This window comes from Apostichopus japonicus, chromosome 1 (assembly GCF_037975245.1).
Source record: "Apostichopus japonicus isolate 1M-3 chromosome 1, ASM3797524v1, whole genome shotgun sequence".
In the NCBI taxonomy this organism is placed as follows: domain Eukaryota; kingdom Metazoa; phylum Echinodermata; class Holothuroidea; order Aspidochirotida; family Stichopodidae; genus Apostichopus; species Apostichopus japonicus.
This window is the reverse complement of record NC_092561.1, coordinates 15,380,547-15,452,635: the sequence shown is the minus strand read 5'-3', so window position 1 is coordinate 15,452,635 and position 72,089 is coordinate 15,380,547. Positions and strand designations below refer to the sequence as shown.

Genomic DNA, 72,089 nt, shown 5'->3' with positions numbered 1-72,089 from the left:
CACACAGTAAAAGCGAGTCGAACATAATATGCTTTCAAAGCAGTTTTTAAAAGTGGTAAGAGAAATGCATACACTCACAGAGTTCGGTATAGGCATTCTGGGAGCGCTGACTGAGAAGGCTCTGTCGCCGGTCTTGCATCTTGTTCTCTTCTCCTTGAGCAATTCCTGCGATGATGACCGTAGGGTTCTGCTAGGTTTGTACGGTGTAAGGAGACAAGACAGGCAGGTATTAGAATCCATAATAATCCATAATAAATCCAACAATAACGATAAATAACCTCTAGGTCCTCCCCCACCACACACAAACACTCAATAGTTTCACTTGCGATGATCGCGACATAGCCACATATGAAAATCCGCTCTTTAGTAAGACTGACGTTCATTTTTCGCCACTGTCAACTTCTGCACCTTTCTAGCTAATTAGTCTGGAACAATAGCATGCGTGTTACGTAATCGACTCGCCAAGCCTAGCGAAGGGAACGAGCTTGGAAAAGTAACTTCCTCGGCTCACATTACCAGTGATCTACCGCGTGAGCCAAATAAAATGCCCGAGGCAAGGGAAACTGTTCTGGCAGTGGTAAAAAAGGGCGCATTTTCAAATGATATGTTGTCTCACATTTGGGACTAATCGTGTAACGGTACAGTCGTGCATGCATTGTGTTCAATGGACAAGTAGCGATTCGGGAGGGGGGTGGAGGGGTGGGGGAAGTTCGTATTGTCTTGCTTGTTGGGTCGTATGTCTTAGAACTTCACTGGTTTGCTGTATTGGTGAACTGGGGGTTGTTGCAGAATTTTATTACGTATAATAACCGACTTCACTTGAGTATAAATAAAAGGAGTTTACCCCTGCTCGACCTTCGCAAGAGGTCCTACGGGGATAATATTGAAGTTTTGTAGAATAGACACTTGTTTTTTTTTTTCTAGGGAAAGTTGTCTATATAAATAAACAGGAGGTCGGAACTGGAGAGCCAATTAGGTAGGGATTACTAAAGGGGGGGGGGACTTCACTTGAGGGAGGGGGTGGATTTCAATTACGGTGTTTTGAAATTTCTAGCAAAATTGCCTATGCATATAACTTATTTTGCCCGATGCTGGCGTATACATACACACACACATACATTCACTCACACAAAGAAAAGAATTAAGACGACGAATTGCATGTTTCGAGGGAGAGGAATGAGTAACTCTCTCTGGGGATATTTGATGGCCCTTAAAAGAGCCGTTGGATTTCGATTCGTCTTCGTGACAGGAAAGATGCATCTAGCCTCCGAATCCGTACAGGGTACGCCCTTGACGTTTCAAGGCATAGACGACGTCCATGGCGGTGACAGTCTTTCTCTTGGCGTGCTCACAGTATGTGACGGCATCACGGATGACGTTTTCTAAGAACACCTTCAGGACACCACGGGTCTCTTCGTAGATGAGTCCGGAGATACGTTTTACTCCACCACGACGAGCGAGACGACGGATGGCGGGTTTGGTGATACCCTGGATGTTATCACGCAACACTTTTCGGTGACGCTTGGCGCCTCCCTTTCCAAGTCCCTTTCCTCCTTTACCACGTCCAGACATGTTGATTGTTGTTGTTCTATGTAAGAGTACTCACAGTAAAATGTAGAAAGTCCCTCAATGTGTGGCATTATATTAGCGATACCCGTCAAGCAGGCGATGTTTTGAACGGACGTAAGCGAACTACCCCGATGTCTGCATCAGAACCCGTGGGAATGGAAGCTCGGCGGAGTTTGATGCCGTTTCTTGTTCGTCGTGTGATGTTCTATGTGGTGAAATATCGGTGAGGGGTGAATTCGATAAGGCCAAATTTGTCCCGAATGGTCGAATATTGGCTTCACCCTGTCATTTCGTTAAAATATCACACGTAAAATTACACTTGACGCTAACTCTGTGTTAGCCTAATCTGACCAATCGACGAAGGTAATGTTCATGACGTCACAATTGGGGATTGCTGACTGACTGTCAAATGCGAAGCTCGAGGGTTTTCGATAAGAGTTTTCACCAATTTTCCGTCATTTTAAATGGCAGAAAGTCTAAGAAATAGATACTTTATGAAAGTGACTACCATTTTCCTGCCCGGCATGAGCAGTTTTGACTACCGTTCGCTTAAATTAGGCTGCTGAAATTTGCCATTGCCGCTTAGCTAATCAGAACGACTCGCGGCTGTCGCACTCGGCCAATCAGAATCGAGCACAGGTCGAGTGACGCGATTAGCGGGTTGTTTGAGGGGAGCTGCTTATAACGTGCGGTTTCTTGTAGTCCGTGCTTCATTACATCTTTGTACTGATAGAACACAGACTGAGAAAATATGGCTCGTACCAAGCAAACCGCACGTAAATCCACTGGAGGAAAGGCTCCACGAAAACAGTTGGCAACCAAGGCCGCCCGTAAGAGTGCCCCTGCCACCGGTGGTGTCAAGAAGCCACATCGTTACAGGCCAGGAACTGTCGCCCTTCGTGAGATCAGGCGTTACCAGAAGAGCACCGAGCTGCTCATCCGCAAACTGCCCTTCCAGCGTCTCGTACGTGAGATCGCCCAGGACTTCAAGACCGAGCTTCGATTCCAGAGCTCCGCAGTCATGGCTCTCCAGGAAGCCAGCGAAGCCTACCTCGTCGGCCTCTTCGAAGACACCAACCTTTGCGCCATCCACGCCAAGCGTGTCACCATCATGCCCAAGGACATCCAGCTGGCTCGCCGAATCCGAGGCGAACGTGCTTAGATCGTATCTGTCTCCGACGGATTCTCGAAAACCAACGGCTCTTTTAAGGGCCATCATATCTACCAGTTAGAGCAGATTTTTCTCTCCCTCCGAACATGCAACTTGTCGTCTCATTATTATTATTATTATTATTTTTTAAATGATTATCATTATTATTGTTATTATTACTTCTATGCTGGGTGGTTGGTGATTCCCTTCGTGCATGATGCAATTCACTAATAAATAATCAAAGTGAGCTTATCCCTAACTCATAATCATAACCCCTAATCCACACACACACACACACACACACACACAGACAGATCCTCTATCCTAATCGCCTTTGTATTATAAGCGTGTTAACATGGGTTGACACACATCAGCGTGTATGTTAACGATCTCCAATACAAGAGAAGTAAATCTTAAAAACGTAGTAATATCTCTATCGTTCAAAGCACGGATCTTAAATTTAATACCACTGCCATAACAGTTTACCTGCCTCGGGCATTTCAATAGGCTCTCGCAGTAGATCGGGGGAAAATTTGAGCTGATGCTCGTTCCCTCGGCTTGGCTTTGCGAATTGATTACGTAACACACCGACAAAAATTTCCAGACTTAATAACATTGAAAGGTGCGAAACGATTAATACTTGCGGTAGTATATGCCTCGTTAGTTGTTACAAGTTTCAAATTTCTAAGACTATTAATAACAAAGCCCTTAGGATCTGACTTAACACCCCCAGATGCATTGCTACCAGTAAGCTCATTGAAGCAGCCAAACACAATATCTATTTTTATTTCAAACCCAAAAAGTTACAAAAATTATTCATAATAATAATAATAATAAAGTTCCCTTTATCCCCTAATCCAAGATCTCTTGCTAAATACTTAATTCATAAAACCTGCGGCCAAAATCATGTGAAAAGTTCCCTACATACATTATATATATTTTCTTTATTTTTTTTTTTTTTTTATGGGATGTTAGTTTTCTGTCCAGCAGGAGTTTTCAATCAAATCTTGGGGTTTCTGACCTTTGGTTTTTGGCTGAGGGTCCGAAGCCCCACGATTATTGGGGTTGCAGCTAGCTGATACATCTAACTTAAAAGGAGAAATAAGACACTGACGCAAGCATGTTTGAGGAGAGGAATGAGTATATCTTTCTGGGTGATTTGATGGCCCTTAAAAGAGCCGTTGGTAATCGATGGGCGATTGCAATGCAACCTCCCCTTTAAGCCTTCTTGCCTCCGGATGTCTTCTTGGGTAGAAGGACAGCCTGGATGTTTGGAAGAACACCTCCCTGGGCGATGGTGACTCCGCTCAAGAGTTTGTTCAACTCCTCGTCGTTTCGGATGGCGAGTTGGAGATGACGGGGGATGATCCTGGTCTTCTTGTTGTCACGTGCAGCGTTACCGGCCAATTCCAAGATCTCGGCGGCGAGGTACTCTAGTACGGCAGCCAGGTAGACGGGTGCGCCAGCGCCGATCCTCTGGGCGTAATTTCCTCTTCGCAGGAACCTGTGTACACGACCTACTGGGAATTGAAGCCCTGCTCTTGCAGATCGACTCTTGGCCTTTGCCAACTGCACGGGTTTTTTGTCCTTACGTGTAAACGGGGAACTACTTTCGTTCGGCCAAGTCCTGTGGGTTTTTTGTCCTTGTAGAGCAAACCGGAACTACTTGTTCTGAAGGTATAGAGAAGAGGAAATAAGGGGCGCTATGTACATTTAAAATAAGAGTAAAATAATGCAGTAATAATGTTTTATGTTCGTGAACGAGGTTTGTTTACAATTGATCAACAAGATGGCGAGCTTAATATACGAAGAAAACTAAACTCTGGGTTTAATTTAAATCTTTGGTGGAGATAGCAGCGAGTCTGCTATTTTCGGACAGCCACATGCTATGGGTTCTTTGTCCTTGTGGAATGTACTACTTTCGAATGGAATTTAGAATGTAAAATGACGCTGAAAACTCGCGAACTTTTGGGTATGGGTTCAGAATTAAACATACTTCAAATATCTAATTTTTTCATTTTTGTCTACTTTTCCTTGTATTTGTCTACGGGCTTATTACACTTCACGTTAAAATCCGTTAAACACTATCGTTAGTACTTGGAATGATTCTTTCGGCTTGTTATACGTAATTTTTACATAAAACTTTAATTTAAGGCTATTTTGAAGGAAAGGCATTCATTAGTTTCAAAGATAGTTATCCACGAACATCTTGCAAAAGATCGTGAAAACTGTTGTTGGTCGTATCCATCGAGGGCGAATTGGAAACTATGATATTCTTGCACCCTTCGGTTACTTTTTATACTTTTTTTCGCTCGATTGTGGCGAATATCTGCATGATTTCTTTACATACTAATGGCTGGTGCTCAAACTCTGGCAATCCGATAGGTTTTTACTTAAAACTTGAAATAGCAGAACAGAACACGTTTTAGTGCGACCTCATACGAGTATACGTCTTTGCGGGTTTCCACTCGATTCAGACACTCTCTGTAAAGAGGCTACCTGGTAGTCTTTTTTCCCCTAAGGGGAAAGAGATGTCATTTTTTAGTGATATATCGATACCCCTCACCCCACCCCACACCTATTACCAATATATAGATATTCGATAGATAATTGATATTTGACCTGAAACTTGTCTCCCCTGGTCTTCCCTTAGGGGATGAAAGGGAAAGAGTTGTCATTTTTAGTGAATACTTTCCCCCTGTTATGGCTTCGAACGCATCGAGGGAGGGGAGGGAAGGGGGGGGGGGAGATGGCCTTGCTATTCTCAGTGGTAGCCTCCCGGACTCTATAATTTATGGAAATTCACAGTGCACCCGCCTGAGGGTCTCTATTACCGAGCTTGAAATCAAACATTGGGATGGGGGTTGTAAATTAGATTGTATTGGTCAAGTTGTTAAGCGTTGGCACATCGCCCCTTCCCCTAATAGAAGCGGAGTGTAATTTCACACTTCGCAACCCCTAATGAATTCCGAAACACGTTTATTTGCAATGTGCTTATAATACTATATTTCCATGTTCTTTAACATAATATCAACGTTAAAGAGAGGTATACATACACTTGTAAGATCCTTCATATACAACTAACAAGTCTTGAAGTTTGACATCTTTTCAATTTTTTACACGTTATTTCAACGAGAGAAAGATTCTGCCGCACGCTCAAGCCAATCAACCGGGTCATAAACACCAAGAGGTCCAAAACACCAAATCTGCAGTCAACGTGAAAGGATGCTACAGCGTCCTATGATAGATAGTAGTATGTAAAGCTCGTTATCGGTCTTTAGTTCTTTTCAACGGTTACATTTTTAGCTCTGAAGTATTTTTCCCCACATAATTGGCCTAACATTTATCATGAATTTATAACATAAAACATTCTGGTCTTTCAATTAGAAAATCATCCCATTATACCGAAGCCATGTAGCCACAGGCATTAGTAGGCCTACACAATAAATAGGCCTAAGCCATTATAGGAGTGAGTGTTGTATTGAACGATGATTCTAAAAGATTAGAAACATGGCCATCTATACAGAATTGAATCTGATATTAATAAACTTCGACGAGACGAGAACAAGTTACATGAAATTTCGATAACGGTGGTAAACAGGGTGACTTGTCGAAATATGGTGCTTTCCTAGACAGTCAATTCTTCACTTAAAATGCAGCTTTTGTACCAGGTCATTGTCCAGTTCTATTTTTGGCTTGGCTAACACAACAATTCTAAATCTTTGAAAGTTTTAAGTAATTCCTACATGTTGGTATCAGTAAACAAGAACAAAACAAAAGAAGAATGTCATGAAATATAGAATTGAGATGTGTGTAGACACAGAGATCTACTACAACCCTGCCTGTTCTGTCACCGGGTAGCTCTTTAGCTCTGAAAATGTTTCTTTTTTGACGGTTCATGGTTCATGAACAAACTTCAAACTCTTTCCATTAACGTTCATTTAATTTGTGATTTATATTAAGTAAACAAACATACATTTTGAACTTTTAATTACAAAATCATCATATAATATGCTTTCGGACGGCCAAGGTCTGTGGGTTTTTTGTCCTCGTAGAGTAAACCGGAACTACTTGTTCTGAAGGGGTAGAGAAGAGGGATAGGGGGCGCCATGTACATTTAAAATAAGAGTAAAATAATGCAGTTATAATGTTTTATGTTCGTGAACGAGGTTTGTTTATAAGTGATCAACAAGATGGCGATCTAAATATACGAAGAAAACTATACTTCGGGTTTAATTTAAATCTTTTGGTGGAGATAGCAGCGAGTCTGCAGACCACTATTTTCGGACAGCCACATGCTATGGGTTCTTTGATCTTGTGGAATGTACTACTTTCGAATGGAGTTTAGAATGTAAAATGACGCTGAAAATTCGCGAACTTTTTGGTATGGGTTCAGAATTAAATATACTTCAAATATCTATTTTATTTTTTATTTTTCTACTTTTCCTTGTATTTGTCTACGGGCATATTGTACTTCACGTTAAAATCCGTTAAACACTATCGTTAGAACTTGGAATGATTCTTTCGGCTTGTAAGTACGTAATTTGTACATAAAACTTTAATTAAAGACTATTTTGAAGGAAAGGCATTCATTAGTTTCAAATATAGTTATCCACGAACATCTTGCAAAAGATCGTGAAAACATCATGTTGTTGGTCATATCCATCGAGGGCGAATTGGAAACTATGATATTCTTGCACCCTTCCGTTACTTTTTATACTTTTTTTTCGCTCGATTGTGGCGAATATCTGCATGATTTCTTTACATACTAATGGTTGGTGCTGAAACTCTGGCAATCCGATAGGTTTTTACTTAAAACTTGAAATAGCAGAATAGAACACGTTTTAGTGCGACCACATAACGAGTGTACGTCCTTGCGGGTTTCCACTCGATTCAGACACTCTCTGTAAAGAGGCTACTTGGTAGTCTTTTTTCCCCTAAGGGGAAAGAGTTGTCATTTTTTAGTGATATATCGATTCCCCTCACCCCACCCCCACCTATTACCAATATATAAATATTCGATAGATAATTGATATTCGACCTGAAACTTGTCTCCCCTGGTCTTCCCTTAGGGGATAAAAGGGAAAGAGTTGTCATTTTTAGTGAATACTTTCCCCCTGTTAAGGTTTCGAACGCATCGAGGGAGGGGAGGGAAGGGGGGGGGAGATGGCCTTGCTATTCTCAGTTGTAGTCTCCCGGACTCTATAATTTATGGAAATTCACAGTGCACCCGCCTGAGGGTCTCTATTTCAGAGCTTGAAATCAAACATTGGTATGGGGGTTGTAAATTAGATTGTATTGGTCAAGTTGGTAAGCGTAGGCACATCGCCCCTTCCCCTAATAGAAGCGGAGTGTAATTTCACACTTTGCAACCCCTAATGAATTCCGAAACACGTTTATTTGCAATGTGCTTATAATACTATATTTCCATGTTCTTTAACATAATATCAACGTTAAAGAGAGGTATACATACACTTGTAAGATCCTTCATATACAACTAACAAGTCTTGAAGTTTGACATCTTTTCAATTTTTTACACGTTATTTCAACGAGAGAAAGATTCTGCCGCACGCTCAAGCCAATCAACCGGGTCATAAACACCAAGAGGTCCAAAACACCAAATCTGCAGTCAACGTGAAAGGATGCTACAGCGTCCTATGATAGATAGTAGTATGTAAAGCTCGTTATCGGTCTTTAGTTCTTTTCAACGGTTACTTTTTTAGCTCTGAAGTATTTTTTTCCCCACATAATTGGCCTAACATTTATCATGAATTTATAACATAAAACATTCTGGTCTTTCAATTAGAAAATCATCCCATTATACCGAAGCCATGTAGCCACAGGCATTAGTAGGCCTACACAATAAATAGGCCTAAGCCATTATAGGAGCGAGTGTTGTATTGAACGATGATTCTAAAAGATTAGAAACATGGCCATCTATACAGAATTGAATCTGATATTAATAAACTTCGACGAGACGAGAACAAGTTACATGAAATTTCGATAACGGTGGTAAACAGGGTGACTTGTCGAAATATGGTGCTTTCCTAGACAGTCAATTCTTCACTTAAAATGCAGCTTTTGTACCAGGTCATTGTCCAGTTCTATTTTTGGCTTGGCTAACACAACAATTCTAAATCTTTGAAAGTTTTAAGTAATTCCTACATGTTGGTATCAGTAAACAAGAACAAAACAAAAGAAGAATGTCATGAAATATAGAATTGAGATGTGTGTAGACACAGAGATCTACTACAACCCTGCCTGTTCTGTCACCGGGTAGCTCTTTAGCTCTGAAAATGTTTCTTTTTTGACGGTTCATGGTTCATGAACAAACTTCAAACTCTTTCCATTAACGTTCATTTAATTTGTGATTTATATTAAGTAAACAAACATACATTTTGAACTTTTAATTACAAAATCATCATATAATATGCTTTCGGACGGCCAAGGTCTGTGGGTTTTTTGTCCTCGTAGAGTAAACCGGAACTACTTGTTCTGAAGGGGTAGAGAAGAGGGATAGGGGGCGCCATGTACATTTAAAATAAGAGTAAAATAATGCAGTTATAATGTTTTATGTTCGTGAACGAGGTTTGTTTATAAGTGATCAACAAGATGGCGATCTAAATATACGAAGAAAACTATACTTCGGGTTTAATTTAAATCTTTTGGTGGAGATAGCAGCGAGTCTGCAGACCACTATTTTCGGACAGCCACATGCTATGGGTTCTTTGATCTTGTGGAATGTACTACTTCCGAATGGAGTTTAGAATGTAAAATGACGCTGAAAATTCGCGAACTTTTTGGTATGGGTTCAGAATTAAATATACTTCAAATATCTATTTTATTTTTTATTTTTCTACTTTTCCTTGTATTTGTCTACGGGCATATTGTACTTCACGTTAAAATCCGTTAAACACTATCGTTAGAACTTGGAATGATTCTTTCGGCTTGTAAGTACGTAATTTGTACATAAAACTTTAATTAAAGACTATTTTGAAGGAAAGGCATTCATTAGTTTCAAATATAGTTATCCACGAACATCTTGCAAAAGATCGTGAAAACATCATGTTGTTGGTCATATCCATCGAGGGCGAATTGGAAACTATGATATTCTTGCACCCTTCCGTTACTTTTTATACTTTTTTTTCGCTCGATTGTGGCGAATATCTGCATGATTTCTTTACATACTAATGGTTGGTGCTGAAACTCTGGCAATCCGATAGGTTTTTACTTAAAACTTGAAATAGCAGAATAGAACACGTTTTAGTGCGACCACATAACGAGTGTACGTCCTTGCGGGTTTCCACTCGATTCAGACACTCTCTGTAAAGAGGCTACTTGGTAGTCTTTTTTCCCCTAAGGGGAAAGAGTTGTCATTTTTTAGTGATATATCGATTCCCCTCACCCCACCCCCACCTATTACCAATATATAAATATTCGATAGATAATTGATATTCGACCTGAAACTTGTCTCCCCTGGTCTTCCCTTAGGGGATAAAAGGGAAAGAGTTGTCATTTTTAGTGAATACTTTCCCCCTGTTAAGGTTTCGAACGCATCGAGGGAGGGGAGGGAAGGGGGGGGGAGATGGCCTTGCTATTCTCAGTTGTAGTCTCCCGGACTCTATAATTTATGGAAATTCACAGTGCACCCGCCTGAGGGTCTCTATTTCAGAGCTTGAAATCAAACATTGGTATGGGGGTTGTAAATTAGATTGTATTGGTCAAGTTGGTAAGCGTAGGCACATCGCCCCTTCCCCTAATAGAAGCGGAGTGTAATTTCAAACTTTGCAACCCCTAATGAATTCCGAAACACGTTTATTTGCAATGTGCTTATAATACTATATTTCCATGTTCTTTAACATAATATCAACGTTAAAGAGAGGTATACATCTGAAGGTCACTCCCCTCCCCCCAACAGACAAAAACGCCTAGAAGTGATTTTTATTAAACACAATATTGGTTTCGACCTAACATGTAGACGTGAGAAATAACACAATTTAACGTGTATTGTAATTAATTACATGAAGCATGACGTCTTGACCAAAACGCGTAATATAATTCCGGAGCAACCTTACAAAATATTTGAATCGAACTTTTGGAATATTCCGTCGTAAGATATTCATATAAGCTATTTACATAATTCTTTTCTACTCATAACCGAATCGATAATACATGACCCTATAGGTAGGGTCTTATAAATGAAACTTCAAGTTGGTACTTTTATATTTCATATTCGATTCGTTCCCTACCGATTGTGTTGCTATCAATTTTGTTTCAATAATTGATATGTTTTAAATATGATGGTTACTCTAGTCAAATTGATGTTAACGAGCATGCGTGGTCAATAGCTCATTTGAATGAAAAGCACCATTAATTCGTCCTACATGTGCTTTGCGCCTGGGTGTAAAGATGTCCACCAAAATTTCTTTTTGTATCTCGATTAACTTTCCTTCATACAGTAAGCTGTTATCAGCTAATAGAAACTGTACACAACATTTGCCACTTTTATTTCTGTCTGTGTCCGACGCAGATTGCGTTATGTGGCCGACCCGAATAGCTGGTCATATTTGGTCGGCTCGAGTTGAATCTAGATCTGAAAATCCACCTTCGATCTTCAGTGAACAAAGTGCCGACCTAATTATAGTGTAAGAATGATTTTGGGTACAACATGTATGTATAATATGTTGTAGACCAGAGAGAGGGGCGCACTTTTACAAGTTCAGGTTGCATTTCTATAACTTCAAGTTAATTTTTGGGAAATGCTATCCCTTTAAACAACCGAAGCGCATCCGTTAAAGTGACTGGACTCTGTATTCTAACCATGTACGCAGACCCAATGTAATGGGGAGACATGTCTGTTATATCTTCATTGAATGTGTTTGATAGTATGTTACAAATCTGTCAATAAAAAATAAAATTGTAATGAATATCATCCGAGGATACTCATGGTGTTTATATGAAATTCAAACTACAACAAACATGTTTGTTGAGTAATTAAAATTGATCAAACAATGGATTAACAGTGCCATTCAGGCTTGCACTCTGAAGCTGACGTCATCATCATTTGCGCCTTAATTAAAGGAGCATTACAGAAACACAGCATATTTTAAATGTGCATTAAAACAGAATAGCTATAGAAACATCAACAACAATCAATTTTGTTTTCTTGGAAAATGACATATTAAGACTAAAATCCCCCCCCCCCATATTTTTAAGGGTGATAACATCGTTACCAACCTAAAGAAGTTCATATGATTGATCTGTGGATTGCTATAGATAATATATTTGTTATGTTTCGTAATCCATCATATTTTAGAATTTACAGCACGTAAAAACAAGGTTATTGTTTCGTTTGATATTTTTCTCCAGCGTTTGATGGTGATCCAAATAAAGTGACATTGTTCGGATAAGGATCGGGCGCAGCTAGTGTATTGTATCACGCTGTCTCAGATGAAAGCAGGCAGTACTTTCAACGGGGAATTATGCAGGTAAGACCTTAAGATATGCTTAAGAGAAATATAAATTTAAACTTTTGAAATGAGTTTTTTTTTCAGAATGGGTAGGTTGTTGGAAATATATTCGGTATTGCTGGTCTACAAATAGACCACGCCTCAACCATGATGACATTTACCATCGCTTTTAGCCGGTTCTGGTCAATTTCTAACAACATTACAATAATTCGGAAGTAAAATTATTGCTCATTTTGTTTTGTTTTTATTTACTATTGGAGGTATTTTCAAGTAGGTTGTGGAAGGTAATGTGAATATGAACTGCCCATATTAAAGCGAGGAAGCTTTAGATTCTATTGAGAATTGGTGTAGCCTAGAGAATTGTTGAAGCCAGCCCGTGGCACGTTATGGCGGATCTGGGGTCCTCCATCGCCACCTCACCCATCATTGCCCCTCGCCGAGACAATTATCTGTGGTCAATTGGTGTATTCTGATACAGATTTAGACTATGGATTATGTCTTTGGTTAAGTCTTTACGCAAGGCTGTGCCATAATATAACTTTTTTTTTGTATCACCGAGACTTTCAACATGAACACCACAATGCCTCCTCCCTGATCCATGCCTGACATTCGGTTACTCGCAGAACTATAAACCAAATGCTTTGCAAGGAATAATCTAGACAAGGTTCACAGCGGTTAAACACATGATCGTATAGTGGGTCAACCAGCTCGATATGGTATACCGTCTGGTGGTGGTGGAGGTTGGGGGGGGGGGGAACTGACATAAACTGCTGGAGACCAAAATGATATCACGTGTAGGCTACACTACAGAGACGGTTGTATTTACTGTAATCATAGTTACTCAATTACTCTCTATTCTACAATTAAGAGCGGTGATCTGGTCAACTATAATGTGACCTAGAAGAAGCCTCCAGACGGGCGAAAGGAAGAACCCTATTGGTTGGATGTGATTTGTCGGCAACAGACAGCTCTTAGTCGGTACTGGATTGGTTCAGCAAAGCTTCGGCAGATGTCCTGAACGGTGGGAGAATGTGCAGTCATGAACATTATTGCAGAGGCAGCAAAATATGTTCTTTTGTTTTGTCTTTTCTGGATAATGGAGAAAAAATTAGCTGTTTCGAGATGAATGTTTTAAAATATGAGCAGGTTTTGGAAATGCGGTGCATATACACACAAATAGGTCCAATACTGTTAATGAATACATTATATACGTGTTGCTGTCTTTTTTTGTGTGCAAATAAGGCAATTTATTTTCGGAAGGGTGCTACCTGTTTAATTGGTTCACTATCGACGGTAATATCGAGCCGGTATGATAAACAGTCATCACTAACCTACCCCCTTTAAAGTATTCAATAATGTTCCAAATTTCAAGGGAGCATACTACGACTGTGCAGAATTAAGTTTCCCTCACTAACGCATTTGTCAATTCCAACAGTCACTCTTTAATTCTAGACATAATTTAAAGCGATATAACCTCCAGAAAAAGGACGGTTGGAACGTTTAAAAGATTAAAATTAGCATTTTATATTCTGGTTCGGGGTGTGCCGTTACCAATGCCAGATTTTTACTATCCAATTCAACCAAGGTTCTTTGATAATGATAAACTTGCATAAATTTCTCAGATCACCCAATCTGTTACGAAAAACCCACTTTCTTTTCTGGCCATGCTATTCCACTTAATACTTCTTAATATATATTTCCTATTCCTTAGTTATTTGCTTCCATTTATTCCCCCCTCCCCACCCCCATTTCCCCACTCTTTCCCCTCATTTGTGTAACTTTCTCTTTTAACTTGGACTAAATGATTTTGCATTTCGTTAGCTGGGGAAATTTGTCAATCTCGTAGTTCTAAATTATCTTATTCACGCTAACTTTTATACTTCTACTACTTTTCGCGTTATTCACAATGAATAATGGTAACACCAAGCCCAAACCTGAAGCTCCTATGGCGTCAGTCAGTCTGCCACGTTTGATATCGACCAGTTGGCGTCCATAGCAGACAACATTTTGGAGGTCAACCCGAATTTATTGCCAATTTTGGCAACCGAACCAGCTCCGCCAAACTATACGACCACTGAGATACAACAATTACGTTGGCTGATCTCAGAGCCCACCGCTCAAGTTGCCGCGCTGAAAACGGAAGTAGTTGCCGCGATGAAAACGGAAGTATTACAGCGTAGTAAGAGCAGCGCTGGACAACCTGTCAGGAAACGCGATAAAAGACTCGCCAGGCATGTGCTGGTATCATCAGAAGTACGGCACTGCTGCGAAAAACTGCAGACCAACATGCAATTTTTTTCTAGCATGGTTAATAATTCGGAAAACGCTCAGGCCAACGCATAATGGCGGCAAATGTTGGCCAAGACCCGAGTCGCCTGTTTTACGCGCATTGATACCGGGGCGGGAGTCAGTGTTATACCCCCTGCACGCACAGATCTCCAAAATCGCGGCAAATGGCCAACTCTTTAAGCTGTAAACGGCACAACAATTCCAACGTTTGGTCAATGTTCATTGGCGCTAGAAATAGGGCTAAGAAGACGATTTCCGTGGATATTTGTCATAGCATACGTAAAAACTGCTATTTTAGGCTGTGATTTCTTGTTTAATGTTGGCTTGTAAGTATAGATGTTAAAGGTCAAGTGACACGTAGTAGATTCCCTTCAAACTAACACAGACTGAGAAGCTAACTATCAAAACCCTGTACTCCAAATTTGGAGTTCCACGATTGTTTTTTTGCTGTTTTAATTAAGTTAATTACCAAGCTCATCCCATAAGATGAAGGACGTCATTCTGGGGGGGGGGGGGTGGTTGGCCAAAACTACATGGGCAAAATGTGCTAACCAAGATCAAAGACGTAAAAAAGACGTCACGGACAGTCAAGAAAATATCCGAGAATGGGTGCAAAACAGTACAGAGATGTTGTGTTCCTCTAACACTGAGAGCTCAGTAACACTGCACTCAGTTAGCCTAGCTGCCTAAGACCAAGATTTATTCCAAATTATTTCTTACATAGGGAAGTTAGGTAACAATAACAGATCTAGGCTAAACTAGTACCACAACTAGCCTTATATACGTTACTATTGTGTTCCGTCAAGACGATCAAATTCGACATCTCTGTCCGATCCAGGCCCCTCTTCGCTGGTCTCCGGTTCGAACACGTGGGCAAAACTTCCCTACGATTGTCAAACATGTCCTCTATTTCGCGCCCTTCTTCGCTATCGCTATCTGAAATCCGAAAGCGTATTAGTGCGTGGATACCAACTGTATGTGGTAGCAGTTAGCACTTCCCTGCGACGGTATCATACAGTTTCAACTTGGTAAACAAATGACGTCATTTGTTTTCTACTTTTCTAACCGAGAAAATTTAGCCAGATTTTTCGGAGTTTTTTTTTTGCTTGATAGGAGCAATATGCAAGGCATTTTTGAAAAAAGAAGTCATTCAGTGTTTTGTTTGATGTCTTATGTACCAATCTGTGATTTTTTTACCTAAACCCCATTCTTAACTTTCTTGTAACAGATTGTTGAGGAATGTATTATTTTCGCTAGTTACATATTTCTCCATACTCAATACACTGCGCAGAACAGCTACATGTTTGCCCTTTTCTGCGCTTCCCCGTGACGTCATGAAAACTATTACGTAATAATACTTGTTACAAATTTCTACCCCTTTGGAGATTGAAACTGGACCAAACCCCGGTCGAGGCCTCGGACATTAGCAAAACGGCAATAAGAACACCTTTCGGTGTGTTCGAATTCAAACAAATATGCCATTCGTTCTCAGAAACGCGACGCAAACATTCCAGCGCTTTATGGATGAGGTAACGCGTGGACTAGAATTTTGTTATGTCTATATCGATGATATACTCATTGCTAGCAAATCAAACAGCGAACATATGGACCATCTGAGACAACTGTTTAACCGACTCAAGACTATGGAGTTGTAATTATCCCAAGTCAGTTTGGAGTCCCCACACTTGCATTCCTTGGACACATAGTTGATTCCAAAGGAATCCACCCATTACCGGAGGACAAAGCTATTAATGATTTCTCAACAAACGTCCTTACGCAAACTTTCGTGAATACCTAGGTTTAATTAATTTTAACCACCGATTTATACCGCAATGTGCTGAACTTTTTCGCCCTCTCACGGATTTGCTTGCGGGTAACAAACGAAAAGCAGCACCATTGACTTGGAGAGGGGGAAGCCGTACCGAATATTTTGATTCTGTACAGTTTTATTGGTAGGGCGCCATCTATTTTATAAGATCAGCTGGCTGACCCGATCGCCATCTTTGTTGACGTTATATTGAACCGAATTGACAATTGATGTAAAGGTTTTGCATCTTTTGTGACCTAATCAATAGGCTGAAAGAAGAAGCGAAATTTTACAGCACGGTTATGATGGAATCTGTTAACAGATATCAACATTGAAATGCAAATAAACAAGAAACCCACCCGTAAAATACGTATAACTTTATTTAAAACTGCCAAGGCAGTTACATTAAGGTTACGCTCGAAGCCTATTGAAGGGAATATTTTAAGTGAAATACAGATAGAATTTCAGATATTTCTGAGCCGCAATTTTATAATATTTGTATTTGTATTGTAGAGATTCCTCTCTTTTCTCTGTTTATTATACTGCTTACATGTTGTTTTCCTTTTGTTATCGTTGCCTTCGTTTCACTGCAAGCTTTTCCTTGTTTTTTCTGTTTTATCAACTTTTTATGAATTCAGCTATTGAACTCTTAATGTTCAAAACACTATCGCTTTCTCTCTTTACAGGATGACTAACGGACGCAGCACCCAAAACAAAATTGGAGCTCAGTGTGGTGAAAAGTTAAGGCTTCGGCTTATGTTTGGGGTACTTGATTTTAAACTACGTTTCTTTGTGCGCGAGTCTTAACATCCTTTAATCCTTAAACAAAAGACCAACAGTCACAACAAATAAACTGTCTTCCAGTATTTGAGCTCCCACATCAATATTCACCAATATTCATCCTTAAACAAAAGAATGATTTCAAACAATAACATTTAATAAACAATAGACTCATTAGCATAACAAATAAGTGTCCCACAGAGACGAAGGTACTACTTATGTCGACCCATTTGCTTTCTTTCAGTAGAGAGGAGGGATCGCATTTCGCTTCCGTCAAGTGTTTGCTACATACCGCTGTCGCCGTGTTTTTTCGTCCTACGGCCATCGATGAAGGCTAATTGCATGGGTTATGACAACTCAACACAACGGACCGGCATTATTGTCGGATATTTCACAAAATGTACAAAAACTAGAAATTTCTAACGATTTAGCGTAACACAGTGATTGTTCACAACGATGAAGTCATATTACGAACACAAGTGCCAAGCACGGGCATGTACCAGATGCGCGATGATATTACCGTCACACATATACGCACATTTCAGTTGGCAGTGTAACCCTGTGACCTCAAAAATGTTTACGATTCCTGACGTCACGAAAATTCAAATCTTGTCCGTTCAACAGAAAACTGGAACATGAATTTCAAAACGTTTTCTTGACACTTGGCCTCTCTATCGTCTTGGTTTGGTTGTGTAATATATGCAACTTGGAAGATGTCAGGTGAAATCTTCAAAATACTTACACAGTCTCACCTTGGCATCCAGCATCACATATTACTACCATCTTGCCTGTTTTATTGCTGAAGTGTATGGAAATGCAAATAAAATGTTAAATACACATTATTGTAAATCTAATATTCAAATTACATGGTTGGCTAAACTTCTGACTCTGCAAATCTACAGCATTTCCTTGACTGAGTGAAAAAGCCTTAGCAGTCTTAGCAGAAGAATGTATACCCATATGTTGGATTCACTTTTTTTAGAAAAACTGGTATGATTGTCACAAAGAATGGAATAATCTGATCAATCATTCTGTCTTTTCAAATATACTTATAGGCAGAGATGTGTGGAAAGTTGGAAACTGCAATGGAGAAACTGTAGCACAGGGGATGCAAATTAATACATTTTAATGGACTTTGAGATGCTGAATGCCAAGTTGGAAGCTGAAATGCGGGACAGCTACCATAAATATCTGTTGACAAAAAAAGAAGAAAAGAAACGGTAAATGATCATGACTGAAATTCAACTTCACCCAATTCTTCATCTACGAAATTGGGGGGGGGGGGCAGTCTGCCCCTGCCCCCCCGCCTCGTACGCTTATGGTTTAACTGCCAGCTATTGACATGAAGTGCGATATGTGTGTCATCATAAACGCTTTGTTATTGTGTCTATATATATAGATTATAAACACAGCTCATGGTTCACACCGACACATTACAGTATAGACTTGGTTACTCCAAATCTAACGTTATCGATGTGTAGGTAGGGCAAGGGCCAGCTCGTTTACGCGGAAAAAGGCGGAAATCGATTAACATTTTGCCATACACATGCGTGTGCTCTACACACTGGAGTTCAGCATACACTTGCATGATGCAAAAATCGATGAAAAAATCAAAGTTCGATTTCAATATTTTCTACCTTATGAACAAGAGTAAAACTTTCTGAATCATGTATAATAATTCGTTCTTTACATAGAAAGATACAATTTACTAGATTATATGTTCTAATACGCAAGTGTCACAGTTCCAAAAATCCTCAACACTTACCACGATCCGAGTCCAACATTTTCGACAGAGGAACCAAATACCGTGTTAATTAATAATTCATGCAATCGTTTGCATTTCTGACGTAGTTCGATGTAGAGTATACATATTTGGCTGTATCCTTGCTTAATTTGGAACGATTATGAATGCATATGCATATTTGGTGACATAATGTTGAGAGAACCTTTCACAGACTTTGAGTTTCTGTAATAAGCATTTCCGGGTCACGGAGCCCTTGTCAAAAAATTCGCAATAACGAAAATCACATCAATTCCCTAGCGCTCTTCCATAGGCAGCGTTGGAAATTCACAACAGTTACTTCCCACACCTCCCGTTGACTTACTGTGAGGCCATGTTTTTCTTCACCGATAACAGTTCTTTCCTAATTTCATAACACTTTGTCTAAAACATCTTTAGAAAGGTGGAATAAATTTCTTCATTTCTCAGTTGTTTTCTAGTTTCTATTTAGCATGGCACAATCGGACTTTGGGGGTTAAAAATGTAGAGGTAGGTAACTTTTGAAAACCAAAAGTCACATGTAAAACACACATGGCAACATGTAGCGCCGTCTGGCTTTTGAAACTCCATTATTGAAAGTTCAATTGTGTCTCTATAACACTGGCCCTCCTCTTTGTCTAAATTGAATATGCATTACAAATGAGTGACAGATTCTGTACCTATAAACATTATTGTGGTTGGTTAAAATTCTCAATCGGACCTAGAGGTAACAAATGAGAGTCATCGTTAGCAAATATCGACCTTCTTGCCCAACTTCTAGAGACGCTATTGTAGACGCCCGCGTGGTAGCGCTAGTATCATAAGCGTAGGAGGCGGGGGGGGGGGGACTGCAGCCCCCCAAAACAAATTTGTTTTGGTGAAAATTCGGGCAATATGCTGAGAATTTTTCGGGCAACTAATGAAAGAAGAAAAATTTGCAGTGTGTTTTTAAATTTTTTGGGGGGGTGAAAATTCGGGCAATATGCTGAGAAATTTTCGGGCACCTATACTGAAAGGTGAAAAATTTGCAGTATGTTTTTCAATTTTTTTTGGGGGTGGGAGGGGGGGGTGAAAATTCGGGCAATATGCTGAGAATTTTTCGGGCACCTACTGAGAGAAGAAAAATTTGCAATGTGTTTCAATTTTTTTTGGGGGGGGGGTTGAAAATTCTGACAATACGTTGAGAATTTTTCGGGCACCTACTGAAAGAAGAAAAATTTGCAATGTGTTTTAATGTTTTGCTGATGAATGCCTATATGTGCTATCATATAGGCATTCATCGGTTATTACATCACATGCCGATAACCGATGAATGCCTATATGGCATGCACATTACGAAAGATTTTGCTTATATTTTTCGGGCAAGTCGTTACAGCCCCCCAAAATCAAATTAGGCTCCTACGCCTATGGCTAGTATAAGGTACTGTAACTACGCACGGTTGAATCGTCTGTCAATTTTTTTATTTTATTTTGTTGCTGTACCGTTTAGAACTCACATTCAGTTTAAAAGAACATTAATTGGTAGTTTAACTCACCCAAATTCCCATCTACATTGAGAATGCAACAGTTTGCGTCACAGCAATATAAAGAAACCGCGCTGATCCACAGCGCTCACGTTTGGGAGCGATGAGTCACACTTTATCCTTCAAAGAGCTTATATTGCAGTACTTTTGAGTGTCGTTTTGTTTTGGGGGGTGAAGGAATGGATATGATAGCAATGTAAGGCAAGTGTAAAAGTGCGTGTATGTGTGACGCGGTATGATCATCGAGCATTCGGTACCTGCCCGTGCTTGGTACTTGTGTTCCTAATATGACTGTTTTGAAATCTCATTTTCCAGAGGTGTGCTTTCGGTGGCGAATATTAAAACGCTAATTTCTTATTAGTCCTTGGGGTTTGAAAGGTGATAAGAATAGTTTTGAACATGGATTTTCTCATAGATTCACATGAATATACTCTCGATTAGTTGGATTTTACTAAAAATAATCTCGACAAAGAAAGTGTTTTGGTGTTGACAACATAGTTTTAGTTTCCATTTCATAATATGGGTGTTTTGGCCGATTTCCCTTAAAAATAATGCGAATATGTATCGTGGTAGTATGGTAATCACAGAGCTTGTTCATATTTTTAACAATTCTTTACATATTTTCGGCCTTTGAAAACTATTTCAGCCTAAACATAGTAGAGATTAAGTTATTGTGTACCCGTTTTGTGACAGTTTGGAAAATATCGTACATTTGCGATGAAATTGGACTCATTTTAATAACGGTATCTAAAACGACCAAGTTAAGTTTAGTGTTACAATTTTAGTGTTTGTTTCAGGCGCGTAGCTAGGAATTTGCTAAGGGAGGTGCGAACCTGTAGGCAAACTACGCGCCTGGTTTGTATCCGATTATATATGGTACATACGTTTGGCGGTAACAAAATTAAAACGAAATTATTACTCACCAGTTGGCCCGTTGCGAAATAACCTTTCAAACCTCAAGGGCTAATAAGAAATTAGCGTTTCAATATTCGCAAACGAAAGCACACCTCTGGAAAATGAGCTTTCAAAACACACACTGAAGCTAATCCGTTAGAGTACAGCAGCTCCCTGATTATACAATCTCAGGTAATTCCGTAGTGAAGTGTAATGGGGTTACGACGGTTTTGTTAACAAAACCCTCAACATTAAACCATGCAAATGAGAGAGAGCCGCAAAACACGTCTACTCTCTCCAAATCCAAATCACACACTGAAGCTAATCCGTTAGAGTATAGCAGCTCCCTGATCATACAATCTCAGGTAATTCCGTAGTGAAGTGTAATGGGGTTACGACGGTTTTGTTAACAAAACTCTCAACGTTAAACCAGGCAAAGGAGATAGAGCCGCAATACACGTCTACTCTCTCCAAATCCAAATCGCACACTGAAGCTAATCCGTTAGAGTATAGCAGCTCCCTGATCATACAATCTCAGGTAATTCCGTAGTGAAGTGTAATGGGGTTACGACGGTTTTGTTAACAAAACCCTCAACGTTAAACCAGGCAAAGGAGAGAGAGCCGCAAAACACGTCTACTCTCTCCAAATCCAAATCACACACTGAAGCTAATCCGTTAGAGTATAGCAGCTCCCTGATTATACAATCTCGGGTAATTCCGCAGTGAAGTGTAATGGGGTTACGACGGTTTTGTTAACAAAACCTTCAACGTTAAACCATGCAAAGGAGAGAGAGCCGCAAAACACGTCTACTCTCTCCAAATCCAAATCACACACTGAAGCTAATCCGTTAGAGTATAGCAGCTCCCTGATTATACAATCTCGGGTAATTCCGTAGCGAAGTGTAATGGGGTTACGACGGTTTTGTTAACAAAACCTTCAACGTTAAACCATGCAAAGGAGAGAGAGCCGCAAAACACGTCTACTCTCTCCAAATCCAAATCACACACTGAAGCTAATCCGTTAGAGTATAGCAGCTCCCTGATTATACAATCTCGGGTATTTCCGTAGTGAAGTGTAATGGGGTTACGACGGTTTTGTTAACAAAACCCTCAACGTTAAACCATGCAAAGGAGAGAGAGCCGCAAAACACGTCTACTCTCTCCAAATCCAAATCACACACTGAAGCTAATCCGTTAGAGTATAGCAGCTCCCTGATTATACAATCTCGGGTAATTCCGTAGCGAAGTGTAATGGGGTTACGACGGTTTTGTTAACAAAACCTTCAACGTTAAACCATGCAAAGGAGAGAGAGCCGCAAAACACGTCTACTCTCTCCAAATCCAAATCACACACTGAAGCTAATCCGTTAGAGTATAGCAGCTCCCTGATTATACAATCTCGGGTATTTCCGTAGTGAAGTGTAATGGGGTTACGACGGTTTTGTTAACAAAACCCTCAACGTTAAACCATGCAAAGGAGAGAGAGCCGCAAAACACGTCTACTCTCTCCAAATCCAAATCACACACTGAAGCTAATCCGTTAGAGTATAGCAGCTCCCTGATTATACAATCTCGGGTAATTCCGTAGTGAAGTGTAATGGGGTTACGACGGTTTTGTTAACAAAACCTTCAACGTTAAACCATGCAAAGGAGAGAGAGCCGCAAAACACGTCTACTCTCTCCAAATCCAAATCACACACTGAAGCTAATCCGTTAGAGTATAGCAGCTCCCTGATTATACAATCTCGGGTATTTCCGTAGTGAAGTGTAATGGGGTTACGACGGTTTTGTTAACAAAACCCTCAACGTTAAACCATGCAAAGGAGAGAGAGCCGCAAAACACGTCTACTCTCTCCAAATCCAAATAACACACTGAAGCTAATCCTCAAAAAATCCACTAAAACAGCACAGACATTTGCTTCAGCGGATATCACAGTTCGGTTTTTCTGCAGCGCTGATGATGAAAACGGTTTTTCTGCAGCGCTGATGATGAAAACGGTTTCTCTGCAGCGCTGATGATGAAAACGGTTTCTCTACAGTAATGATGAAAACGGTTTCTCTGCAGTAATGATGATGAAAACGGTTCGATAAATTACTATTAGTGGAAAAGTATCTTCGATACAATCGTTACTATACGAAACTGTTTGTTGAATCTGTTAAACTGTTGCCAATCACGACACGGGTATTTCCTTCATGTACCTTCCTACGCCACTGATGACAATTGCGTTACACATAACGAATGACAATATGTTATACACACTAAAAATTGCGTTGACTAAAACATGAATGAGTGAACGTGAATGACAGCACAGACATTTGCTTCAGCGGATATCACAGTTCAGACTTAATCGATAAATTACTATTAGTGGAAGAGTATCTTCGATACAATCGTCACTATACTACTACACTAACTGTTGCCAATCACGGACACGGGTATTTCCTTCACGTACGTTATCTCTATACATGAGGCGGATTGGATAAAATTAGTGAGCGTAGGCCAATCACGATACATAATTGTGTGTATTTCCTTCACTTACGTCATCTCTATAAATAACCTATACATACGCCGGATTTGAGTATAAGTAGAATAGTATCTTCGATACAATCGTCACTATATACTAAGCTGTTGAATAACATGGATATAGACATGGATAACACGAAGGAAAAAAGTGTTTCAATTATGCATCTCAACATTAATAGTGTCCTTGCCAAACGTAAAAAACTCCTGGAAAAAATCATCAAATTTTCCCCAGATGTTATTTGTCTAAACGAGACTAAATTAGCCGATAGCAGTAGTTTAACGCTACCGGGGTATATTATATACAGAAAAGATGTTTCTAGAATGCAAGGGGGTGTACTGATAGCTATTAAAGATTCCATACCTTCTAGGGACATAACCGAGGATAGTTTTGAAGAAATTCAAATTCTCGAAGTTCTCTTGACCGATATCAACCTGAAAATCATTTCGTACTACTCTCCTCCAAAAATCCCTCTTCACGATACAGTAATCGAAAAGTGTGTAAACCCTTCCACTATTCTTCTGGGTGACCTAAATGCACATCACAAGGATCTAGGTTGCACTAAAACTAAGTGTAAAGGCAAAGACCTCATTAATCTCTGCAAAGAAAATAATCTTAAAGTTCATAATAAGGGTACAAAAACTAGAACAAACCCTAACAATGGCACTAAAGAGCTTCTAGACTATGCCATTACCTCTAACAGCTTTTCTGAAAATATCGGTGAAGTAAAAGCAAAAGTTGATGATGCTAGTGGCATTAGTGACCACGATATAGTTTCCGTTTTAATTAATATAAATCCGAAAAGCCCCCCGGGTAAGGGAAAGGGGAGAGAAGAAATAAAAAAGGGGGAAAAAAGGGGCAGGGAAAGAGAGGAAGAAGGAGAGGAAGGAAAAGAAAAGAAAACGAAGAAAGAGAGCTAAGGAGAATTGGAGGAGTAAAAGTAAAACGCCAAGACACCATGAAGAGAAAGAGGAACAGTGACATAATTACAGCGCTGATCCCTATTATATACAAAAAGAAATAATGCTTTAGCAGCAAGGCGCAACCTATCGTCGTCTGAGACGGTCGGAGGCCAGAGAATGGAAGGTCTATAACATGATGTGTGACTGGTGACAATCTTCAAAAAGGTTATGGATGGATAAAAACCTATTGGGAAATACTTGGTTCTTCATGCAAAAGTGTACATCTGGTTGGTCATTTTCAAGCCCGAGAAGTGCCATTTCCTTAGATAGTAATTCGCGCCTCCTGGATACGCGCCTGCTGTAATCAGATTTCAATATAATTAACATCAATATATATATATAAATAAAATCAAGAAATGAATCAACTCCCTGTCTCTGTTGCTCTTCATTTACTTGTCCATTTTCCTCTTTTTTTTTCAACCACATGAAACAATGAACTATACAAAAGTGTGAGTCCTTGTGGATAAATGAGACCAGCATGTTTACAAGTTCATATATTACTACTAATTAAAAACCTCTCTCCCTAAACAGTTGGAAGTCTGACCACAATATATGACCGTTATTCGTAAAATTAAACGAGACCATAGGTTGAAGTTTGATCAGTGGCGTAGGCAGGTACTTTTGAGTGGGGGGGGGGGGGGGGGCTGAAGACTGATTGCCGGCCTGGGGGAAGGGTCTAATCGAGGGATTTTTTTTTTCATTTCCAGGTGGACTCAGATGCAATTTGGTGCAATATAGCACACTTCAACACCCACTCCATTTTGTAAATAATTTTGCATTTTCACCTGGCCTTAGATGCAATTTGGTGCTCCAAATGAGATTTTTTTCTCATTTGGAAATGAAAAAGGGGTTTTCTGACTTGCGGAGCGGGGGGGGGGGGGGCGGAATGATACTTCCGCCCCACCATATTTTTCACTGGGCGGGGGGGGGGGGCTGGCGCCCCCAGCCCCCCGGTTCCTACGCCCTTGAGTTTGATTGAGATTCTACTGAGACATTACAAGAACGAAGGGAGTACGACGGTTTTGTTAACAAAACCCTCAACGTTAAACCATGCAAAGGAGAGAGAGCCGCAAAACACGTCTACTCTCTCCAAATCACACACTGAAGCTAATCCGTTAGCGTATAGCAGCTCCCTGATCATACAATCTCAGGTAATTCCGTAGTGAAGTGTAATGGAGTTACGACGGTTTTGTTAACAAAACCCTCAACGTTACACCATGCAAAGGACAGAGAGCCGAAAAACACGTCTACTCTCTCCAAATCCAAATCACACACTGAAGCTACTCCGTTAGAGTATAGCAGCTCCCTGACAGCGTTACCAGCGACAGTTGACGAAAAAACGCTAGATTTGCGAAAATAAAACCCTAGAAAACGCTAATTGGTAGTTTCCCTAACATTCGTGTTGTTTGGAGTCAATTTAGCACAGATTCGTAGGATGAATGGTCACCGATCACAAAATAGATTTTGAATAGTTGATTTGAGTGATAGTTTGACCCAGAAAATTTGAAAAAATATGGAAATTTTCGGTAGGAAATTCCGAAGATTGGGCAAAAATACTCAAAATAATTTGGATGGGTCTCCAAGTAAGAATTTTGTCTAAATAATTTGAAAAGTGGTCAATTTTTGGTAAATTTAACTAGTTTTAGGCAAAAAACGGTAGAATTACCAAAATTAGAAAAAAAAAACGTGCGCTTGAACCCCACAAATTAGTGAGCGTAGGCCAATCACGACACATAATTGTGGGTATTTCCTTCACGTACGTCATCTCTATAAATAACCTATATATACGAGACAATCTACGCTACGGCGGTAAAAATTGTCCCGATGCGCGAATTGACATGTTACATTGACATGTAGGCTAATCATGACACGGGTATTTCCTTCACTTACTTCATTTCTATAAATAACCTATATATACGAGACAATCTACGCTACGGCGGTAAAAATTGTCCCGATGCGCGAATTGACATGTTACATTGACATGTAGGCTAATCATGACACGGGTATTTCCTTCACTTACGTCATCTCTATAAATAACCTATATATACGATGGATTTTAGTATAAGTAGAATAGTATCTTCGATACAATCGTCACTATATACTAAGCTGTTGAATAACATGGATATGGACATGGATAACACGAAGGAAAAAAGTGTTTCAATTATGCATCTCAACATTAATAGTGTCCTTGCCAAACGGAAAAAACTCCTGGAAAAAATCATCAAATTTTCCCCAGATGTTATTTGTCTAAACGAGACTAAATTAGCCGATAGCAGTAGTTTAACGCTACCGGGGTATATTATATACAGAAAAGATGTTTCTAGAATGCAAGGGGGTGTACTGATAGCTATTAAAGATTCCATACCTTCTAGGGACATAACCGAGGATAGTTTTGAAGAAATTCAAATTCTCGAAGTTCTCTTGACCGATATCAACCTGAAAATCATTTCGTACTACTCTCCTCCAAAAATCCCTCTTCACGATACAGTAATCGAAAAGTGTGTAAACCCTTCCACTATTCTTCTGGGTGACCTAAATGCACATCACAAGGATCTAGGTTGCACTAAAACTAAGTGTAAAGGCAAAGACCTCATTAATCTCTGCAAAGAAAATAATCTTAAAGTTCATAATAAGGGTACAAAAACTAGAACAAACCCTAACAATGGCACTAAAGAGCTTCTAGACTATGCCATTACCTCTAACAGCTTTTCTGAAAATATCGGTGAAGTAAAAGCAAAAGTTGATGATGCTAGTGGCATTAGTGACCACGATATAGTTTCCGTTTTAATTAATATAAATCCGAAAAGCCCCCCGGGTAAGGGAAAGGGGAGAGAAGAAATTAAAAAGGGGGAAAAAAGGGGCAGGGAAAGAGAGGAAGAAGGAGAGGAAGGAAAAGAAAAGAAAACGAAGAAAGAGAGCTAAGGAGAATTGGAGGAGTAAAAGTAAAACGCCAAGACACCATGAAGAGAAAGAGGAACAGTGACATAATTACAGCGCTGATCCCTATTATATACAAAAAGAAATAATGCTTTAGCAGCAAGGCGCAACCTATCGTCGTCTGAGACGGTCGGAGGCCAGAGAATGGAAGGTCTATAACATGATGTGTGACTGGTGACAATCTTCAAAAAGGTTATGGATGGATAAAAACCTATTGGGAAATACTTGGTTCTTCATGCAAAAGTGTACATCTGGTTGGTCATTTTCAAGCCCGAGAAGTGCCATTTCCTTAGATAGTAATTCGCGCCTCCTGGATACGCGCCTGCTGTAATCAGATTTCAATATAATTAACATCAATATATATATATAAATAAAATCAAGAAATGAATCAACTCCCTGTCTCTGTTGCTCTTCATTTACTTGTCCATTTTCCTCTTTTTTTTTCAACCACATGAAACAATGAACTATACAAAAGTGTGAGTCCTTGTGGATAAATGAGACCAGCATGTTTACAAGTTCATATATTACTACTAATTAAAAACCTCTCTCCCTAAACAGTTGGAAGTCTGACCACAATATATGACCGTTATTCGTAAAATTAAACGAGACCATAGGTTGAAGTTTGATCAGTGGCGTAGGCAGGTACTTTTGAGTGGGGGGGGGGGGCTGAAGACTGATTGCCGGCCTGGGGGAAGGGTCTAATCGAGGGATTTTTTTTTTCATTTCCAGGTGGACTCAGATGCAATTTGGTGCAATATAGCACACTTCAACACCCACTCCATTTTGTAAATAATTTTGCATTTTCACCTGGCCTTAGATGCAATTTGGTGCTCCAAATGAGATTTTTTTCTCATTTGGAAATGAAAAAGGGGTTTTCTGACTTGCGGAGCGGGGGGGGGGGGCGGAATGATACTTCCGCCCCACCATATTTTTCACTGGGCGGGGGGGGGGCTGGCGCCCCCAGCCCCCCGGTTCCTACGCCCTTGAGTTTGATTGAGATTCTACTGAGACATTACAAGAACGAAGGGAGTACGACGGTTTTGTTAACAAAACCCTCAACGTTAAACCATGCAAAGGAGAGAGAGCCGCAAAACACGTCTACTCTCTCCAAATCACACACTGAAGCTAATCCGTTAGCGTATAGCAGCTCCCTGATCATACAATCTCAGGTAATTCCGTAGTGAAGTGTAATGGAGTTACGACGGTTTTGTTAACAAAACCCTCAACGTTACACCATGCAAAGGACAGAGAGCCGAAAAACACGTCTACTCTCTCCAAATCCAAATCACACACTGAAGCTAATCCGTTAGAGTATAGCAGCTCCCTGACAGCGTTACCAGCGACAGTTGACGAAAAAACGCTAGATTTGCGAAAATAAAACCCTAGAAAACGCTAATTGGTAGTTTCCCTAACATTCGTGTTGTTTGGAGTCAATTTAGCACAGATTCGTAGGATGAATGGTCACCGATCACAAAATAGATTTTGAATAGTTGATTTGAGTGATAGTTTGACCCAGAAAATTTGAAAAAATATGGAAATTTTCGGTAGGAAATTCCGAAGATTGGGCAAAAATACTCAAAATAATTTGGATGGGTCTCCAAGTAAGAATTTTGTCTAAATAATTTGAAAAGTGGTCAATTTTTGGTAAATTTAACTAGTTTTAGGCAAAAAACGGTAGAATTACCAAAATTAGAAAAAAAAACGTGCGCTTGAACCCCACAAATTAGTGAGCGTAGGCCAACCACGACACATAATTGTGGGTATTTCCTTCACGTACGTCATCTCTATAAATAACCTATATATACGAGACAATCTACGCTACGGCGGTAAAAATTGTCCCGATGCGCGAATTGACATGTTACATTGACATGTAGGCTAATCATGACACGGGTATTTCCTTCACTTACGTCATCTCTATAAATAACCTATATATACGATGGATTTTAGTATAAGTAGAATAGTATCTTCGATACAATCGTCACTATATACTAAGCTGTTGAATAACATGGATATGGACATGGATAACACGAAGGAAAAAAGTGTTTCAATTATGCATCTCAACATTAATAGTGTCCTTGCCAAACGTAAAAAACTCCTGGAAAAAATCATCAAATTTTCCCCAGATGTTATTTGTCTAAACGAGACTAAATTAGCCGATAGCAATAGTTTAACGCTACCGGGGTATATTATATACACTCTAAAAAAAAATTACATAGGTTGTGTAAAATTCTACACAACCGCTGTGTAACTAGTGCACCTATCAACCTTGTGTAGAAACTACACAACTGTTGTGTAATTGATCATTTACACAACAGTTGTGTTAAATCTACTCACAGTTGTGTATATCCCAATACACAATACTTGTGTAAATTGTACACAACCAGTTTGCAATTTCAGCACACCTTGTGTAAAAAAACATACACAAGTTGTGTTAATTCTACACAACCTTTTTACAATTGATTAGTGTAATGTACACAACTATGAGCACATATTACACATACTTTGTCCAGTCTTAACACATTCTGTAGCTATAGTTCATAGCACAGAGCATAAGTATCAATTAAAAAATAATATCCAGTATAGACTATACACAGCCTCAATGTTTTGGTATGTATCAACCATGTCCGGAATAAGGTTATCAGTTCTCCTGTTGTGCTTTACATATCTTTGGATGTTATAAATAGTAGCTTGCTAATTGTGTGGATTCTACAGTAAGACCTGTGTTAAACTTAACTGCAAATTGCTTAACTATAGATGTACAGTAGGACACTATTCACGATACAAAAAAGGATATCAATTTTCTTGGTATATATATATTTTGGGGAGATCAAAACAAATGCTCTCCATTACAATGAATAAAACCGTAAAACATATAATAAAGAGAAGAAAAGTTGATGGAATTCAGCGACTTACGTAACATAACAAGAAATAAAACAGAAATATGTACTTTAATAGATATAAACTATAAATCAATGGATTGGTCATTTCCACATCATCATTGAAAGAATAAGTTGTAGGCTATTCTTCCGTTGAAACAAGTAATGGGTTTTACAATATTCACCATCATGGAAGTCACCCATAACACCATCAGTGCTCCCCCTATGTTCATTGACACATTCTACAAAGCCAGGACTCTCAAAAATAAGTTTGATGACATCTTTGATAGGAACATAGTAGAAAACACGAGGGGTTGGCACCTGCATCACATTCCCATTAGTTATATCAGTTCTTGGTGCATACCCTAATGTTTTCTGTTTCTCAATAGGTTGGATAAAATTCTTTGATGCCAGCAGATACTGCAGTTGCTTGTAATCTGTCTCTATGTCATAAAACGGTTTTTGACAAAGTGAAAACTTCTCAAAGAGCTCAAGAACAGGCTCACTGTTAGTATCAACATTCTGGCTATGCAAAAATGCTTTTGTGTTTTCTTTTAGACTTCCAACAAGGTCATCAAAAGGCTGAGACACATCTTGCACCATAGTTGACACTGAACTTTGAGACACACTACTGAATGATTTAAGTTTGCAAATTAGCATGAGAGCTCGTTCCTTAACTTGCTGTTCATCAAGGTGATCCCACTCTTCATTATATGCATCATCATCACTATCTTCATCCATGTCATCAATGCAAATGTCATCTTGCTGTATGTTTCCTACCACAGCCTCCACAGGCAAATCATCATCTTGCTCTTGGATATGTTCTCCATTGCAAATATAAGGCATTGTGTGTTGTTTAATGATGTGCCTTTTGAAGCTGTAACTTTTCCAGAAGCTTTGCTGACATCCATTTTGTTCACACACTGCAATAGATCTAAAATCACTTCCTCTAAGCAAAGAAAAGGCTCTGAAATGTGCAAAGAGCCCCTTTATGCCACCATTAACTTCAGTTTGACAGTGGAAACACTCTAGCGCCATTGTTAATACAAAATTATATATTTCTTTGTAGTGTTTACTTGTTTTGCTAACTCCCTGGCAGTAATAACAGCTTCCTTATCAAAGTTTGTGGGATCAGAGAGAGCTTTATTATTTGTCCTGTTTGATTTTGTTCAAACCCTTACTGCACCTCCACTTGAAAAAAAAATCATCACCGTTTCTTTTCCTTCATTCTTCAGGGCCTCAAAGTTCCTCATAAACGTGATTCTCGGTCCAACTTTTGGGAACGTTCTTTTATTTCTTCCTTTCCCAGCAACAGGAAATTGTCTATGTCAATCTCATTTTCTAAAATTAAAAGAAAAAGATGATTTACTTGAAGTGTTACAAACAAGATATGGAATGGAAATGAACATTAGTCAAAATGACAGTTATTAACTGAACTGGTACTAAAGGTGTGTATGCTGGAACATCCACATGCCATTCATTACTTTGGAGGTATTCCCTGTTACTATCAGCACATAGAAATTGTTTCTTTTGCAAATCTGTGAACTAGCCTTTCATTGTCATTAATGAAAACTTATACCATAACTTCTGCACTTACAGATGGTCAGAGTGCATGACAAAACTACACAGAGGGATAAGCTTTGATAGGATTTTAGAGGCACAAACTGAAAACACTCAGCCTTTAATGCAAATGCACACAAGATTGCCCTATGCATTCAATATCCCCTTTCCCAACTTAAGGGAAAGCTGTAGTAATTAATCAATGATTTCTAATATATTGAAAAAATAGGTCAAGGCTTGTAGCCTCTGCTATACAGTATTAACATTAGCATTCTTGGGTTACAATAGCAATTGCCTAATCTATGTGAATTTCTATTGTGATATTTATGCAAACTTCAACAGCAACATGCCGAAAACATCGGTTCATATAGTTCACTACCTAGGCCTAGCCTACACTACGCTCTGCACGCGACTTACGTAATTTAAACTTACTGTAGTGCACAGCAGATTCATAATGCTCTATGAAAAGTTCTGCTGGAATCCTGCTGGAGTATAATCAAAGTTTGATTTGAATACAGTAACCAATTTAGTGCTGTGCTTGGTACTTAAAGGCTACATGAACAGCTAAACAGCAAAACTGCTGTACATAGTTGGTTGGGATTTTGATTGACTATAGCCTATTGACGAATGTGATCTGATCGCTGCATTGATGATTGCGCAAGGTGTCAGCCTGCATCGTTGACGCTAGCAGCCACAAAGTGCAATTGCATAACGCAGCTGATAATAGTAAAATATGATCAACTAGGTAGTTTAATGACCGTTGTTAGTAGCCACTAGCTTCAAACAAGAAAGCTGTTTAGCTGGTGCCACAGAAGTATACATACTTCCATCAAATTTCAATGAATCAGCATCCTAGGAAAATACTATAAGCCTACAGGATGAAAATGGTTTCAGAAAATGAAGCAGACATGCACTCATAATACTTAGCAAATTTAGAAAACTTAGTTGCCCTTCTCATTAACAAGAATGTAGAATTATAGGCCTCAACTTTATAAAAAGGCCGTTACAGGGGAAATATTCAACTACATCATCAGTTCCAAGTCCAAGGGCTTAGAGTATAAGAAGCATATGTATTAAACCTGGCACCTGAGCAACATCAATTTTTCAAACTAAGGGGAGAATTCCTGGGAACAACCTTGGTTTGTTTTGTGTAGGCTTAGATTTAGAAGTAAGACATCAAATCAGGATAGGCCTATCTTCATGAGCTAGGATTGTACTTGTAGCCTCTACTCTAGTCATGAGTAATTTTCTCTTTCAAATCAAAATAAAAAAAACCTATAATGCAGGATTTTAGAAATATCCTATGATATTTTAAAAGGAGATAAATAAGTGCAATAGATTCGGCGCAGCCGTTTACTTTGATAAATAAAACGCTTTCGTTGATAAACAAACTATGCCTAGGCTATAGGCCTACTACTGTACTAGATATAGGCCTATGCCTATACTGTGTAACGTTAGGTCTAACGTTAGTAATTATTACTTGTACTAGGCCTATTACTAGTCTGTACACTACATTGTACGACTACGTGAGCCTGTGATTTGCATGAAGTTGCGTTGGCAAACCAAATTAGTTTCAAGAAATATTTTCAACTAACCTTCATATATGTCCTGCATATAAGAAAGACCCCATTCCTTGAGTTTTTCTTGGACAAAGTTCATAGTTGACAGGTAAAAAATAGGTAATTATAACAGCAGACGGTTACCAGCGTAAGTATTGATGACTGATAGAACGGCGTCAGTAAAGAGCAGTGCAGTGATATATAAAATTCCCGGGCGGCAGTTTATTGCCAGATAAAGCTACGAAATCTTAAAAAAACATTTTTACTCAACTTAAAAATCCAGGAAAAATTAAAAGTAAAGTGCAAATGAAATTATAAACTGATTTTAATTTTATAATCTGCTTACAGTACTGAATAAATTAATACATTGAAATTAAAGCAGGAAAGTGGTTGTGTAACTGACGAACATAGCTCGAACTACACAACCAAGTGTTAGTTTCAATTACAATTGTGTAAAATGACATTTACACAGAGCCTGTGTAGAAATATTTACACAACTGTTTTAAGAGTGTACAGAAAAGATGTTTCTAGAATGCAAGGGGGTGTACTGATAGCTATTAAAGATTCCATACCTTCTAGGGACATAACCGAGGATAGTTTTGAAGAAATTCAAATTCTCGAAGTTCTCTTGACCGATATCAACCTGAAAATCATTTCGTACTACTCTCCTCCAAAAATCCCTCTTCACGATACAGTAATCGAAAAGTGTGTAAACCCTTCCACTATTCTTCTGGGTGACCTAAATGCACATCACGGGGATCTAGGTTGCACTAAAACTAAGCGTAAAGGCAAAGACCTCCTCAATCTCTGCAAATACAATAACCTTAAAGTTCTTAATCAGGATACAAAAACTAGAACAAACCCTAGGAATGGCACTACAGAGCTACTCGACTATGCCATTACCTCTAACAGCTTTTCTGAAAATATCACTGAAGTAAGAGTTATTGATGCTAGTGACATTAGTGATCACCACATAGTTTTCGTTTCAATTAATATAAATCCGAAAAGCCCCCCCGGGTAAGGAAAAGGGGAGAGAAGAAATAAAAAAGAGGGAAAAAAGGGGTTGGGAAAGAGAGGAAGAAGGAGAGGAACGAAAAGAAAAGAAAACGAAGAAAGAGAGCAAAGAAGAGTTTGAGGAGTAGAAGTTAAACGCCAAGACACCAGGAAGAGAAAGAGGTACAGTGACATAATTACAGCGCTGATCCCTATTTTATACAAAAAGAAATAATGCTTTAGCAGCAAGGCGCAACCCATCGTCTTCTGAGACGGTCGGAGGCCAATGAATGAATGGTCTATAACATGAAGTGTGACTGGTGACAATCTTCAAAAAGGTTATGGATGGATAAAAACCTATTTGGAAATACTTGGTTCTTCATGCAAAAGTGTACATCTGGTTGGTCATTTTCAAGCCCGAGAAGTGCCTTTTTCTTAGATAGTAATTCGCGCCTCCTGGATACGCGCCTGCTGTAATCAGATTTCAATATAATAAATATCAATATATATGAATAAAAGCAAGAAATAAATCAACTCCCTGTCTCTGTTGCTCTTCATTTATTTTTCAATTTTCCTTTTTTTTCAACCACATGAAACAATGAACTATACAAAAGTGTGAGTCATTGTGGATAAAAGAGACCAGCATATTTACAAGATAATAAGTTACCACTAATTAAAAACTTCTCTCTCCCTAGCCACCTCCCGGTCTAACCCCCTCTCTTCACAACCCCTCCATAACCAGAAATACCTTCCTATCCCTCTTTAATTTGGATGCCATTGTATAGTCTCTCAGACCCTGGTATACACTGCCGAGCATTAATTCAGCAATTCTTTACGAATGGTATGAGTTCATGAGCCACGGGGAATGTTCCTACTTAAACCAAACGTAAAAATTTGTAATAGCTGATGACTCTCCTCAGCAAGAAAAGGCAAAAGGTGTGAAAAGTTAATTATAACCCCCATTCAGCCAAACGGCAAAAGGATGTCACACTACAGTTGGAAGTCTGACCCCGTGACCTCGAAGAAAGATCAATAATCGCACATATCATTAAATTTCCCCGCATTTTACGTATAGCAGGTCCTACGATTCACTCACAGAATTTACAGACATTGAAGGTTTACAACTTACCAAAACCTCACAGAATGGATTAAAAGTAATTCCAATGTTTGGTAGGGCAAAGATACCCAAGAAAAAATCAACGAAAACCTATGAAACAACGATTGCAATCCAATTTCGTCCTCACACATGTATACCTAACTGACACAAAATAGATCAAAACGAACCAACGAAAGAGAGTTACAGCAAAAAAGTCCTACCATTTGTAGATCTTCTACTCTCCTACATGATGCTGTAAAGTTTAGGTGAAATGGTTGTCTAAGACGGCCAGTCACAAAACGATTACCTCGACTCGGCGATTTTGTTGCTGTCGCCGCCATTTTGAAATAAGGTAGACTTTTGCCAAGCCGTTTGCATGCTATGGCCTACTACCGACAAGACTTCACTCAAATCATTATTAATGTAGTGGAACCCATTCCTTTAGTTTCTGGTCTTTTTGGAATGTTAGGTTTTGTGTCGTGAAAATAAGTAATTTAAGTTGTGCTAAGGTTTGGAAGTAGTTTTTTCTCCAATTCTAAGATATGATTAGGTTAAATGTGGAATTACTGAGAGCTGCATATGGGAACGGTAAGAGTAGCAAGATGGGGAGAGGGCAAGGGAAATGGTGTTACCTTTCTGGCAAGATCATTGGTGGTAACTATGAAGGTAACACAAGCTTCCGTGAGTCTGTTGTCAAAATTGAAGGGGTTATAGCACATGTCGAATATACAAAGGTAACATGGCCTAGGCCAAACCGTATTTCTAGTTGCTTTATTGTAAGGAACTTCAAAAATTCCGATGATTTATACCTACAATACAGAATGATTTATACTTACCCACTTACCATAGTTCCACAGTTGCCCTTACTCAGTGAGATTCTGCAAAGCTGTGTACTCATCTGTCTGCTTATATCCATCAATGAATATCAGCTAACAGTTTTCCAGTCAATACCAATCCTTGTTTTGATTCATGTATCACACTACATAACCACTTGTCAATATTGGAGTTAAGTACTGGGGCTGGGGTAGAGGTGTGTTGTTTAGGGGAGGGGTGTGGTGTTTTAAGGGGTGTTTGGGAGGGAATGTGCCATGTGGTGCTTATCGGATGGGTGTGGTGTACACCAGCTTTGGGAAGAGTTAGGGTATTTTGGAGGGATAAGGTGGTTTTGCCGCATTGGGATGGGGACTATAACTAAAAGCGGACTTACAGTACACAGGACATGCTTGGATACATTACGTTCTATGGATACTCTGACCAAAATGTTTGAGTAGGGCTGTTTTCTTTTTCTTTTGCACATGCATAGATACAAACATTAGTCAACATTGGAAGTAGAGTTGCCTGGTCTTTTATTGATATTGTAACAATAAGGCACTTCACGCGACAGAAAAAGTAAACAAAAACATTTGGTGACACTCTTCGTGAAAGAACATGTTTTAATGTCCTGTGAAAATATGGGCATGAAATATAAATTACTTTGATCACTTCAAAGTGAAATACCTTGATCAAATGGAACGAATAGCTTAACAAAATTTGAAAACTTCTTCAAATGAATCACACTTCATACTGTGAATACTTCACACACAATGTCAAGTGCATTATAACTGGAAGGGGTATTACAAGGTGGCATAGTGAAAGGCATGCCATAGCTAAAAAACAGTTCAGGTGCCAGGATGGATAGTTTTGTAAATTTGAAATGGGGAGTTATAACTGTGGCATGTAGCATAAGATTTAAATTAAAAGACAAATATAGAAAAGTAAATGGTAAGAGTAGAAAGTAAATAAATGGCTCCAAACTTGACATATAACTTAAACAACATGGTCCTATCTTGGATAATTTTGATGACGCAAATGCCAACAATATATCATGTTCTTTCAAAGGTCATCAGCAAGCCTAGACCCCCCCCCCACGGGGTGCTAACATATAGGAGCAACGATGATATAGCAAACTAGCTTGTGTGTCATTGACTGAATAATTTTTATCACGGATTTATCGGTTTGACATGTTTAGAGAGTTTTTTTTTTCTATATTGTTCTTTGTCTTTGTAATTGGAAAAGGAGGGCTGCTCATATTAGATATGCTTTGTTTGAAATTATTAATGTACAACTGTGTATTTGTATTGAGGAAATAAACTTAGCCTGACCTGCACGTATTCATACAGCTGTGTGTTTCAATCATTCACTCTATAATTGCCGAACTTTTGAACCCGATTAGTCACAATCGTTATACCGTAACCTTCTAAGAGTAATGTATGTATATACCCGCCAATGGAGCGTTCAGATCTCGAACAACTGCAGTTAACATCATTACTTTAGAATAGTATGGAACCAAGGATGGATTAGAATATCAGACTGTAAGTTATTTCAGGATTTTATGAAGGACGTTGGTGAAATTGGACGTTTTCAACAACATCAACAACAACAAAAAAGGAAGGAGAAAGAAATATAACACAAGATTTGGAAATTACTCCGCCTTATTAACTTTCCTAAACTATACTTCTAGCTCGACACCTAAACTCACATTGTGTATACATTGAGGGTTTCGTGATATCGATATTCCAAACCCGGCTCAGCCATCGCTATGGTGGAAGGATACATTGATTCAACAGTGTCAACATTGATTCCAAATTGAGCAAAGTTTAACAGCATATTCCATTTAAGCACCCACCATGTTAATAATGTGAGGGGTCACACCCTCACACCTCTCTCTTCGATGACATGGCATTTCAGCCCCCCCCCCACCCACCCAACATCCTTCCCCTTCTCCAGTACAAAAACTGTGGTTGCACTCCTCTGAATAAGTCAATCAGGGTTAATCCTTGTGGTACGTTATCGTACGACGCATATAATCATAGAAATTAAGTCGGAAACGTACGCTGGAAAATCCGGTCCTGTCGTAATTGGGAAACCCCCGGTTACATAACTCTTTATAATCTATAAATGACGCAGTAATTTCCAACAATCAATGTTTACCTCAAACTTGTCTACAATCTGCACGTGTTGAAATGCATAGGGAAATTATGTTGAAAAATGTTCAAACTTGTTTATTCCTTCACGGATAACTGCCGCTTCCATCGACAGTCCAAGCAACGTTCGATCAGATGTTTTGCCTCGCAGATGGTAATCATTGAAATTTGAAGCAAACGTTCAGGATTGTTTTATTTTTCATCATAAAATAAAACTGTTAGCAAACTGCTTATCTACTAAAGAGCCTGTGTAAGAATATGTGTAATGGTGCACAAGTTTGCCTGACGTTTCGACCCTGCTAGGATCGAAACGTCAGGCCAACTTACTCTAGCACATCATTTTTATATCAGATTATATATTCCATATCAGCTAACGAAATAACGAATATTTGATTTCCGTGCGATATGCTTTTCACTTAATTTACGTTGAAGTTGCAACACTGATAATGGTTATAATACCAGTTGTAAAATCTGTCCCTCAATTCCCGCCTGTGGTCTGAACGGTGACATCTCTATGTTTTGACGTCTCTGCATTTCAGACCCCCCCCCCTACCCACCCACCCAACCTTCTTCCCCTTCTCTAGTACAAAACAATGTGGTTGCGCTCCTCTGAATAAGTCGATCAGGGTTAATCCTTGTGGTACGTTATCGTACGACGCATATGATCATATAAATTAAGTCGGAAACGTATGCTGGAAAATCCGGTCCTGTCGTAATTGGGAAACCCCCGGTTGCATAACTCTTTATAATCTATAAATGGCGCAGTAATTTCCAACAATCAATGTTTACCTCAAACTTGCTTACAATCTGCACGTGTTGGAATGCATAGAGAAATTATGTTGAGAAATGTTCAAACTTTTTTATTCCTTCACGGATAACTGCCGCTTCCATCGACAGTCCATTAAGTTCATTTGTGGGAGATAGGGCAGTTATTCGTTGTTTGATGTCAATTTTAAGATTGTTTTTAAAATCGATATGTTCCGACGTATCTGTTCCGACAAAGAAGAAAAAAATCGGAGCAAGTTTGTTTTTATCCAAAAATTTGTTCGTACCAAGAAAAGTAGTTTTGTGACCCCAATATTTTTGTGACCAAACTTTTTTTGGGACTTAATTTTTTTCGACCAACATTTTCTTGGATAACATTTTTTGAGACCAAAATTTGTTCACATAAAAAAAAACCCACAAGTTTATGACCCAAACAGTGCTTGTGACCCTAAATTTGTTGGCACTCAAATTTTTCATGTTTTATTCTTTTTCGTGCAAATATACAAAAAAAAATTGCGCCATGCTGCTTGCAAGTGTTGTTTTTTGGTCCCAAACTTTGGGCCATAGAATTTTTGTCCACAAATTTGGAGTACAAACAAATTTCGGGTCACAAGCAATTTTTGGTCACAAGCACTGTTTGGGTCACAACAAAATTTGGGTCACATTTTTGGGGGGGGGGGGATTTTGGGCCCCAAAAAATTTGGTCCAGACAAATGGTTGTTCACAAAAACATTGGGGTCTGAAAACTTGTTTTCCTGGTACAGTACAAACGATTTTTTAGATTAAAACTTCGGAACATAGAGCATCGGTACATAGAGACGTCGGAACATAGAGACGTCGGAACATAGAGCATCGGTACATAGAGACGTCGGAGCATAGAGACGTCGGAGCATAGAGATGTAACCGTCTGTACATTAACTTTGTTGTGGCGGAATTGCAATATTGCGAATTTGCGACTCCTCGTTATAAATGTACAACGTCCCATGTTTTAATTACAATGTTCTTTACTTGCTCCATTAATCATTAAGTCGTTCAATACATCTTTGATTGTATGGCCTAGAAGTTAGTAATCATGCATAACACTAAAACATACTTTAGGCCAGTTCCACGAAAATGATGAAATAATCAGCAATCGACCCGATTGTCACAGGAACTAATGGGTAACGGTAAAACTGATCATCATATAATCGGTCGAACACTATTTGATATGTGATAGGAACCATGGAATGTAGAAAATAAACTTGAAAATTGAAACATTTCATGGCAAAATTTGTATAAGGGGCAAAGGTAGGATTCACTTGTAATGAAAAAGTTGGAATGTACAGTAGTTCGAGAACAAGTGCATTCCCATATATGTTTACAGCAGCTTTAGTAAACTAATTACTTTAGCAATTCACGGCAGAAAATTATTCAGAGAACACTCTCGCCACTTTTTAGGTCCTTTCTTTGACTTGTAGATCCTGACTTTGGGATGTGATTCCATTTTGATTAACTCTGAACAAAAATGGTTTAATAACTCACTCTGTATCAAGCCAATATCTCCGGCACAAAACTTTCCAATTTCCCTCTGTGTAAGCGCAATCTTTGAGCTTTGTCCATGTTTGGGATATTCTAAAAAGTGTTATTTGCAACAAAGAGAAATATTTATAAACACATTAAAATGGAAGATACCATGATGGAACATTTCTGGTTTTTGTTTCTACATGGTCACTAGCTTAGATTTATAACAGTCTTTTCTGTTCTTCTAGTGCCCATCATATGTTTCACTTCCAAAGTTTTGTATCACTATATTGTATTTAACTTGTACAAACTTATGCGAAATATATTTGAAATTAAAAAAAATTGCGGGAAGCTAAGCACCATCCATTTACAACACACACCCTAACGTGACTTTTGATCTGGCAATTTTTTTCCCCACAGCTTTATAGTGTAATAATTTCTCATAATTCGGCAGATATAACTTTTGCAATTCACATCTACACGTCAGTACTCTACCACATATTTTATTACGATAAACAGATCATGTCCTGATCATCGCTGGTCAGTATTTTCCACTGTTAATTTAAGAGCAGTTTTTTGTATTTGTGTAGAATGTAAGACAGTCATTGTTTTGTTCTCAAATTATTTTGAGAACGACACTTCACATCCCTAACCTATTTTAATTTAGTGATTTAATATTATTTATATTATTATTAAACCCTAACCTGTATGCCTGCCTTACCATTGTTAAACTCAACGCCAACCTATAATTAAATATAACAGACCAGCAACGAGTGGGACATGATCCTGATGTTGATAAACTAGAACGTTATTTAAGATGTAAATAATACAAGCTATACAATCAAAGAAGGTCTATCCAGGTTCATGGCCAGTTTACCTCTGAGTCAGGGTCCTTGAATATATGTATGAAGGTACGTTAAATTCATGATATACATGGACACTCATATTATAATTAAGGGTGATGACAATCTCGCTGAGTTTGCTGAGGGGTTTAGTTTATGTGATTTCACTGGATCAATGGGCCGACCAGATTCCGCCAGAAATAGATAAATGTTCCCCTTAAATGGTCGGGAATCAAAATGCTGAAATAGTTTACCTAACTTGGCACAAAAGTTGAAATTTACCATATAATTCTACTAAATCTGTGGAATAATCAATGGAAGTGTCTTGAAATAAAATACAAAATTTATTGTTTCACCGCACATTTTTGCTGTTTCATTGCAGGCTTGGTTTAATTAAGTAAACAAAAGATGTTTAAAATTTGACTGACAAGCACGGTTACTACAGTGGCTAGTATCAGTGCAATTTCACTAGTAAATAAACGGTACGCCAATTTAGGGAACAGTATATTACCAAATACGAAATTTCGCTAATTAGGTATACGCACCGTGATAACGAGAACTCCACATGAGTCAGTACTGATGATGCTACAACACAATACTGTATACAGTAGACTAATGGCACTAGATCCAGCTAGTTGCCAACTTAACGTAACTTAAAGTTAGGTCTGAGCACAAGTTAATTAGTATTAAATCTATTTTAACGCACCTTGCAAGAGAAGTTGTAGTATAACAGGCTGAAGATACTGTCCGCTATTACTTCATCAGGAAGATTGCATAAAAGAAGTGCCATTGCAACTTTCTGACACAGATGAAGGATTGAAGTTATCAATAACTGATTTTTCGTTTTCAGATACGATCATACCGTACGGTGTCATCGGTGTTTCCACTGTGGGCCGAAGTCCAAAATCGTTTAAGTTCGTTGCAACAGAGAGAGGACTACCAACAAATGCCATTATAATTATGAAAATAATATGAAATCACCATTATCAATTCCACCGCTATCGATTCCACCGCTATCGATTCCACCGCTACCGATCCCAGCAAACACAAAACGTTGTCATAACATTTTTAAAACAGTCTCTAAGATATGTTTTTATAACGTTAAATGTGGTGTTATAAAAACGTCGGCATAACGTTTTTATGAGATAATAAACTTATATTAATGTTTTAACGAAAAATGTTTTGAAATAATAGCCGGAAAACGTTTTCGTGACATATTTATTACACCACAAATAACGTATCAAAACAAAAGGCGAAACGTTTTAATAACTTTCTAAAAACGTTCTTGTGTTTGCTGGGATTCCACCGCTACCGATTCCACCGCTACCGATTCCACGGCTACCGATTCCACCGCTACCGATTCCACCGCTACCGATTCCACCGCTACCGATTCCACCGCTACCGATTCCACCGCTATCAATTCCACCGCTATCAATTCCACCGCTATCAAATTTTGATTTTTGTCGAGATACAGACTTACGCTAACTTGACATCTCGGTAAAATTTGTCCCGAAACGCGAGTTGACATGTAACATCATTTAGCACTGTAAACTTGCTTTGAACTTGAAGAAGAGCATCAAATTAGATGTTCACCCTTCGAACCGTAATCACACACTGAAATCAAAAACCGAAAATCAAATCACAAACCAAAAATCAAAAACCAAAAACCAAAAATCAAATCACACACTGAAACCGAAAACGCGAGTTGACATGTAACATCATTTAGCACTGAAAACTTGCTTTAAACTTGAAAAAGAGCATCAAATTAGATGTTCACCATTCGAACCGTAATCACACACTGAAATCAAAAGCCACTCATACTTTCTCACGTAATGCCGTAGTGTAGTGTAATGGCGAGGTAAGATTTGCCCCACAATTTGATAAATTACTATTACAGTGGAATAGTATCTTCGAAACAATCGTCACTGTTCTAAACTAAACTAAACTACTGTACTAACAGCACAGACATTTGCTTCAGCGGATATCACAGTTCAGACTTATTCGATAAATTACTATTAGTGTAAGCAGTAATCTTCGATACAATCGTCACTGTACTAAACTGTTTGTCGAATCTGTTAACTGTTGCCAACCACGACACGGGTATTTCCTTCAACTACGTCATCTCTATACATGTGCCGGATTGGATAAAATTAGTGAGCGTAGGCCAATCACGACACATAATTGTGGGTATATCCTTCAACGTGCGTCATCTCTTTACAGGCAGCGGATTGGATTTTTTACTATTAGTGGAATAGTATCTTCGATACAAATCGTCACAATACTAAGATGTTGAATAACATGGATATGGACATGGATAACACGAAGGAAAGAAGTCTTTCAATTATCCTTCTCAACATTAATAGTGTCCTTGGCAAATTTAAAGGTAAAGGTAAACCTAAACTTCAACTACTCCTGGACTTACTCGTAATCGAAAAGTTATCCCCAGATGTTATTTGTCTAAACGAAACTAAATTAAAAGATACCAGTAGTTTAGAGCAACCGGGGTATATTATATACAGAAAAGATGTTTCTAGCAGGAAAGGGGGTGTACTGATAGCTATTAAAGATTCCATACCTTCTAGGGACATAACCGAGGATAGTTTTCAAAAATGTCAAATTCTCGAAGTTCTCTTGACCGATATCAACCTGAAAATCATTTCGTACTACTCTCCTCCAAAAATCCCTCTTCACGATGCAGTAATCGAAAAGTGTGTAAACCCTTCCACTATTCTGGTGGGTGACCTAAATGCACATCACGAGGATCTAGGTTGCACTAAAACTACGCCTAAAGGCATAGTCCTATTTAATCTCTGCAAAGAAAATGATCTTAAAGTTCTTAATGAGGGTGAAAAAACTAGAAGAGACCCTAACAATGGCACTAAAGAGCTTCTAGACTATGCCATTACCTCCAACAGCTTTTCTGAAAATATCGGTGAAGTAAAAGCAAAAGTTATTGGTGCTAGTGGCATTAGTGACCACGACATAGTTTCCGTTTCAATTAATATAAATCCGAAAAGCCCCCCGGGTAAGGAAAAGGGGAGAGAAGAAATAAAAAAGGGGGAAAAAAGGGGCAGGGAAAGAGAGGAAGAAGGAGAGGAAGGAAAAGAAAAGAAAACGAAGAAAGAGAGCAAAGGAGAATTGAAGGAGTAAAAGTAAAACGCCAAGACACCAGGAAGAGAAAGAGGAACAGTGACATAATTACAGCGCTGATCCCTGTTATATACAAAAAGAAATAATGCTTTAGCAGCAAGGCGCAACCCATCATCTTCTGAGACGGTCGGAGGCTAATGAATGAATGGTCTATAACATGATGTGTGACTGGTGACAATCTTCAAAAAGGTTATGGATGGATAAAAACCTATTGGGTAATACTTGGTTCTTCATGCAAAAGTGTACATCTGGTTGGTCATTTTCAAGCCCGAGAAGTGCCATTTCCTTAGATAGTAATTCGCGCCTCCTGGATACGCGCCTGCTGTAACCAGATTTCAATATAATTAATATCAATATATATATAAATAAAATCAAGAAATGAATCAACTCCCTGCTCTTCATTTGCTCTTCATTTACTTGTCCATTTTCCTCTTTTTTTTCAACCACATGAAACAATGAACTATACAAAAGTGTGAGTCCTTGTGGATAAATGAGACCAGCATGTTTACAAGTTCATATATTACTACTAATTAAAAACCTCTCTCCCTAAACAGTTGGAAGTCTGACCACAATATATGACCGTTATTCGTAAAATTAAACGAGACCATAGGTTGAAGTTTGATCAGTGGCGTATGAAGGTACTTTTGAGTGTGGGGGGGGGGGGGCTGAAGACTGATTGCCGGCCTGGGAGAGGGGTCTAATCGAAGGATTTTTCATTTCATAACCTCTTTAAGGAAAATAAAAATCATTGACCACTAAGTTCGGCATTCAAATCTTTCTTTCGTAGCTAGGTGCAAATCACGACGTCTCTTCTTAGTCGTTTTTACAGTGTTATGTCCAACATTTCAGCCATTAGTTGAGTTGTAAAACCCATCTCTATGTATTCGCGTATCTTCTCGTCCACGTTGAACGACATTCTTTGTAATTATAATATGGATTCTTTTTCGCGTAAACTGTTTGAATTTTCCCACAAGCTAATATCGCAACTAACGTTTCATATGGTAGTAACCGTTGATACTCTCAATCTGTAGACATGAATACATGTATATGTAGGAAAACTGAAGAGTGAACTTCGTTGACCCCGTGTGCATATTGTTTGGAAACACGCCTTGGTTACAGGGTATAGTAGCATCTTCCGTTTAGGGCAGTAGCGCCACTAATATACAGTAGCATCGCCGCCTGTATACTAGTAGCAGCATCGCCTGTTTAGAGTAGTAGCGCCTCCTTTTTACAGTAGTAGCACCTCCTAATAGGAGTAGTAGCACCCCCAGTTTAGGGTAGTAGCACCTCCTGTTTAGGGTAGTAGCATCTCCTGTTTAGAGTAGTAGCACCTCCTGTTTAGAGTAGTAGCACCTCCTGTTTAGAGTAGTAGCACCTCCTAATAGGAGTAGTAGCACCTCCAAATAGGAGTTGTAGCACCCCCTGTTTAGGGTAGTAGCACCTCCTGTTTAGAGTAGTAGCGCCACCTGTAGTCCTTTTGGCGTTCCATATTTGGCGTGTATGTGTGACGCGGTATGATCATCGAGCATCCGGTACATGCTGCATCCGGTATCAGCCCGTGCTGGTCACGACTTGTGTTCCTGATATGTGTTGTGTTGTTTAGAAATCTCATTTTCCAGAGGTGTGCTTTCGGTTGCGAATATTAAAACGCTAATATTTCTTATTAGTCCTTGAGGTTTTAAAGGTGATAAGAATAGTTTTGAACATGGATTTTCTCATAGATTCACATGAATATACTCTCAAGTAGTTGGATTTTACATGTCATGGCCTCTTAAACATAGGCTACTTTTAATTATGGATGGATCTTGTATTTTCTAATAAGTTATTTCGCAACGGACCAACTGGTGAGTATAATTTCGTTTTAATTTTGTTACCGCCAAACGTATGTACCAAATATAACCGGATACAAACCAGTCGTCTGCAGGTTTGCCCTCCCTTAGCAAATTCCTGGCTACGCGCCTGAAACAAACACTAAAATTGTAGTACTAAACTTAACTTGATCGTTTTTAGATACCTTTATTAAAATTAGTCTCATTTCATCCCAAATGTACGATATTTTCCAAACTGTCACAAAACGGGTACAGAATAACTTAATCTCTACTATGTTTAGGCTGAAATAGTTTTCAAAGGCCGAATTTGTAAAGAAATGGTGAAAATATGACAAGCTCTGTGATTACATATACTACCACGATACATATTCGCATAATTTAAAGGGGAATCGGCCAAAACACCCATATTATGAAATGGAAACTAAAACTATTATCTGTTGTCAACGCCAAAACATTTTCTTTGTCGAGATTATTTTTAGTTACAGTCCGAAATATTTGAAAAGTAACCTGTTAACTAAAATTTTACTTAACTAATACGTTACTTGTGAAGTATGCTTTATACAAATTGCCACACAATTTTGCTCTTAGCGTTGGCTAATCATGACACAGGATTGTGTGTATTTCCTTCACGTACAAGGGCGTAGGAACCGGGGGGCTGGGGGCGCCAGCCCCCCAGTGAAAAATATGGAGGGGCGGAAGTATCATCCCCCCCCCCCCCCGCTTCGCAAGTCAGAAAACCCCTTTTTCATTTCCAAATGAGAAACAAATCTCATTTGGAGCACCAAATTGCATCTAAGGCCAGGTGAAAATGTAAAATTATTTACAAAATGGAGTGGGTGTTGAAGTGTGCTATATTGCACCAAATTGCATCTGAGGCCACCTGGAAATGCAAAAAATTGCCAAAGGGGAGGGGGACACCGCCTTCCCTTAGATCCCTCCCCCAGGCCGGCCATCAGTCTTCAGCCCCCCACTCAAAGGTACCTTCCTACGCCACTGTTCACGTACGTCATCTCTATAAATAGCCTATATATACAAGACAGTGTATGCTACGGCGGTAAAATTTGTCCCTATGCGCGAATTGACATGTTACACTTAACTCGGCATCGCGACAAAATTTTGATTTTTGTCGAGATACCGACCTACGCTTGACATCTCGGTAAAATTTGTCCCGATGCGCGAATTGACATGTTACATTGCCATGTAGCATTGACATGTTACACCTAACTCGATAAATTACTATTAGTGGAATAGTATCTTCGATACAATTTTCACTATACTTACATGCTTTATAGGCATGCTTTACAAATTGCCACACAAATTTGCTCTTAGCGTAGGCCAACCACGGACACGGGTATTTCCTTCACCTACGTCATCTCTATACATGTGGCGGATTGGATAAAATTAGTGAGCGTAGGCCAATCACGACACACGACTGTGAGTATTTCCTTCACGTGCGTCATCTCTACAGGCAGCGGATTGGATTTTTTACTATTAGTAGAATAGTATCTTCGATACAATCGTCACTATACTAAGCTGTTGAATAACATGGATATGGACATGGATAACACGAAGGAAAAAAGTTTTTCAATTATCCATCTCAACATTAATAGTGTCCTTGCAAATGGCAAACGTGAACAACTCCTGGACAAAATCAACCCATTATCCCCAGATGTTATTTGCCTAAACGAATCTAAATTAGCCGCTAACAGTAGTTTAACGCTACCGGGGTACCATACTATATACAGAAAAGATGTTTCTAGAAGGGAAGGGGGTGTACTGATAGCTATTAAAGATTCCATACCTTCTAGGGACATAACCGAGGATAGTTTTCAAAAACTTCAAATTCTCGAAGTTCTCTTGACCGATATGGACCTGAAAATCATTTCGTACTACTGTCCTCCACAAACTCCTCTTCACCATACAATAATCGAAAAGTGTGTAAACCCTTCTACTATTCTGATGGGTGACCTAAATGCACATCACAAGGTTCTAGGTTGCACTTAAACTATGCCTAAAGGCAAAGACCTCATTAATCTCTGCAAAGAAAATAATCTTAAAGTTCTTAATCAGGGCACAAAAACTAGAACAAACCCTAGGAATGGCACTACAGAGCTTCTAGACTATGCAATTACCTCTAACAGCTTTTCTGAAAATATCAGTGAAGTAAGAGTTATTGATGCTAGTGGCCTTAGTGACCACCACATAGTTTTCGTTTCAATTAATATAAATCCGAAAAGCCCCCCGGGTAAGGAAATGGGGAGAGAAGAAATAAAAAAGGGGGAAAAAAAGGACAGGGAAAGAGAGGAAGAAGGAGAGGAAGGAAGGGAAAAGAAAACGAAGGAAGAGAGCAAAGGAGAAATGGAGGAGAAGAAGAAAAACGTCAAGACACCAGGAAGAGAAAGAGGAACAGTGACATAGAGACGTCGGAACATAGGGATGTCACCGTAGCCAGTGACGAATCGAGGATTTCGGAAGGGGCGTACGCCTCACCCTCCCCTTTCACCGGCATATCCATTTTTGACATTTCCATTGTCCTCTCTCACTATATTCTATATATGGTCTATACGGTCTATAACAGCGAGGTCCTCAGCAAGGCGAGGCTATCAACCATCTTTGCAATGCTCAGTGAACGGCGCCTGCACTGGCTTGGTCATGTCCATCGAATGGAGGAGGGTCGTATCCCAAAGGACATCTTGTATGGACAGCTGGAATGTGGCTCCCGTCCTAGAGGCCGCCCCCATCTACGATACAGGGACTCGTGTAAGAGGGATCTTCAGTCAGCAAACATCGACATCAACAGCTGGGAGGACTTAGCATCACAACGCTCAGCCTGGCGTTTTGCCCTTAAGTCAGGAGTAAACAGAGCTGAGGAAGACCGTTTCTTGCAACGGTCTTCCTCAACAATAAAGGAGTTTACCCCTGTTCGACCTCGCAAGAGGATCCCCAATAGGACCTCTTGCGAATCCGTCCCCTGCCTGAGAAGGTTCAAGCAATTCAAGACTTCCCGGCACCTGAAAACCTCACTCAGTTGCGTGCATTTCTTAGTTTAGCCAATTTCTATCGACGTTTTGTGCCACATTGTGCTACCCTTATGCAACCTCTTACCGACTTACTCTCGTCTAAAGTCAAGAACAAATCTATTCAACTGACCGATGCCCAACACCAGTCCTTCAAAGACATCAAAACTGCCTTAGCTCAGGTGACATTACTTCACCACCCATTGCCTCAAGCGACCCTTTCCCTAATGGTGGATGCCTCCGATTTGCTGTGGGCGGTGTCCTGCAACAGTTTATCAATGGTACATGGCGTCCATTATCATTTTTCTCTAAGCGTCTCCAGAAAGCAGAAACTCGCTACAGTGCCTTTGGTCGAGAACTCCTGGCGGTCTACCTTAGCATTCGACACTTCCGTCACTTGCTCGATGGACGAAGCTTTACGGTTTACACGGATCACAAGCCACTTACTTACGCCTTTGCTTCCAAGCCAGATCACTATTCGCCTCGCGAAATTCGTCACCTAGATTATATTTCGCAATACTCCACCGACCTACGTCACATCCCAGGTCGCGACAACGTAGTAGCAGACGCTCTATCTCGTAACGTATACGGCGTTACTATCTCCTCATCGCCACTCGATTTCACAGCAATCGCATCCGCGCAACAACACGACGATGAGCTAATTCAGCTACGCAAATCATCTTCGTTAAAGCTTACAGATGTACCCCTCCCGGCGGCGGAGGGCACCATTACCTGTGATCCGCAACAATTTCGACGAGCAGTCTTCGATTCTCTTCACTCACTTTCGTACCCCGGCATCCATGCTACCAAACGACTAATCACGCAGCGTTACATTGGTCAAATGTACACAAAGATGTCTCGAATCTCAATCTGGGGAGGAGCTAGTTGTAGTGATTTAGTTTCGTCCACCCTCCTTCAGAATTGAACATTCCGTGACGGGTTTCCGGAAGTCCCTGATTTTCAGGAGTGAGAAAGTTTTTAGGAAGCGTGGACACAAGCGACCAGCGACGCGAGTGATTGACCTGGCCCCGTTCATCTGAAGTCAGTGAGGAGATGTCCCCCTTCTTAGAGGCAGGATGCCTCAGGTTTTGGATGGGTTTGGCTTCAGGCTCGAAGCCACTGGTTTCTAAATATACATATTGTTTATTGCTGTACGTACCCTTATTGTTATTTAATTAAATTGTAGTTGTTCAGTGTTTGGCTAGGTTGTACTTTACTGTACAAAGCCTATGTTAGGTTGTGTTTATGGACCTTGGTCCTACTGGTACGTAGCGTGTATTGTTTATCGTGAAGCACGTGGGTAGTATTGCGTACTTTTATACTGTAGTGTTACAGTACCGGTTAGGTTGGGTTTTAGTTTACAGAAAGTAATTGACAGTTGAGTTGTATTGATTATTATTTATTGTACCTGTATTTTAGTATTGTACTGCTCGTGGTGTAAAGAGCGTATACGTATTTTGTATTTTGAACATTATTGTTACTGTTGTTTAAACTAAAGAGTTGTCTCAGAGATTGTCCTTTAATCTTACCCGTTCTGGATAGCTATAGAGTGACAAGTCTTTTGAGAGTTTGTGGGTTCAGGAGGTGAAATTCCTGCTGTCTAGGAACAGTTTAGGTGGAAATGCCTATAATGGGTTGCATAAATGTAAATTGAACAATGTAAAATGAACATTATGAAATAATCTGCATAAATAATACAAAACGTTTGCCAACAGGCGAGGACTTTTGGCACCTTCGTATTTAAGGACTGCCAAGGACGATAGAGTGTTCAGAAGAGTGTTCTGGCAAATCTTTCGTTTTCATGAATAGTTTCAAAATCTCACAAAATATCTTAATATAGAATTTTGAAGAATAAATATGACGTGAATATGCAAACCTTTCTGCTTATTTCTTCCTCTTTTATAAAAAATGATAATATATGACCACTCAACTTGTAACTACCCCTCCCAACCTACCCTCCGTGATTTCCTTCTTTATTTTTTCGTTTAATATGATAACGGAAGCATCCTTACAACGTACACAAAACAACCCCTTTATCCTTTGTATTCCCTTCCCTGCAGGGCCGTCGCCAGAAATGGCTGACGGGGCTGGGGAGGACAAATGCAAAATTTTGCAAAGAAAAAAAAAAGAAAAAGGTCACCGCGTCAAATTTTCATACTTTTTCGAAAACGAATTTTCAGCGGGGAAAAAAAAATCACGACATTCAACTAGGGGATTTTCATATATTACGGAAGCAAATATTCGGGGGGGGGGGGGGTGGTCACCGAATCAAACCGGGGGAACATCGTGTATATGTTCATTCCAAAAGTAAAAAAAACTCATAACCTCTTGTATTCCTTCCCTTTTATTATCTTACTTTGTTGTTTTCAAATAATATAACAAAGTACCATTATTAAATATTATTATAATTAGGGAGGGCAGAGACGGGAGAGGGGACTTGGGGCTTTAGCCGTAGTCTCCCTTCTAGACCATTAAACACCCAAAGAGTGACAGAGATGGTATTCGACTTTGAAAGGGCCATTTGGAATGCTATCCCTCGCGTATTTCCGAACGTCACAATAAGAGGCTGCGCCTTCCATTGGACACAGTGTATATGGAGGAAAAAATAAGAGATCGGACTTGCCCCAGCATATCGGAACGACGATGGAACACACAAACTGTGCCGACAGCTCCTAGCCTTGTCATATCTGCCGCATGAACACATATAGCCGGTGTTTGAAAAATTGGAGCAGAAGGCCACAACAGTCAAAATACAGGAGCTTGTTGAATACATCCGACGCCAATGGATAGAAGAAAGCCTCTGGAAGCCACCTACATGGAGTGTCTTCAACCTGTCCGCACCAACAACGATGTCGAGGGCTGGCATGGGGCCCTGAATCGCCACGCTCGCAGAGGAAATTTAACTTTCTACCTTCTTATCAGGCTTCTTCAGGAACAAGCCGACATGGTCAGCATCCAAGTACGTCTAGTGTCTGACAACAAACTGCATCGTAGACAACGCAAACAATATCGCTTGGTCCAGGGACAGCTAATTGCCCTTTGGGATGCTTACATCGCCAGTGAAAGAAACGCCCGTCAGCTGTTACGAAAGTGCGCCTACCTCGTCTCACCCAACATCGATGGAAAGGCTTGAGTAACTTCTGAGCTCAAATATAGCTTAAATGGCTATCAGGACCTAACTCCTCGCCTGTCCCTACGGGGAGAAAAGAGGGCATGGGCAGGGCCTTGGGGGTAGTTCCCAAGTGCGCTCAACCATGACAATATCTACAAGATCAAATTGCAAAACACAATGATTATATTGCGAAAACTTCCAAAGAAAATTCTTATAACAATAAGAAAGTTTTATGATCAAATTACCAAAGTTTTTATGATTGTATTTCAAAAAACTTTATATTTTGTGAAAAAAATCTTTTTCACAAATAAAAAATTACTTTATGAAATTACCAAAAAGTTCATGGTTTTATTGCGAAAATTTATATCACGAAAAAAATCTTATCAAAAATGCAAAAAAGTTATAGGACGTAATTACCAAAGATTTCATTATATTATTAAAAACAATTGTAGGCTATTTCATTCATAAGACAAAAATTCTTATCATCAATAAAAAAAAGTTATATGAATAAGTTACCAAATGCTTTATGATTATATTACAAAAAATATATATTTCATGAAAAAGAAAGAAAATCTCTATAAAAAAAATACCTGATCAAATAACCAAAAAATATCATGATCATATTACAAATAAATGATATTTTGAAAAACAATTTGTGACCACAAATTAAAAAAAATTAAAAAAAAATCATGATTCGGTAAATTAAAAATACAAAAAGGGGCATGGACTCTCTCCAATGTCAAAAGATGTCGATATTAGACAAGTTTATGGAACCCCTCTACCTTTCTCCCAGTTGGCATTTCCCACATAGTCTCAACCATGGTAAAACCAAAAGATAACAAAAGCACGATTAGGAAGAAAGGGCTCTCTGAAGATGTTGAGAAATCGATGTAAATAAATCGTTTAGAAAAATGATGTCTATGACACGTTGCTTTCTTTTATTGATAAACTAAATTCAACAACTGTGTAAGATTTCTGAAAGGAAAAAAAAAGGAAAAAAATAGTGTAACTAGTAAAACGGTGACAAATAAGCTAAACTGACATGATCATGTAACTTTTAAGTAGGTGTTTAAAACTGTTGGCACTAAAGTTTTTCCTTACATTTACATTTGACAAAACATTCTCAGTGGCCTTAACAACATAGGAAGAAATGTTCAGCCTCTAGGTCCACTTAAAACTTAGCATATACTTACACAACTGAAGGTAAACAAGTAGAAAGTAGGTTAATAGCAACTGCAAACATCTTTCGACCCTAACTTTACTATTTTTCATGCCAAAGATAATGTTTCTCATTCGTGTCCAGAGCATTTTGTATTGAATAATACTAATATTTGTAAAACAGATTGGCTTTATGATTGATGATAAATTGTCATTCAAGCAACATATTGATGACCTTTGTAATAGTCTTGTTTAGTTTAATGGCATTTTCTATTGCCTCAGGGATTCGCTCACTCCCTCTGTAGCTATTCAGCTTTACTATTCACTGGTTTGTTCTAAGATTTCTTACGGTGCTGAAATTTATGGCATGGCTAAAGCTACCATACTTAAGCCTTTACAAATCCTCCAAAATAGAATGTTAAAAACCATTACTTTTCAACATCGACGTTATCCTACCAGTACTTTGCACAAAGACCTTGGTATTCTTAAGGTCAGCGACATTCATGTTCTCAAGATGTGTTATTTTATTTATAAGTATTTCAACAATATTCTCCCCCGTGTCTTTAGTGATATTGTTAATCCCTGTAATTCCGAGTATATTCGTAACAGTACGAGGAATAATACCCATTTTTCTGTTAGCAGACATCACACGAAACACGGTAAATTACTCTTAAACAACTACGTACTGCTATAAAACCTGGAAAGTGCTTCCAAATGATATAAAAACTGTAAAATCTTATGTAATGTAAACTTTAAGCGAAAACTTAAAGCCCACATAATTGAAAACTACGCTGACTGATTATTGATTATCTCATGTTTAATTATCTCTACTCTTAATTGTTACCTTCTTTCTTTTGTTTTTTGTTATTTTTGGTCGCTAGCTCGATAAACTACTATGTTTTTCTAGTGTCCTGTTTATACTTTACCACTTTGTTCTATTGTTCTTATGCATAGACGAAATAAATGAAATGAAATGAGGTATCAGGTCATAACTAAGAACGAGCTCACAGTCACAGGCCTAAGCAAGCAGAACCACGTGTAAACAATCCCCACCATAGTAGCCTATCCCGCTATACAAATAATACCGTTTAATTCTACTCAGGTGCGTATCCAGGGGGCAAGGGCGGGGGGGCACAGGGGGCACGTGCCCCCCCCCCACTTTTCCTCAGGTTAAAAATGTGCCCTTTTTCTACATAAAAATTGAGGTGTCTCAAGTTGGCAAGAGGCCAGGGAACCAGAATGAACACTCGGGAAGGGCCGTTTCCGGCCATTTGAGGGGTTTGTAAAACCAAAAATTTTCTTGTACGCTCCGCGCCAACTGATGGTGGCGCTCCGCTCAGATAGTCGTGCATACAACTTTGCAAATCCTGGCTATACGCCCCTGACTTTTAATGAATTTCTGTGGGTCAATCTCAAAGCTATTTCGAATGGAAAAATTTGTTAAGATATTATCAAGAAATAAACTCTAATTCGGAAGATTCCTACATTAGCAACTAGCATGATTTAACCTCATTTTGTCTCAAAAGAAAACTTGTACCTTGTTTCCCAATTTGCACATTGTATATTGCAGTGCTAGTATGCATATTTTCCTTGGGTGGGAGGGGGGGGGGCGTTGATGGAGTGATGTGTATACGCAAATAAGATAATACAATAAGAGTTATAAAGGGTACTGTATCATTCCAATCGAATTTCTGCAAAGTGCCCTTTGATGTCGGTGCCCCCCCAGATTAAAAGTGCTTCCGCCGCCCTTGCCAGGGGGGCGTTGGGGGCGCGCGCCCCCCGGGTAAGGAAAAGAGGAGAGAAAAAAAGAGAAGAAAAAAGGGAAAAGGAGGGGGAAAAAAAGAAAAGGAGGAGAGGAAGGAAGGGAAAAGAAAGAGAAAAAAAGAGGGAAAAAGGAGAAAGGAGGGAATAGAAGATAGCCAAGACCTCGGGAAGAGAAAGAGGAACAGTCATAGTTAAAGCGCTGATCCCTATTATATACACAGGTAGCCAGTGACAGATCAAGGATTACGGAAGGGGTGTGCGCGCCTCACCCTACCCCTTACATCGATGACTCCATTTTTGACGTTTCCATTTTTCCTCTCTCACTAATGTATCTATATAAATACTATATATGGTCTATCATAACGCGTGTGTGTGTATGGACGCCTTAAACAATTGTAGAATTGTGCTATATGGAACCAACTGTGGCTGGTCTTGAACTCGACCGAGTCGTCGGGGAACATTTCGGGAAGGGGGCGACCGCCCCCCCCCCCCCGAGCAAATTTTCTTTATGACATCGCTAGTAATTTCAAAATAGACAATGCTTAGATGCAACTTACAAGGCCTGGGAAGTGTCATTTCCAGCGATCTGGGAGGCATTTTCGGCCAAAATTTTTCTTGTACGCTTCGCGCCAACTCATGGTGGCGCTTCGCTTAGATAGTTTGCCTACAGGCAATTACTCGCTACACGCCTGTTCGAATTTGTAAAGCAAAGAGCAGATATAACATCATATCAGTGAGCATTGAAATGCATTTTCCACGATGAACAGCCTCAAAAACTGTCTATGTGTGTAGTCAAAGGCGTAGGAGCCAAATTGGATTTGGGGCTGTAATGACTTGCCCGAAAAAAAAGCCAAAATTTTTCGCGTTCAACGTATCGATGCCAATATCATATAAGCAAACATCGCTCATTATATTGCATGGCATCGTGTACCGCACGGTACGTGAAAGTTGCACAGTATACCGCCAAATGCTAATGTAAACAACGAAATATCTTATGTAGATGGAGAAAAACCATACAGATCCATTTATGTTAAAACTCTCTTTTACAGTAGTAATGTCGGCCAAGCTTAGAACTTTATTTTAATTACCACGGAGATAATTTTTAAGCTATTCATTGCTATTTATTTTTCTTTCAGTAGGTGTCCGAAAAAATTTGGTTGCGGGGGGGGGGGGGGGGGGGCTGCAGCCCCCGCCTCCTACGGGACCTACGCCTATGTGTGTAGTGTTCGGTTTCGATATACCTGATATCGGAAATATCTGCTATTTTTCTGTTCCTTCAACCAAGTTTTACAATAGCCATTATAAGAGGTTGCAATATTTCTACACCAATAAATTAACTCATCTGGTTGATCATTTTCAAGCCCGAGAAGTGCCATTTCCGGTGATCTGGGGGGTATCAAAACCAAAAATTTTCTTGTACGCTCCGCGCCAACCGATGGTGGCGCTCCGCTTAGATAGTAATTCGCGCCCCCCGGGTTAGAAAATCCTGGATACGCGCCTGCTACTTTACCCTCCCTTATTAAATATAAAGATAAAGAAACGCCGACAAGCAACAAATCAACAACATACCTTAACATCTCTACTGAATTACGTTATACGTTAGAATATTAAATAAACTACATTCTTGTTGTAGAACTTGTTCACCGACAAGCAAAACATGTAACGTTACAACAATAAAGGTAATCGAACGATATATTCCATACTTCAAAATGTCAAATATCAACGGGGGCACGTACCGTAAATTTTACTTCGTAAAAATAAACGATAAGTGATTTCACTCAGTTTAAAATATTATAGAGATATATTTATATTGTATAGTATACGCATCCAAAATCTTTTTTCATTCCTCTTGTATAATATTTTTTGTTTTCCTTAATTCACTGATAAACATATAGCGTATACTTTTTTTCTACGATATACTCCATGATTTATTTAGCGCCTGTAATTCAACTTGCATGCCGATAACTTAGCAAAATTATAACTTAAAATTAATATATATTCACAACTATGAATGAATCTGATAGACGGGGACGTTTTGACTTACGGGGACGTTTTGACTAACGGGGACGTTTTGACCAAAAGCGAGGACGTTTTGGTACGGGGACGTTTTAGTAAAGGGACGTTTTGACTGTTAAGCGTTTGTATAGCATGAGGAAAACATGAAAAGGGACTGGGTTAGGTTATAGCAGCATTTTGCGTCCTTTTCTATGGTTTTTCTCAACCTCACCGCTTCCTCGATACCATAACGACATACATAACTAGCTTATCTTTTCAAATCTTACTTCAAATGGTGGCACAAAAGTCGAAAAATTTACAACTTTTAACTTTGTATTTCTCAAAGATATTTTCCGTTGGGATCCAAATAAACCTGGCCCATAATATGAATATTTAAAAGCTACGAATGCCATTGATCAATATGTAATACAACATCATGCTTGATTTGTGTAGATTGTCTATGGCAGTTGAACCAGGGAGCTGATAGGGTACCAGCTCGCTGGTTGTACCAAGATACCAACTCGACGTTTTATGAATCTTTATTTAGCAACGGCTCAAAACTAAACCTACATCTGAGTTCAAATTAGTGGGTTGGGGGAACTGTATGCGATTAATATGAAATGTGTAATTTGTCGGTGGACACTATTCACATTATCTGCAAATGTCCTTAATTACTCGCCAATTAACGCTTTTGGCAGGAAAAAATTGGCTAATATCTTAGTTTGCTGTATTATGATTGATATATGTAAAAAACTTGATGGACTTGTCAAAAAAGTGGAAAACGGCGACCAAACGCCAAATGCTGCTTTAAAGTCAGATAGCAGTAACACAGACATTAGTCCTAAAAGAAAAGTCCAGGTCAAAATTTCTTTTTGATATGTTAAAAATGAACATAATCCAGTGGCGGAGATTTCTTGTCAGAAGTGGGGGGGTTGCAGGACATTGATGAAATAAAAAGTCATAACTGCTGGCTCACTATCTAAGTGGAGCGCCACCATAAGTTGGCGCGAAGTGCACACGATTTTTTTGGCAAATATTGCCTCCCAGATTGCAGTAAATGGCACTGCCCAGGCCTCGAAAAGCTGCATTCAACCAGGGGTGTATGCAGGATTTTCTAACCCGGGGGCACGTATTACTATCTAAGCGGAGCGCCACCATTGGTTGGCGCGCAGCGTACAAGCAAATTTCTGGTTTTGGTACCCCCAGATCACCGGAAATGGCACTTCTCGGGCTTGAAACTGACCAACCATATGTACACTTTTGCCTGAGAACCAAGTTTTTTCCAAATACTTTTTTTCTCATCTATAACCTTGTTGAAGATTGTCACCAGTCACACATCATGTTCAACTTCATCACATATCCTGTGGATCATTGCTTTTGTAGGTGATTCTTCATCGCGGCCCACAATATCCGTCAGCCCCACTGTTCAGAATTTGAAAATTCACAATTCTCGTGAATAAATTCACTTCAAAACGTACCCATAATGTTGCACAAAATATCATCTATGGACAACCGATATAGAAAAACCTCCTTCAAACCCTAACAGACGGGTCAAAATTGCACGAGTATGATGAAGTATGATGAAGAATGTTGGTTAGGGAATTTTCGAAAATTCAGACGGCTATAAAAAAAATTCGTTGAAGGAAATAAAAATATACCAGATATTTCCGAAACCGAACACTACACACATCGACAGTTTTGAGCATGGGCGCAGATCAGTCTTGGATAATGGTGGGGACGTGTGTCTGTTCTATGACACTATCTAAGCGGAGCGCGACCATGTGTTCGCGCGTAGCGTACGATTTTTTTGGGCAAATATACCTCCCAGATCGCCGGAATTAACACTTCCCAGACCTAATGATGCTCCTAAACCTCCTTAAGTTTTAGATCTCATGGCTTAGAAATTTAGTTTGGAGAAATACATGGGCGTCTGCAGAAAGAAAATCAGGGGACAAATAATCCAAGTAGACTTTTGTATATACGATGGGTCTGGGGTCCTCTCCCAGAAAACAAATATAGACTGCCGCAAATGCGATTTGCGTCCTATATTTAACAACTGTGGATAAAATACAATAAAATAAGAACTGCTGCATGTCATTTGCACAATGCTGGATCAAAGTGCGCCAAAGTTCAATACAGGGGAACTTGATATGCAGCTATTGGTCAAGACAAATTGGTGGGGACACTGTATATCATGTCCCCACTACTGAAAAAGTTGGTGGGGACGCGTCCCGCTGTCCTCACCAGGATCTGCGCCCATGGTTTGGAGGCTGTTTATCGTGGAACACCATTTTCATGCTCACTGATATGATGTGATATCTGCTGTTTGCTTTACAAATTCGAATAATTTTGTCACTGTTCCTCTTTCTCTTCCCGTTTTCTTGCCGTATTTTCTGCTCCATCCTTTTCTCCTTTTCTCTCTTTCTTCTTTTTCTTTTCCTTCCTTCACCTCGTTGAAGTTGGCAAGTGCACGTGTATACAGTTCCAAAGCTATTCAACAGCAACAAAACGTTATTTTGTGTATGTCTGTTGTGGGGTGAAGTTAGCGCTATGAGCTACAAGTTCCAATGCGCAAGGTGGGGGAAAGGGGCTAGAAATAATGTGTGGGTCAATTCTAACTCGGTTTTCGGTCGTTAATTGTTGATGAAGCCTACCAGGTAAAAGTTTGAAATGACTTTAACAATTTCAAATTTAATAATTTGATTTATTATGCCATTTGGAGCACATAACATAGGCTATAACAGAACATTACTGGCAAAAACTAGGGGGGTTGATTGTGTGGGCCAACCCCCCCTCTTCAAAAAGTGGGGGGGTTAAACCCCCCCCCCCAACCCCCCCCCCCCCAACCCCCCCCCCCCCCGTTTCTCCGCCAATGACATAATCTAAGCATTCTGGTGAAATTTGCATTCAATTCCTATGTACCGAAATATTGACAATTAAAGTTAACTGATATTCTACCAAAGTGAACTTGAAGCAAACAGGTGTGATGTCATAGTTGCACTGACAAATATTGTTTTGTTTTTTTTTCTGTATTTTTCAGTCTATTGATTTGAACTTGGATTGGGTAGGGTTACTACAGTAGTTTGTCTAAAGGGATGTGAAGATGATAAAATACCAATACCTACTGTATGGTACATTCACATTATGGATGCATCCAATTGTGATGCATGTAAAATTAGACAAATTTAAAAAAAAATATAACTTTAGCTATCATAGTGCAACAATGACGTCAAACCTGTTTGCTCCAAGTTCACTTTTAGTACCAAAGGTGGCAACTTCAACTGTCAATACAGTATCTCAAAAAAGGTACATACTGTAGGAATTGAATGCAAATTTCACCAAAATGCTTGGATTATATTCCTCTTTAAAACATCAAAAGAAATTTTGACCTGGACTATTCATTTCAGTACTGGCAGATTTAAATTGTAGGCCTATTGTGTGGTGTAATCCATGTTTCAAGTGAAACTCTACAACAGTACACTGGGGTATGGCTCGTGTCGTGTGTTATGGGAGATTTTGAGGCACTATGAGGGACCAGCCTATTGGAGGGTTAACTGAAGTGATTATTTAATTCAGTGGAATACATGCATCATCAACCCATTTCTCAAAACAATAATAAAAATAAACTTTTTTCTAACTGGAAAAAATACATTACACAAGCTTACTTGAAATACACTGTATGATATTAACTTAGTGTACGGAGTTGTTAAAAATATGCGAAAAATGTATATTGAAATTGCCACCATACCATGAAGGAATTGAGTGCCAAAGCTGAAACTTGATGTATTCCATTTCTTAATTAAGGCATTGTTGGGCTTATAATTGCTTATGGGTATAGACATGCAACCATAGATAATACACAAGGAATATAGGATTCATGTGACCTCTCATGTGGGCACAGGGTAAAAAATCACAAAAAACATTTTCGGCTAAATAAAGTGCCTACTTTGGGTGATCATAACCAGAAAAATAATGGAGATACAGTTAAATTGAGTGCAGATTCATTAATTTTGGCAAGAAGTCAGATAGAATACTAAATTTGAGCTCTCTACCTGGTACATAGACTGAATTATGAGCTTTCAAAGTCGGAAAATATCACAAGTCACTTTTTGCGAATCGCGCACGCACAAATGGCCGCCTTGGCCAAATTTCAACAGGCCATATCTCGAAATTGAAATAGAGTATGATTTCAATTTTTTGTATGTGTTCATTTGGGACATACTCAATCATTCTGATGAAGTTTCATCTAAATCTGAGAGGGTCACCTGGGGCCCACTGGTTGATTTGACATGGAATGACCCATACACAGCCTAAAACCAGGTAAATCTCCTGGAGGGGACAATATACCAGCCGAGTTGCTGAATAGCGGTGGTGAGGAGTTAACCAAGGCCCTAACTGCCCTGTCAGAGGATCTGGGAGGAGAAGAAATGGCCAAATGAGTGGATGCAATCACTGGTGATACCACTACCGAAGAAGGGAAACCTCAGGTGCTGTCAAAACTACAGGACCATAAGCCTGATTAACCACCCCAGCAAGATAATGCTCCGTGTCATTCTAAACCGACTAAACTCCAAGGCTGAGGACTTACTTTCTGAAGAACAGGCAGGTTTCAGAGCAGGTCAGAGTACCACCGAGCAAATTTTCAACTGCAGGGTACTTACTGAGAAACATCTCCAGCATCAGCACGACCTCTGCCACAACTTCATTGATTTCAAAAAGGCCTTCGACAGAGTCTGGCATGATGGTCTTTGGCATGTCCTCAGAGAATTCCATCGAGGAAGGACTCGTTCAAGTCATCCATTCACTGTACAGTCACTCTAGCAGTGCAGTTCTTCTGAACAACCAGCTAGGAGAGTTCTTCCAGACAACTGTGGGTGTTGGACAGGGTTGGCTGCTTTCTCCAGTTCTTTTCAACTTATTCCTCGAAAGAATCATGCAGGAAACTCTCCAAGACCACCATACCTCTATCTCCATTGGTGGACGGCCAATCTGCAATCTTCGGTTTGCTGATGATATAGACCTGAATGGGAGGCAACATTAACGAGCTCCAAGACCTCACCAACAAACTTGCTACAACAGCCGGCAAATTTGGCATGGAAATCAGCACAGAGAAATCGAAGATCCCAGTGAACAGCAGGAACAACATCAATGCTCATATCACTATGAACAACAAGGCTTTAGAGGAAGTATCCAGCTTCAAATTCCTGGGAGTGACTCTGACCAAGGATGGCACCTCTGCAAAAGAGATCCAGATTCGGATTGCCTCAGCTACAGCAGCAATGACCAGGCTAAATGTGATCTGGAAGAGTAATATCAACTTCTCCACCAAATTCAGGCTCTACAAGTCACTGGTCATGTCCATCTTACTCTATGGTTGCCAGACAAGGACACTTCTGGCTGAAAGCGAGAGGCGAATCCAGGCTTTCGAGACCAATTGCCTGAGAAAACTGCTCCGCATCTTATACACTGACCGTAAGACCAACGAATATGTTCGAGAAACGGCCGGAGACCTGGTGGGCCCATATGAACCACTCCTGTCAACAGTCAAATGCCGGAAACTGGTAAGGGTAATACTCCAGGGCACTGTGGAGGGCGATCGCAGACGAGGACACCAGAGGAGAAACTGGTCCGACAACGTGAAGGACTGGACCGGCTTGGACATGCCAGACCTGCTCGCCACTGCTGCTAACAGATCTGCATGGAGGACGATGTCAGCTGCAAACGTTGTGTGTCTCCCCGACGACTTCACAGTCATGGGACTGACTCTGACTCTCTTCTATACAGGAGTTTACAACAAAAAAACAACATATATGACACAAGTAATATTCCTTTATCATGATTTTATGATTTTCATGCATGATTCTTTACATAAAAAGTGGAAAAACAGATTAACATGACAGTCAAGTGTAATTTGTTCCTTCAAACAAAATAAAAAGATAGTTGCACTGTTCAGCACCTGTTTGTAGAGTTTCATTATGGATACAATGGTAAAAATTATATACTTTTAATTGGGGTGAAAGTATGCATTGGATGTCACTTATATACGAATTCTAAAGCATAATCACTTCAAGTTGATATAAAAAACGAAAAATTGTTCACTCTAACCAAGTCTGATATACTCCAGCAACACAGTCTTTTCTCCAGAAACTTTGTGAAGTCATTGAACTTTCTAAACCTAACTCTATCACCATGCAAGAAAACTGCAGTATGCACCTAACATACATGGCTTGATCAGTGTGTACTGTGAATAAAAGACAGCTGTTAATCAGTATCAACTGAAGTGTGTTAAGACACTGTTACATATGTTAGACATGTCAGCAGATGCTACTGTAGAAAAATCACTAACAGATGAATTCATAACTCAAAGGGTGTTTCAACTAATGACTGGTTAGGAGTCTATACAACTGTTCCTATGTTTGACTAGTAAGTATAACTTGTAAAGAGGTTCAAATGGCAGACGAAACCTGTATTTAGCAGTAAAGTGTCACCCCATTTCTGTTCAAATGAGTATGAAATAATTGGGGAAACCTTGAAAGTAGTCTGTTTGGTCCGGTAAATCATAATGCATAGGATTGTGTGTTTTACTAGTTTCAGTTTGTTAAGTCCTCAGTAGCAGCTGGTTATAAATGTAACACATATTAAGAATTGAAATCACACCTCAGTCTGCTGTCGTATGTGTTCTTTGTTTACTGTTGTTATTAGTAACACAAAACATGACAATGGCAGCTTAAAGGCATTCAAGACTCGTCCCAAACGCAAACAGTAATGAAACGTGATACCTTGTTATCTTTTATCTAGACCTGAGATGTCCATCGTTGCCATGTACAGTACACTGTGTTGTGGGTATTGACCGTAGCTATATGTATTGACTGTATACTAGTGTGTAATTACTGACGGTAGCAAGCTGTGTATCTATTTTCTGAGATCGATGGTGGTGTGTAACATTTCTGTTACACCTCATTCGAAACTAGGTCAGATTACCGGCATGAGACGTTTGTTTGGGCGCGAGTCTTCACACCCTTTAAAACTACTTACGACACTTGTCATTTGATTCAAATAAAAGTAAAAACCATTTCTTGTTCACTTAACCCTGATACTAAGAAAAGGGTCAGAAATCATCCTGTAAGTCTACTTTCCCAGATTGCTTTTGTTTCCCCAACTTCCGGTCAATATTTGGAACAATGAAACACTTCAAATTTAAACTTCAAAAGTTTTCTAGGACACAGGTATTAAAGAATGCATTCAGCCACACACCAAAGAAACAAATACCAGATTGTTCTAAATGGCTCACAACATTTTAGCTGTTTTTGGAGAGGGAAAAAAAATCCCAAATTTCTTACTTGGAGAAGAAGGAAATTATCTCATAGATTGGAAGAGATTAAATCAACCGTGTGACTTGGACAAGTATTGGCAAGTTCTTGTTAGTGTCAGCAATGTCAAAATGTGCGTGTAAATATGTAAATCATTATTTTACTCAATAATGAAAAAAAAAACAATGTTTCCCACTTAGAATCCTACAAGACGATGTCATCATCTCTAAAGTCTTATGGATGTACTCTTCAGCTAGTAGTGCTTCCATCCATACTTCTATCCGTCCTTCCAAGTTTCTACCAACCCGTTCATATGTTTATCCATCCAGCTCTCAATTCATGCTTCCTTCCTTCCATCAATGCTCCCATTCATCCATCCAACCCATCACTGGGGATCATGCTGCTTAACTATTATTCTAAATTTGTGTCCGATGATTGATGTTTCCATTCATCCATCAATGATCCCATCTGTCTATCCATCCATCCAACACACGGAGCCCTGCTGCAGGGTTTTCTTGACAGCTATTCTAAATTCCTGTCTGATGTTAATGCACTTTCGCATCAATCCATCCATCCACCCATCACAGAGGACTGTGCTGCAGGGTTTTCTTTACTGTTATGCTAAACTCCTGTCCGATGATTTTGTCATTCAAAACTGAAATTCTTTATTTCAGGACATCTAAAATCAAACCTTGGACATTGTACATCAAATATTCTGCTATCTGAAAGTAAGAACACAAAAAGTGTACTTTCGAGTTGCTAACAGTACATTTCACTTTAAGTTTCAATTGTCTTGGGGGAACAAAATATTTCTGCTGTCATGAATTCTCATATTATACGGGAAATTTCAAAGGCTTTCAGAGTTCCTTTCATATTCCCCCCCCCTCAAATAATTAAAAACAGATCATGATGTTGACAATTTTAAAGTTCTAGTTTACCATCTAGAGTCAACTTTTCCATTTGATCCCTCTCATGCTTTCGAAAGTGTAACTGTTTTTGTTTTGTACCTTTAATGTTTAGTAACTTAACTTTTGTCTTCTTTTTCACTTGCAGACTGTTGACTGATAACAAACAAACAAAATTCCTTGACTAAATATGGACAACATATTCTACGGAGTGTTGGATTCATTTTTGCTCATGTTTGCCCTCGAGAATTTGTTGAGAATCTTCAAGAGACAAAACAAAGAGACCAATAAACAAACTGATTTGTAGATTTCCTTCCTGAAATAACCAATCATTTATCTGAAGAAAAAAAAAATCACCTTCCAATTGCTTCACATTGATAATTGAAAACAACAAGAGTTTACTTGGAGTTTTCTTAAAAGCAATGAAAAGAAAACAATATGAGAACTGTATGCCAATGTAAAATATTTTGAATTTGAATAAAGTAACAAAAACTATGACATATATAGACCTGATTGGAAGACTTACCTTGGTTGTTCCTAAAGGTGAACCAGCCAGTCATGTAACCATTCTTTGTCGATAACGGTGTCCAACTAGCATACGTAAACTTTTCGGCGGGCTGCATGGTGGGATGTTTTCCTATTAAAAGGTTTGGCAAGGAATAGCAATGCTCATTTTAAAAGTGTTAATTTTCTTCTGCAGGATATGTTAAGGTAGCTTTGTGGGCCAAACCATCACATAAATCAAGATTCCATATGAATACAAACACAAAGCACAACCTGGTTTGTATGGTATCTATGTAAAATGCGATTTTCTCATGAATCCCCATCCCTATTGCTTTCTCGGTTGGATCCAATGAGACGGGGGCTAGATCCCCTGGTTGCACCCTACCGAGATACCGTGGTGCCTGACTGGGACGTTAATGTAGGAGTTGTCACTAAATTAAGGGCTGTATAGTTCAGTTTTGGTGGAACACTGCATAATAATCCAGAGAACACTGTTTGGAATCCAGTTCTAACCATAAATGTCTATGCTCTTTCTTCATAAACAAATCCTCTATACATGCTAGCATAAAATAGACCTGTAAGTATATAGGTTTTCATTTACTGATATAATTATAAATATAAAGCCCTCCCCTATTGCTTGCTAGGTTCTATCGACTGAAACTGAGGAAAGAATTCACCCTGATTATGTGGTATGCTAGGCACTGTTGCTTCTGACTGGGACTCCCAGTCAGAGACAAGGGTTACATTGGAATCACCACCAACTATGGGGTGGATAGTTCAGTTGGTGGATAACAAGGGATTGTAATCCTGTGGCAACTGGTTCAAGCCTTCTTGCAGCCAAACCTTCCATTATTTATGATTTCCCAGCCAGTTTTCCATTTCAGAAATGTCTAAGTGACAAATATGGTACAATAAAATGAAACCATTAGTTACCAGTTCACCAACACTCATGCATAAACACTTCAATATTCACTAAAAAAAAAGAAGAGACTTAAGAGACACTAAAAAAAAACGAGAAAAGAACCTATTTATATCGCACTTCCGAAGCAAGTCAGAAATTCATGGAATAACGATATTCTCTGTGACTGTTTTTTCCTTCTGCTCAGTTTTCTTAATTATTCTTCTTAATTATCATTCAAAAGTTTAGCACATATTACGAATGAAAATTTGTTGAAAGTTGAACCGCTCATTATAACTCCTTCCCTCAAATGCTATTGTAAATTGAACAACTCTCAAACTGTTCTTTTTCTTGATTTCACCCCTCTTCAAATTTTAGCACATGTGTATTTGGCATGAAAACTTTGTTGAACCCCCTCGCCCTTACCTCTTCCCCAACCCTTACAAAAAGGGATTTTGTTAAGTTATAACAATGGATTACCAATTACTCCTGGACCATCTACCTCCTGAATCGGTTGATTTGACTCTTCGTTATATTCTGTGATCTCCCAATGTCTCTTCTGAAGTGTGCAGTTATCTGAAATAAAGAGGGAAAAAATGACAGCATTATGAGTATTTTCCTGCTACCATTCATTTATCTACAATTTAAAACAAAATATTACTTAATCTCTATATATTTCAAGAAAATGCATCAAAATTAAGGAAAAGTGCCCAGAAGGCAGAAGTCGCAAATTTTAGCTGTATTTTAATTGCTCCACCTGGTTGTCATAAGTTTTTTGGTTCCTTGCTTTAGCAAAAGGAACCTATGTAGTCAGGTTTGCGTGTGTGTCTGTGTGTGCATCTGTGACACTTGCTTTGGTATGCTCTATCTCAATAAGGGAAAGTTGGATTGAGGCCAAACTTGAACTATAGATCTGCCATATGGAGAAGGTGTGCCCTATTGTTTTTGGTGCCCACAAAGGTCACCCAAAGTCAGTTATGGTCCAAAAAAGGAAATATTAAAACTGCAATAACTCCCAGTGCCAATGTGCGACAAGGTTGATATTTTGGGACAAGTTGTGAACTGGTTAGGGGAACATTTGAAACTTGGCATTCATGTGATCGAAGGTCACCAAAGGTCAACTAATGATGAAAAACTAGTATTTTTGCGATAACTTGAGAACGAATTGTCTGTTAGGGTTGGGAGTTGCTCCAATGTAATCCAATTGTCGACCCGCATCTGGGTGACCCTTGACCTCAATTTGACCTCTGATGACCTTTACGTATTTTGGGGGAATTTTAGTTTCGATGCTATTTTCAGATGTCAAAGGTTGACCCAGTGTGACCTTCATGTGCGAAGTTATATGGGGTCAAACTTTTCGGTCTGAGTGAGGATGGCTGTACAGACTTGTCGTGTTGGTTTTTTTGGAATCAGGAGATCAAACTACATCTGAAACCAAGGTCAAAAGGTCATAGGTCACATTAGAAAAAATTGTGCTTATTTTGGGAAGAAACAGGCGAGAAAGAAAATGTTTGGTTTTGATGCTAGATTTGGATACCAAAGGTACCTTCCGATCAAAAATGTGAATGGGTTGACACCAGGGTGAGCTTCGTGTGTGAAGTTATACGAGGTCAAAGTTAATTTTCAGACATTTTATGCAATAACTTCCAGTGCCAAGGTGTGACACAGTTACTATTTTTGGACAAGTTGCAACTGGTATAGGGGAATATTTTCAAACTTTATGGTCATGTGATCCGAGGTCACCAAAGGTCAATTAATGTTAAAAAACTAGTATTTTGGTGGGAGAAAATGGGCAAAGAAAAAAATGTTTGAATTTTTATAGTTTTGATGGTATATTCACGTCTCACCGATCAAAAATGTCAATGGGTTGACCCCAGGTGACCTTTGTGTGTGAAGTTATATAAAGCCAAAGTTCATTTTCAGACAATTAGTGCCTTCCGACCAAAAATCCGATCACAATTTGTGATGACAAAAGTGTTGGCTACTGTTGGTTACTTTATGGGTACATGTAGGACCACAATTACAATTACTTGAGTGATAATATTATGTGTAGTGTCATATACCCCTATGCAAGGAACCACAGTGCCCTTGGGCTCTTGTTTGTTTGTGTGTTCATTTTTGGTTTTCACTTTTGAGACCACACAAGTCACAGATTTTATCGAATTCACTCAAAATGTTGCATTTCGAGCATTCCTACTACAATCCAACTTACAATAATCAGAATTTTCACAAACATATATTACTTATCGTGAATATAATATATACTGAGTATAAGATATATTGAGTATAATATATAATCGTGAGTATAGTATAATACAGTACTAATCGTGAGTATAAGATATGATTCAACATGGAAGTATTAGCTGTTGCAAAATGGTTGTTTGTTTTCTTTAATTGATACAACTGAAAGAAGAATTTTTTTTTTATTGACAGAAGATGTGTCATGTTTAAAAAGTTTTCGGGTGAACATGAGAAGACAATTGCCATAAACAATAAATCTCAAATATATAATATCAAACATAAATAAACAATAGAGACTATTTCAGCAGACTGGCACTGGTTATTGATGTGAAACTGGAGTGCCTGTGGTGTGAACTATGCTGCAAATTTAGGCTTCATCCTACACAGCCAGATCCCTACTTGTGATAGAGTGCCTTTATTATGACTGATAAACTACAAATGGCTGTAAAATGTAAATAACTAAAACACAGGCCTTCACAAATGGCTCAGTATTATAACTTTTACTGTCCTTGTTATGGAATTTACAGGCCGTGGCATTTGAAGCAATATTAGGCTTAGCACCTGAAATGACTTTCTAAATTGAAAAGATTCCAAATTTGAGTTAAACTGTTGAATTGGAAGCCACCTGTGGTGTAAGTTGTACTCCAGAAGCCCTTGCAGGCTTCTCCCACATTTGTGGTGGCTTAAGCGGCATAAAAATAAATGCTGATTATAAATATGACTAATTTCCTTCTATATGCTAGGAATCTTTATTGGGATTCTTTGTCTGAATTTTACCTTTTAAAGCTGCTGGCATTAATAAATACTTTTTTTTCTTCTTTTTTTTTAAACTTACATTTTGGCAGAGTGCAATCATCCATGGACATGGTGATCTGGTAAGCATGCATCAACTTAACATCCGATATGATCAACGAACTGAATTCTGGAACCAAGGCTGTTGCCACGGAAACTCTGACTTTCTCCGTCTCTTCCCAACAATCAGGTTCATGGACAAATCTGTGCAGACGAACGTTATTGCAATTTCATTAGGAGGAAAAAATTCCCATTTTAGCTGACAAAATAAAAACTTGCATTTCAAAAGGACACATTGATGAAACCTGCAATGACTGGGTTGCACCTCATGTCTTCCTGCATTCGAAATGTCACAGACAATAACATTTGACCCAACTGCACACTGACCAGCCGAACCCAAGCCGACTCAACTTGACCATTGCAACCTGGAAAAGTACGAACTGTCAAGAAGAGAAAGTGTTTGCTTGTGACTATATGACTGATCCCAGATTTTGTGAGGGTTAAGTTGCGTCCGCTTCATGTAGTCTGCTAATTGAACATGTAGGGTTCTCCTAGCTGGCAGACAGCAGTGTGCCTTGGTACATGACTAAACACTGCACAGTTTTAACCACTGTAACCAATCGCAGGGTAATAACTTCTCAGTGACCTAAAACAAGCACAAGTATCAAAACAAACATTCATCGTGGGCGCATAAAACCGGGTCAGTTTGCAAGGGTCAGTTGTAAGACCATGGTCCCTGACCACTCCTCAAAAACTTAAGCCATTGTGGACTGTGGTCAAATTGAATCAGGTCTCGGTCAGTAGTGCATCATGACCAATAGTGTAACCTTGGTAACATTGCACAACTTTTCAATCAATCAGAGGCAAACATCGCAAATTACTTTGATATTTTAATTCCAGCATTATGAATTTGGAACTATCTCACAGGAGAATATAATAAAAATCCAACATGACTCACTGTGATATTCTTCCTTCGTCTACCATCAACTCCCTGTCCTCCAACCAATTCGCTAATGATTCTAGCCATTTTATGAAGTTTTCTGCATACAGAAAAGTGGGCGCAACTCTTGCCATTTCATCAATCTGCGCACAGATCCCAACAGTTGAAAAAACAGGTAAAAAAGGACACCGTTAAAAATTGTCAATATGTGTCACCTCTGCTCATTTCCAAAGTTGTGCACACACAGCGTATATAACATGTAAGGGGTCAAACTTAAAATCGGTAGACTAACTACGTAACCAAAGAGTTCCAAAACATATCAACACTGAAGTTCTCTCTTGTATACAAAAGCAACCATTACAAAATGGCACTGTGTCAAAACTAGAATGCTGAGGGGCCTGCAGCCAGGATGCATAGGATGAAGTCTTCTGTGCTTAGTAGTTTCACTCAATAGGCAATAAAGTTTCACAAAAACAGGCGATGCTAGTTAGCCGAGATAATCTCTTTTCTTTGATATTTGATATCAGTCTTGCTCCAGGGGATTTTTGCAGCTGCTGCAGCTTATTTTTTTTGACAAGTTGCTTACTTAATTTACGAAATCATGTCTTCAGAAAAAAAATATGCTAGTTTGTTTTCTAACTGTGATATCTCAATTGCATTC

The 72,089-nt window shown here is 39.2% G+C and overlaps 2 protein-coding genes across 11 annotated transcripts in view; both read right to left on the bottom strand.

The window, feature by feature from the left end:
* Nucleotides 1-17,136: 17,136 nt before the first annotated feature.
* On the bottom strand, nt 17,137-43,869 carry LOC139968898 (uncharacterized). Of its 8 annotated transcripts, XM_071973523.1 has the most exons (5): nt 42,520-43,869; nt 40,993-41,082; nt 29,455-31,876; nt 21,271-26,760; nt 17,137-18,256 (listed from the first exon to the last, which is right to left on the bottom strand). In XM_071973523.1, the coding sequence occupies exon 3, from the start codon at nt 31,571-31,573 to the stop codon at nt 30,641-30,643; it is 933 nt and encodes a 310-aa protein (XP_071829624.1). In that variant the 5' UTR covers nt 31,574-31,876; nt 40,993-41,082; nt 42,520-43,869; the 3' UTR covers nt 17,137-18,256; nt 21,271-26,760; nt 29,455-30,640. The 8 variants fall into 8 exon arrangements, 6 of the variants coding, with proteins under 6 accessions (XP_071829624.1, XP_071829617.1, XP_071829653.1 ...); XR_011793590.1 differs by lacking the exon at nt 29,455-31,876 and having other exon boundaries at nt 21,271-23,300; nt 35,965-41,082; XR_011793593.1 differs by lacking the exon at nt 29,455-31,876 and having other exon boundaries at nt 21,271-23,300.
* A 19,537-nt stretch (nt 43,870-63,406) lies between these two features.
* Nucleotides 63,407-72,089, bottom strand: part of LOC139968883 (F-box only protein 3-like) — a 26,157-nt gene continuing 17,474 nt past the window's right edge. For 2 of the 3 annotated variants that reach the window (XM_071973493.1, XM_071973511.1), the window contains exons 6-10: nt 71,447-71,571; nt 70,532-70,692; nt 67,936-68,031; nt 66,580-66,690; nt 63,664-65,870 (exon numbers count right to left, since the gene is read on the bottom strand). In XM_071973493.1, the coding sequence (XP_071829594.1) occupies nt 65,794-65,870; nt 66,580-66,690; nt 67,936-68,031; nt 70,532-70,692; nt 71,447-71,571 (570 nt within the window). In that variant the 3' untranslated portion in view covers nt 63,664-65,793. Of the gene's footprint in view, nt 63,615-63,663; nt 65,871-66,579; nt 66,691-67,935; nt 68,032-70,531; nt 70,693-71,446; nt 71,572-72,089 lie in introns of those variants that run through there. The other variant, XM_071973501.1, reaches the window with a different exon arrangement.

Bases quoted from the DNA above. Each gene is read 5' to 3' on its own strand.
- LOC139968898 (XM_071973516.1), bottom strand. From the start codon at position 31,573: ATGGCGCTAGAGTGTTTCCACTGTCAAACTGAAGTTAATGGTGGCATA.